Source organism: Cyrtonyx montezumae, unplaced genomic scaffold, assembly GCF_038088225.1.
Source record: "Cyrtonyx montezumae isolate F1298 unplaced genomic scaffold, pur_monq_1.0 scaffold_2, whole genome shotgun sequence".
NCBI classification, from domain to species: domain Eukaryota; kingdom Metazoa; phylum Chordata; class Aves; order Galliformes; family Odontophoridae; genus Cyrtonyx; species Cyrtonyx montezumae.
Window position 1 is genome coordinate 43,713,129 of NW_027071936.1, and position 60,948 is coordinate 43,774,076.

Sequence of the window (60,948 nt, forward strand, 5' to 3'; positions counted from 1 at the left end):
GGCAACAGAAGCTTTAAAATGGCCAAGAATGAATGTATGCTTTGTTTCTTTCTAGTACCTTTTGCTGAAGTGGGTCTGAGTGTCCTCTGCATGTGTAAGTGAGGGAAATGGGCTGGTGATGAAATTGAAAGCATCTATCTCCCTTTTTGCTATGCTTGTTGCTCTCTAGAGCTTTGCCCACTTCCAGAACTTGGCAGGGTGTCCTCAGTGCCAGAAATGTCCTGTCACCAGAGAGGCATCTCCAGAGGCCAGCTCTGCTGGGGAGATCTGGGCTCAGTCTGGTCTCCTGCCATACATAGGTACTTGGAATCTGGCCAGTATGAAAGATGCCCCATGTTGGGGGTAAAGGCAGAGCTTGCACTCATGCACTCTTTATAGTGTTGGTGATGTGTCTCCAGGTTTAGTGTAATGTGTTGTAGGTCATCAAACTTTTTGGACAAATGAAGAGTACTCTTGCTGACAATTAGAGCAGGTAGTGATTGTCAGCACTAGGAGGATGAGTTTGTCAGAGCAGGGAAAGTTCAGGGAAGAAGGAAGAGCTAATCCTGTTGAGAAAGCAGATGCAGAGGCTTGTCCTCTCATCAGGAATTAATTGTGCATTCAGCAGTTCTCCAGAACAGCTACAGAGATGCAGATTTAAACTACTTGCCATTTGTGGAAAACCTTTGGGCTGTCATTGAGTCTCAGCTCAGGATGCTGGGTCTGGCTAACTGAATGAAACACAAAATTGCAGGGGTTGAAATGGACCTCAGGAGGTTAAGTCCAACTCCCCTGCTAAAACAAGTTCCCAACAATAGATTGCACAGGTAGGCGTCCAGATGGATCTCAATATCTCAAAAGTCTCCTAGACTCCACAACTTCCTGGGCAGCCTGTTCCAGTGCTCTATCACTTACTGGAAAATAGTTCTGTCACATGTTAGTATGGAACTTCCAGTGTACAAGTTTTAGGCTCCTTGTCCAGTCACTACACACCACCAAGAAAAGACTCATCTGTTTTCCTCTTATCTTCCTTTAGATATTTATAAACATTATTCAGATGAATGAAACAAGTCAGCTGGTGTTTGGTGCTAGCTGTGTTGGGAAAGAAGGCCAATGGCTTCGCAGTACAGTGAATTTACTGATGTAAAGGAAGGGGAACTGCTGAAATCCTTAAAGTTACAACACCATGCTATTGTGGAGAGAAGGGAATCAAGAAGATGGGGATGTTTTCCTTGAGGTCACAATGATCCCTCACTGTGATTTTCACATCTGGAAAGCTGAAGCAGTGAAACAGAAAATTTGTAAGGATAACAAGCTGTTATCTACAGGGGTCTGCTAGATGTCTCTGAGAAAAGTCCATGTCCAAAAGGTGGGGCTTGAAGAAAAGTTTCTGTTGTTTTCATTTCGCTCATTTGGTCTATGTTAAGAATACCACCGACAAGGCTTTGCTTTGGAAGCATACAGAAATCAGAGCCAACTTTCCACTTCCAGCATCTCCTATTCACAAGGAATGTGCAGAAAACCTTGATATGATGCAAATTAAAATGACTGTCTTTGCCAGCCCTAAATTCCAGGAAGTGAAGCACACCATCCTCATCTGCCATTCCTGCAACATTTGCTTTTGCTCTAGCCTGAATACCAGACTATTTCTTTCATCTCCAGAAGCTGATTGCCTGCTCAGATTCCTCAGTCTCTCATAGCAGAGCACTGTCTCTTCAGGCATTTTGTGCTCTCTACTGTGCCTTGCAAATCCCTGCCCAGGGAGTTGTAAAGGCTTCTCTGGGAGGAAGGTATCTGGCCCCCATGGCACAAGCTGGTGGCCTATCACCCTCACAGGGCCATCTCCCAATGAGAACAGAAATCCTATTGGAACCCATGCCAGCACTCTAGGTCACAATCCTGCAGGGCAGTGGGCTCATAAAGGAGATTCAGAGCTTTGTGAAATCCTTCTGTGGTGCTACCAATTATTGCTATGTTCATTTCTTTTGATAGTTTCTTCCATAGTACTACTTTCCATGCAGAGGCAGCGGGCATCCCACCCTTCTAGCATGCATCCTCCCAGAAAGATGTAGAAGCTCTCTTGATGGAAGCAGATGTCTCCTGTGTAGATCTGGGTGCTCTGCATCACAATGGATGCCTCACTATCAGATCCTGAAAGGTTTGCTTCTTAGTCCAGGGCATTTCTAGGGAGATAATGTTAAGAGATGCCAAATGAGTAACTCTACAATGCACAGTTTTCAGAGACAAAGGAGCTCTATGCCTTATCCCCAGCCCTGGGCACAGACAGAACAGTGTATTTAGCAAGGTGATCCATTTTGATGTTTTCCCTTACTCAACCCATATGGGTGTTGGAGAGGAGGGACTGGACAGGCAGGAAAACGGGAATGATGCTCTCCCAGCATGCAGCGCATCGTGCCAGCAACATCTGATGCTCTTCAAAGAGGTTATAGGCTGCATCTGGTGGAGATGCTGTCGTGTAGAGGAAGGATGCAAATTGAGAGGCTTGTGCAGTAGCCAGACAGCTATTAAAGTGCAGAGATTCTGATCCAGGGGAAAATAAGGTCAATTGAAACCTCACATTTGTTGGGATCCCTATGCATGCTGTATGCTACCCTTCCTGCTTTCACCTCTTGTCACCAAATTCCACTATGTCCCAAAGGTGCAGGACTGTAGCATAGCAAGGAGTAAAGAATGCTGAAGTCTGTGGGGTTCCTCCTACTTTCCAGTGGTGACAGAATTAAAAGAAAATCATCAAAAACGCTGTAATATACTAAATAATTTACTAAATATTTTCTGAAGTTGTTGAGTTATTTAAGCAGCGAACAACCAGTAATAGTAGTCAGAGGCAATGTAGTAAATTTTAATCGTGAAAAAAGACACAGTAGCATCTCTTGGCACATGAGATAAGTTATAAGTGTTTTGTCCAGATCTGTACCTCCATATACAGTATATAAAAGTCATTCTGCATGGCCATGCCACTTGGGGCTGGGTTAACATCCATGTTCCCAAACACTCTACAAGGTGAGTAAAGGGTTTCAGCACAGTATATGCATACATACATCACCGGATGTTAGAGGTCCCCTTTCTGCATGGCTGTGGAAGGAACTCAGGCACCAAGTGCAGTTCAGCAGGAGGCTCCCATCCAACATCCCTCTGCAGCTAAATGCTGCAAAATCACTGCTCACACTGGGCCCCTTGAAGCTGCTCACAGAAACTGAAAAACTTCAACTAGCCAAAACAGATCACTGCTTTCTCCTGGAGATTTTAAAAAGGCTTTAGTGGCAGTTTTAAGTTTTCTTCAAGAAATCTCTTTTTGTTGTTGTTGTTGTTTTGTTGTCTTTTTTTTTTTTTGTCAAAACTGTGAAGACTCAAATCCTTAAAATAGGAAAACCTATTTAAAACACCCTCATCTTCTGCAATTCTTAATGAGTTTCCTTTTCTCCCTTTTTGCCTAGAACATACAGAAAAAGAAGAAAGAGAAAGAAAGAAAGGAGAATGGCAGAAGTCCCCTTCAGATGTTGTCTGTCCCCGCTAGCACTAGCTCTGTGCTCAAGCTGTGCCTGTTTACTCCTTTTTGCAATGATGCAAACTGCTGGCTTGCCATCAAGCTGTTGCAACAGCTGCCTCCTGTCATTCTCTCTCTGCTTGTCTCCCATTGGGCTGAAGCATGTTCCCACTTATTGGAGAAATCACCAAGCCTTCAAGCTGTGTTAGAGATACAGGTAGATCAGATACTGGATGCTACACTGAGACAGGTGTTCACATCTGACACAACAGGAGATGAGTTTGGACAATATATGAGTCAAAACTTTTCTGAACAGTTTTGAAAACAGGGAGTGGTGAAATGCAGGAAGAGGTCTAAAGAAATGTGAGCAGCTCCTTTCCTGTTCCTCTCTCCTCTACCCCTCCTCATCTGGTTAAAGATAAGGTGTAGGATAAGGGCTCAACAGGAGGTGACTGTAATCCTAAGTGATCCTAAGGATATCACAAGAGGGGAACTTTGGAAAAAGAAAAATGAACAACAACAAACTACCTTAATTTTCTTGAAGTACTGAGAAGTACACAGTTTGCTGTCTCAAGAAAAATGGGATATGCAGTATTTCCAGTAAATCAGATAACAATCATACAAGAAGAACTTTGAAAAATGTGACTATACCAGAAACTTAGGCAGATTTTTATTTTATTTGACAACCGCTTTGAACTGAAATCACCATTTTGGAAAGATCTTTCATTTCCTATGCTTGTATCACAGAGATTTTGAGGTGCAGAGGTTAGTGAAGGGTGTGGGTGTGGTGCTATAGATCAAAAAGTTATATCATGGCATCAGATTTGCTTCATTACAAACTTTAATCACTGTCAGCCTGCTATGATTCCTATTGCAGAAAAACTTTAAAAAGAAAACCAAGTCCCAGCAGCACAGTTTTGAGACACTATCTCTGGGATTTATTTTGAAATCTCAAAATTTTTTTGTCACACTATTTGCTTTTTCTAATTTGTTTTCCTAATTGTGAGCTCCACATTTTTATAAGGGTCATTTTTGAGAGGAAAACTCTGAGTAGCAATCTCAGAGAAAAAAAAATGCATGTACCCTGTCTGTGTAGAGTACTATGCATTACTTGCCCCTTTGATGATGACATATTTTACTGGAACAAATATAATTTCCAGTTGGCAGTGTAGCCTTAGACTCTGATTTCAAGAATGCTGTTTTATTAACATGACTGGCCAGATCCCCATGAGCTAGAGATGCTGGGCAATGGTTCTGTGCTGCCATCCCTTAGCACAGATCTTTTTCAGCACAGAAGTGCACTGTAGCGTTTCTGGTGCAACATAGGTAATTTCACAAGGCAACTCTTCTAGAGAAAGATTACCATCATCCATTGTTTCCTCCTCTATTAATCCAGGAAGTGTCAAAAACCACTTGGTTTGCTGCAGAACAAATGAATGAGAAAAAAAAAAAGTAGAAAACAAAACAGAGAGAACTGTATGAGTCAGCTACATTCAGAAGTCAGTCATTATGGTGCTTTTCTGTACATGACATCCAAGCATACTTTTTTCACCAACTTTCTTATTTTCTCTAGGTTTTCATTTAGATTTGTCTTGCATTTTTTTGTTTCCAACAATTGTTTGTTTACCACTAATATTTTTTCATTTATTCTTTTTTCCTGCAGTAAGGCATCAAGGCTGGGGCTTTGTAGTGATGGATGTTTTGCATACACACATACAAGCACAGATGGATGGACAGATGCATGGATGGATGGATGGGTGGATGGACGGATGGATGGACGGATGGACGGATGGAGCCTGCCTCAGAGCCTGCAGACACATGTTCCCCTTGCTCCTGTCTCAGCTCTCAGTTCCAAGTTGGTGGAACCCAGGTCTGGTTCACTCACTGTGCAGTAGTGAAGCTGCTGGTTTTAGATAATGGTTGAGTGCTACTGAACAGATACTCAGGAGAAATGGTTACTACTGACAGAAATATGGATCCCAGCAAGGTTGGAGAAGCTCAAAAACAAAGTCAAAATGAGTAAATAAGGCTTTAGGGATGCCATTAAAGAGAAGCATAAGTCACAGCAGGCACTAAATAAGGATATTAATGGGAAAGTTCATTATAAATCGCATAAAGAGAAGTAAAAAAAATTTAAACAATAAGAGATTCTTCACTATACAAGAAAGAGGGTTTCATTAAAAGATCTTTGGGCCCACTGGATCATGAGGGATAGAAGGAAATACTCATAATAAACAACTTGCTGAGAAACTAAGTAGTTTCCCATCATTCATGTCTATCATCAGAAATGTGGAAATATGCCTGCCCTGAACTTGGTTATTTCCTTTAAGAAATATGAGATCTTCTTGAAGATGAAAATGTCAGAAGAAATCAGAGTTTACAGGCAATTAAGTTTCCAGTTCCAGATGTTGCCTGTACAAAAGCTGTTACCAAACTCAGTACTGGAGGAGCTGAGCAGCCAGCAACAGCACACAATCCAAAAAGTCTCTCAGAGACTTGGGCACTAAAGTCTATTTATTGGGAAGACTGGGGAAGAATCACTGATTGATAGGCAGAACAGCAGCAAAAAGAGGAACTTAAGGGCGGGAGTTAGAGAAATCAGATAAAATCCATGATAAGAAAGTGAAAAGTCATATAACTGCAGACTGTTAAAATTCACGATAAAAGAAAAAGTGCAAGGTCATATCATAGTGGACTGTTAAAAGTTTTTGCTGTGGAAGAAGAGAGATCATAGATTCGCAGGATAACTTTGAACTTCTAGATGTGTAAAGGCCAGAAGAAAAGGCAAACAGATAATAGGATTTCTCAGGCAGGAATTTACAGCAGAGAAAGGGAAGAACAAAAGTCATTGTGCAGTGGGAAAGTAATCTCTTCATCCTGATGTTTAACTGTCCTACATAAAGGGAAAGCAGCAGTGGTGCTGCTCGTTCATCACTTGGCTTGTTGAAGTTCAACATTTGCTCAAGATTTCTTCATTTACTAAGTCATCAGAAAGTCTGGGGAAAGAGGCAAAAAAAAGAACAGGATTGGAACCGAGGCTGTAACCTGGTAACTCCACAGCAAGCTGGCACACTTCTCTGAGAGCAGCTCAGCAGTGTCAGAGTATCTGCTTGTGAATCCTCCCTTCTCAACACACAGCCTTTCAGAAGTTGGCTGGAGATGATAGCATATCACAGAATACCTTGGCTGTGTGCTGAATTGTCTTATTACACCACCAGGAGTAAAGGAAAGATATTAAAGCAGGCATAGCTGGAAGCAGTATTCTCAAAGTGGTCTGGACCTCGTGTTGTTTATATCTGTAAAGTGATTAACCCTTGCACTCTTCTTTCAACACATCAGCTCTGTTTTCTTCCAAAAATAATACAGTGAAACTACATCTGTGGATATTTCATAGGTAATTCTGTATGTAGCTGCCATCATTTCTTGCTCTCAGGGCTTTCTTGCTCTTCAGCACTCACATCTATGTTTCTCCAAATAAGTGTATATAGGTGCTGATACCATGCCAGCCTCCTCTCACTCATGTGTACTTGCTGCCTCTTGGTTGCTGAGAGACACAAAAACCAGATTTCCCCAAGGTGCTGGTAAGTATTTCTCTATGTTTGCTCAGACTTCTAGTGCAGATACCACCCCCACCCTGTGCATTTACCTTCTTGTCTCTCCAGTCTCCTCTTTCTTCTGCTTCATACAGAAATCAAAACGTTTTGCCTTAGCTCAGACTTTCTGCTCCACTGTCATTTTTGCAAATGCTGCAAGAGAAGTGTCTGCTTTTCTTTACTCTAGCAATCAGGCAGCTATGTTTTTGTAAAGCTTTGATACCTGCACAGGGATGCTGGTTGACATCTGTGTGTGTGTGACTCTCCCCCACTGGTGGCTCATGGGGGCAGAGACCTGTACCTTGAAGCTGAAGGATGATACTCCCATTTCCAACCTCACAGTTCTGTGAGGTTTAGAAATAATTTGTCAGCTGTGCCTCAGTCTGCATCGCATGGCTCCACTAACACCTCCCAAAGTCCATTAGAAAAATACACTGACTGGCTGCATCAATTTAAAGTGTTTCAAGTTTCCTGTGGAGTGGCAAATTCTAGTGTGGACCAATGGAAAATGAGGTCTCTGTATCAGCACACATGGAGGCAGGAGGGAATTATAGTCCTTTCAATAATCAAAAATGTGTAAAGTTAAGTCTCAATTCAAAGCCTGAATCAGAACCCATTGAATTGCCTGGAACAATTCCAAAGGCTTCAGTCAGCTTTGGATCAGTTCCAGGCTGTAGAAAATAAAAAGGTGAAATTTAGTATCCTGAGATATATGGGAACACACTTTGGATGAGGCAATAATTTCATTTCGGACTTCAGCTATGATCTTGTCAGCTCTGAGGCGTTTTGACCTCTTAAAAACAGTTTAGCATGAGAGGTGTGAAGAAAAATAAGTAGACGCATACATCAAGTGGTGGGGCATGATACAGGTCTCCCAGGAGAACTGCTGCCTGCATGCTGTCCTTCAGCTGCATGGCACTGTGCCCAGGCTAATAAGACCCGCTGAGCAGCAGAGCTTGTTAGCATCAGAGCAGCTTGGCCTTCAGGGCTTCTTATCTCTTACATTCCTATTTGGAGACTCCACTAGTTTCTGTCCTATCTGCTGAACTGCTTGTAGGGTTCTGATGTTCCTCGTGAAATAGATCAGCTCAGCAAAATCCTGTTCTTTAAAGTGCTTCAGTTAACAAGGTCCATCTCTGCTGACTATGTAAAGCAAAGGGCATTGTAGGAGCAGCTCCAGGTACAGATACAAGCACTGCACCAAATCCTGAGTATCTTACTCTAGCACATTGTTGCCGTCCTCCCTAACTCAGACATGCTTTGCGTTACATGGACATCGCTTAATGGGCATGGTGGTGGTGGACTGACAGTTGGAGTAGATGATCTTAGGGTTCTTTTCTGATCTTAATTATTCTATAATTCTAAGAAACTCTCAGGCAGTGGCATTACTCTTCTGCCCTGGAGAGGAGCTGCAGCTCAGGTTGACATCAGGAATCTAAGATTCAGCCTGAAATTGATAAGCAGGCATCAAGTGCAAATAAAACAAAGAAAAGCAGAAGAATCCTCTACTGACTTTTTTTTGTTATTCATTGCATTTTTCAGAAGAGATAGCAAATGTAGAAGAAGAGTCTATTGTTCCACCTGTTTCTGGCTTTAAAATTAAAATTTTCCTTTACTGTGAACAACAACGTATTTTTCCAGACTTCAGTTTATCATTCCCTCTGGAGACAGTTGATGGTGCAAAAACAAAGGCTATGACTGCATCATTTCTAATGTTGTGCATTCATAATATTAAAAGACAGCAATGGCAATTTCACCAAAAGGAGTGGTATGTGACATTTTCCCATCATACATTAAAACTGCTTTTAAAGTAAAGTGAATCAGCACCATTTTCCAAATTATGCCAGAAGGAGACTATAACTCTTCAGTCCTCTGGAGGAATGGGAATAACAGTTGGCCTTTTTACTGCAGAAAGCAGTATTACTCCAATAATGAATCATTTGAAACATTCACACGGCCTATTATAACAATATTTTAAATCAAACTGTAAGGGAATTAACCCCATAAATCTGAAAATGAGGTAAGTCCTATGGGAACTACACTGATGTCTTGATAGGCTAGATTCTGCACCATTGAAATCAAGAAATAGTTCTACTTTCCTTGGGAAAAAAGGTTCAAGGAATTTATGTTCTATAAGTTCATCCTAATGTATATCAATGTGCATATATGTGCATTTGACATTTTAAAGTACAGTTTCCTTTTTGTTTAAAAATGCATTCATCATTCTTAACTATCACAAGTTCTCCCCATCATTCTAGCCCTGATTTCTCATGCACTATGTGGGTTTCCCAACCCTATGGTACAGCAGGAGTGCTACACGAATTAGCAGTGCTGAGGAAGAGGAAACAAAGAGTTCCAAGATATCTGCCTGGTCTGGAAAATACACCAGTGGAGTAATTGGGGCATAGTACAGAAACATACAGAGGTGACTTTACACTATGAATATAAAAAGGTAATGTAATTAATAAAACTGCATTTAGCATTTTATGCTGTGTGTGCTACTTCCATCTAAAAATGCTCACTATCATGTGGGAAGGTGCTTCCAGATAAAACCTCACAGAAGTTAATGTGCAGCTAAAATATTATATTATTGCAGTAATACCCCCTCTTTTTTTCCTTATAAAGCTGTCAAAATAATATGGTAGTTATAAATCAAATCTCTTTGGTTTCAGCCCAGTCCTGGCCCCATTGCCAAGGCTGCTCTTGAGTCCTTGACAGGGAAAGCAGAAAATCCCACGTACTCATCTTCCATCCCACCTGCAGCCAAGCATGAGCTGTTCTATGAGCTTGCTCTGAAATACATCTGTCAGGACCCCTTATTCAAAATAATATCCGAGAGGATACCATCCACTCGGAGGAATAATCTTTCCCAAGGATAAATGTAAAACTTCCTGAACTGAGGTGGAGAAAGTGAGTTGGGGAGACACTTAACTACATACTTAACCTTTGAAATGTGTACTCAGTTTTCTAATTAAAAGCCTAGATACTTTTCCAGCATACAGACAGAGTGTTGAGAGACAAATCAAGGAACACAAAGTACTATGAGCATTGATTTAGTCTTCCATTATGGTATAAATTGTCTGCAAGATTTCTTGAGAGCATTTGCATGCAGTGCCTTCTGCTGAGCACAGCCCACATCTGGGCCACTGCAAAAGTGGCAGGAGGTCATCTCACTGAGGGGAGATTGAGTGGTTTGGGTCTGGAAAGTCAAATCAGAAACTGTTCTGTTTAAAAGTGATGTTGGACTGGCTCCCAAGGGGAAATCCTCATAGATCAATGAGGGAGGTCAGCAACAGCAGCACTGAGTCTACTACCTCCAAAATGTTTCACTTGGAACACTACAGAAAAGTATTTGTTTATAGTGGAGTGAGCGTATGGTGTTTCCTTCTCCATTTTTTGAGTACTTTAAGGTGAAATCTCTACACAGCGTAATGATCATGTTTCTCTAAGAGTTCGAGTACATTTCTGGTGGTTCCAGGTGTTCTAGGCACCTAACAAATCTAAAAAATAGTTCCTTGACAACTTGATATCATCATATATACATATAACTTTTAAATGTGTGTGTGTATATATATATATATATATGCATATAATTGTGAGATACATGTAAATGCCTAGGCATACTTACAACATATTATGATCACTCTTTAGAGCTGAGGGATCTTTTACAAGTCTCACATTTCTGTAGCCTGCGTAAACGTGAAAAAACAGGAAGCTCTGACACCTTGTAAAATATATAGCATAGCCAATTTTTGAACTTTTGTTTTCTTTGGGCCATGAAGGGATCCATCTTGCCTTACTTCAGGCGTGCAATATGAGCTATTTGTGTATGCAGGCTGGGATACAGTCCATGGAGGAAGTAAGCTGAAGTGGCCTCAAACTATACTTTGGATATGTTGTTTCACTGTCCTTGAGTTGCCAAGCTTTCAACAAAATTGTTTTCAAATGTGTACTTTAATTTTTACCTTCTAATATTAAAAAAATAATAAATCTAGGTACATATTTTCACTGGAAGACAAACAAACAAACAAAAATAAATAGGAATGAAACTTTTGCCTTACAGTGTAAAGATTTTTACTGCTTCCTATATTTATAACAGTTTTTCGCTAGTCACAATCCCTCATCCTCTTCAGAAAAAAAACAGCAAGTTTTCTTCACAAATACCAGAAAAGTAGTGATCTTCTGAATTTGCATTGAAGCTTGATAGTGTTCCTGGATCCCCAGGACTATCTGCTGGTCACAAGTGGAAGAGGACACCCTATGTGTTCAGCAATCTCATGTAAAATTCTCTCACCAACAGATTTAGTAGAGCACATTTGCTCCCCTGTTCGAAAAGCAGAAAAATTCTTCAGTCTGAAAATATAAAGTATTTCAGGAAAAATACGTTTGAATGCACTAAAGAGTATCACAAGAATGCTGACTTCTGTGCCACAGTCCAGATACATCAGATGTTCTTATGTCAGCCAGTGTTGCCTTAGGATATGAACCTGCAGCCAATGAAAACAAAATTGATCATTGTAACTGGTTTCAGAAAACCATATTCATTTAGGTAAGTTAGAGGAAAATGGGGAACATGGGAAGACAATCTGTTAAATATGGAAGTGGAAATCTGTTTAATGCAAAAATGGAAACGGCTCAAGGATACAGATAAATGCACCAGCACTCATCAGCAGTCCTTCAGAACTGGAATGATCTTGAGCAGAGAGTAACATGTCCAACAGCAGTTCCAAAATTTGGCCTTTGGTCATCAGTCTATACTGGTGATCCTTCGTTCCTATCACCCAACATAAGAACCAAGAATGCTGATTGCTCTTCTTCATGCAAATGGGCCAGGGAAAGCTCTGACAAACACTTAACATTGGCTTAAGAAAACCTGGGAAGAACAGAAAAAGGAAGGTGGTGGAAAATCTTCTGACTTGCTTTTACTGTTGGGCAATCCTCCCAGATAGCACTCATCTCCACATCTTGCAGGTATCTAAAAACAGTGCAGACATCAGCCTCTTCAGATTTACATTCAAATATAAAACTCAGAGAAGCCATTTTGGTTAGGCAAAAACTTGACACATCTGATATTTTATAATCTGTGTATGGAAAACTATTTTTCCCTAACGTTGTTGAAATGCATGAATTCATTATGATTTGTTCAAATAAACAGATGCATTTTCTTCCTTTTATTCCAAATCTATTTGTTTTCCTCAGAATACTGATAATAGATTTAAGATGAGATCACTGACTGTACATACATGGTGGGTGGTTTCCAAAAACCACACCAGCAGAAGGACAATAGAGTCCTAAAAAAGGAACATTTTTTGTTTACTGAGCACCAAATAATAATGAAAAATGCTAATGAAGGAAAAGAGCAAAATCCTTTGGCATAGATAATTAAAACACATCTATAAAATTACGTTCTGTGTTAGATGGAAAGCGTAATTCAACTTTAAATATGAAGCCATCACCTACCCCATTTTCTTATTTATAGTATAAATATTTTATTAAAGCATTACATGGTACTTCATAAACTTAATCTGGTCATACTTCCTCCATAAGTACCTCTGGAATTTGTCATGTATTTGCTAAATGCCACTTTATGGTGGGATTCTCAAAGTGTTCGGACGAGGTGCCAAACATACCTACAGGAATCACGTGTATTTTAACCAAATTTGAACAAGTTTGCCTTACAAATTTGGACTTCTACAGAAATACACTACAAAGAATTAGAGCATCACCTAATTGAAGAGCCTTGGCTCCCATCCTGCCCCTGTTCTCACCCAGTGCTGCTCCAGTGCTGCTCCACCCTTGGCTTGGAGCCTCAGCAGTCCCCAAGCAGCCCCTGGGAGCCTTTCCACTCAGACCCATCTGACTCTTGCTGTCACTCATCCCTGGATCCGTGTCCCACTTCTCTTCCAGCTGGATGCAAAACAAGCAAGCTCTATCTGCAGCCCAACAAACCCTTCCCAGCTCTTTCCCAGGAGAGTGGGAAGTGGATAACAACAGAAATGTTCCAGGCAAATATTGCCATCCTTCTTCACTTTCTAAAATAAAGCAACATTTTCCCACTGTTTTCTGCTGCAGCTAGTCAGTGTGTGTAAGCAGACTCCTGTTTACACACACAAATCCCACTTTGTATGTGCAAACACATGCCTGCATACAGACTGCATGGGTTGTTTGCTTATGGGTACAGTTTGTGTGTCCCCCAGCCAAGGCATGCGGTTTGAAATATTTGTCTCTTGACTTTTTCTGCTGAGAATAAGCACAGCACATCTTAGACAGAAGTCTGTTTTTTGGAGTGCAAAAGGTGACCAGGATAGGCTGCTATGGCAAGCACGTCCTTAACCACTGTGACATCACTTTTGTGATGCTATAGAACAGTCTGAAGATGTTTATTAATCAGCATCAATGTAATTAAAGTGGAAGCTCCTGCTCCTAGAAGATGAATACGTATTTGGTAATGCAGTGTTCCAGAGCTGTAAGCATATAGTCAGTTCAGCAAAGAAACCAGCAAATTCCACAACATAAAGAGCCAAAGAGTGTTGGGACCACACAAGGGCACCTTGTTAAGACTGTAAGGAGTTACCTTTGTGCCAGACCCATTCTCATTTACAATCACTGCTACTAGAATGGATTCATGTTGTGCCATTTTCTGTCCTGGCTACAATCAGAATGAAGTTTTCAAATCCATCCCTGTCTGCTCTTTGATTTGATTGTCATTCCCCCTCCCTCTTTCATAGCTTGGCAGCAGAACAGTTAGATTGACGGAGAATCAAAATACCCCTTTTGGCAGGCAAGCTTTGCTACTCCATTTGCCTTTACAGATCTTACCTTCTGCCTTCCCCACACCTTCCCGAGAGGCTTTACAGGGACAGGCTGCAGCTCCCCTGCCTGACCCTGTGTGCTGATCTCCTCGCTGGCCATGGTTGGGTCTCTCCATTAGGTGGCATTCACTCCAGTTCCCTCTTGCACAGCACACAGCCCCCAGCAGCCCCCAGGCTTTCTCCTTGCCCCGCTCCTGTGTGGCTCCCACCCCCAGCGCTGCAAGTTCTTAAGTCCTGCCAGCGTCTCTTGCCAAATCTTTGCAACAATTTGCAAATATATACATGTTTGTGTGTGTGTGAATAAGCTTTTAAAGCACACGATTTTCTGTGATTTTCTAGAACTACTTTCAGTGCATACCCTTCCATGTTTAATAGAAAACACATGTACAGAGCCAACCAGATAACAATAAATCAGTGCCCAACATTATTTTGTTTGTTTCGAAGGGAGAGATGTTAGAAGTTAAAAGGGAAGCAAGGCCCTCCTTATCTCCTTCCTAAACAGCAAGGGGAAAAGAGCAAATCACTCATCATATCTTTTTTTCTATAAAATGCTGTTGGTTTCTTTACAGTAAAAAGGCATAGCAGAAAGTTCAGGGTATAATGCAGTCAGCTTTCTTCTGAGAGAAAGAAGGAGAGAGAGAGAAAGAGAAAGGGAAGAAGGAAGGAGGGAAGGAGGGAAGGAGGGAAGGAGGGAAGGGAGGGAGGGAGGGATGGAAGGAGGGACGGAGGGAGGGACGGAGGGAGGAAAGGAAGGACATTAAAAAAGAGAATCATAGATACACCTGTATTTTTCCTTCCTGCAAAAGATGATCTAGGAGATTCCCAGGTCTCTAAATGATAAATAGAAAAGGGAGATGTGACGTGTATGGTCTGCACTGGTGAGAACTGCTCTATGACACAGTGTTGGGAAGGCTGAAGCTTAATGCTGAAAATGAATGTAAAACAGAAATAATTTTCAAATATTTGTTTCTCTTGTTGACTTTTGGAACAGAAATTTCTCCCTAATTTTGAGTATCAGATTTCTTCATATGCCCTTGAGTTTGCCTTGGGGGAGAAATGCAAACATAAGGAAAAAACAGTAGAATCCTTCCACTCACATTCAGAGTTATAAAAAGAAAACAACATAAAGTTTAGAGGGGAAAAAACAGGCATGAAAACAATGTGTTCATGCTGCCCTTTGTTCTGAACATAGTGTTTACTTCCTTCTCTTCCTGAGGGTTTATGAAAGCTTTTTCTCTGCAGGTCAGACCCCCAGCTGTAAAGACAGATGATCTCAGGTACATCATCTTGTGGCTCTGGCCACAGCACAGTGCTGCTGGTACAGCTGTACCCCAGCATCTGCAGCACTTCTGCTGCAGAAATGCCTCCTATGAAGGCTGAATTTGCACTGAGGACTTTTAAAACGATTTTAACTTTGACCCAGCAACTCCAAGAGTTCAGTTTCTGCCAGCAGCTGTAATACTGCATTTTCCAGTGCGATGAAATGGATGAGAGCCACCTGCCCATCCTTCCCTGTCTGTCTCCCAGACCTGTCTCATCCACTCAGCTCGGCAGTTCTCTGGTCTGTGAGCCAGCGTCAATCAGGAAGGGAGCAGAGGTCTGAAGGATGATATACTCATTCCCTCTCCTCCCTGCAGAGGCAGAGCTGTAAACGAGATGACTTGGTTGCACCCTCTGCTATCTTGTACTCCTCAGGAAACAGGATTTTTTGACAAGGGCACAATTTTCAGTTTGAAATAAAGAGGAGTAAAAGAGGGAACAACCCAGAGAATAAGAGATGGGCAATGGCAGAAGGCAAATGCCGTCTTCTTAACTAGGTGATCTTTGAGATCCCTTCCAGCTCGAGCTATTCTGTATCTTTCCCAGAAACTCTGCTGCTTTCTTTCATGACTCTCCAGTACAAATAAGGCTGACACACACCAGCCTGGCAGCCTACACTTCTCGCAATTCACTTTTACGGGATTTCCCTCAAGTGAAAGCTCTCCTCTGCTTACCTGGTAGTGCCCTCAGGATGGGGAGCTCCAATACTGCTGTTCTCAGCTCAGCAGCATCCATGCAGATGCCAAGCTCAACTCCTGGTCAGACCATATGGAGATGTATCTGCTCCCATGTGCATGCTGATGGCATTTGCCACACAGACACACACCAACCACTGAAGTGACTTTCTCAGTCTTGTTCATGAATATTCAAAGAACGTGAAGCCACAAATAGAGGTGCTCAAAGGACTCAGTACCTGATTTAGAAAAATCTGAAACTTGAGAGCTACTTTCTGTGCATTCAGTCACTTACTCACATTTGATAGCAATTATGAAAGGGAAAAAAATGCTCTGACAACTTCACTGCAATTTGACAGCTCCCACTGAAAGTGCAGTGGGCTGAACTGCCACAGTCTATTACATCACACATTGCCAAAGCTCACTCAGTCTTGCAGTAATTACAGAAGATAAATCTCACTGTGAAAAAGACTTTTTATCAGGAGGAAACTTGAGGATAAACATAACAAAATGCCTTCTGTCTTACGATCTATCTTTAATGGCATGTCAATAGAATGATTTTCGAGATGGTATCATTTGTCTATGAAGGACTTGTAGCTCCTGATACCTAGAAAAAATAGGAACTCCTGGTTGTTCCCCATTATCTCATTACAATCCCCTTAGAAGTACTGAGGTTTTTGCACAAGCGGAATCGACTTATGATCAGAGTCCCCCTGTACTCACTGAAGTCACTCATGTGTCTAAAGATTTCATGGTGACTTTACTATGATTGCTAGCTTAATGAAAGCCAGTGCAGGATCCTTGTCAATCCACTCCAGAATATGTATTAAAGACCAAGCTGAGTGAGCCGAGGAGCTGAACTACAGAACACCCTCCTTGCAGTACCTAGACTGGAGGTGGGGGTTTTCTGTAGCCACACTGAGAACCTGAAACTGCAACTGCTCAGACACTGCTATGTAAGAATGGAATAACAGTAGTAGGTTAGTTAAAAGCTAACAATATGGATGAATAACTAGAGTACCAAACTGTTGTTATGTTTTCTAGATCAAAGCAATCTGCATCTTCTGCATGTGTGGTTGGCCAATGTTAGGTTGGCCTAAGCTTCTCACTATTTGAGAAGATTGGGAGCACTTGTAGCATGAGAATGTAGCATCTTTGATTTTCTCCATCGCTACCTCCTACTGAACGCTCCTGCCTTTATGGTCAGGGCTGAGGACCTGTTCCTGGTGCAATACATGAGTTTTGGCTGGTGGATGTCAGTTACCTATAGCCAAACAGAGCTGGATCTGTGCCACCAAATATTCAGCAAATAACAGAGGCCGGCACACGCATCAGCCAGCCCACTCAAACCCATACCCAGCTCATACCTACATATGTCGTTGGCTTTGTTGTTGTGTTGTTGTTGGCTTTTTTTTTTTCCACCGCCCCTTCGCATAATTAATATATTCGCGTTTCCTCCCACTCTCCCAATGGGCTACCAGCTGCAGCGCTCCTGAATAGCGAGCTTAATTGTGCTTTGTCATGCAGAGTACCTCTCTCTTCTATAGCAGGTTCCAAAGGGGCCCCAGCGGAGGTGGCGGCGGGCGGACGGCCCCGCACCGCGCAGGTAGTGCCCGCGGGGGGGACCCGATCCGTCCTACGCCCCTCCACTGTCCTACGGCGGTAGTGTAAGTGGGACCCCGAGGGCCAGTTTCATAGCACAGAGGGGCAGAGCCCGGGCTGTGAAGAGATTGGTCGTTATAGGCTAATGATACTTTCTGCAGGCGGTATAGAGTGGAGCGTGGGCTGTGGATATTCGCTGCGAATTACGACTAATTGTTATTTGGATCGCAAGATTTGGATGCCGCTGAAGCTGCCCGCTGACTGGCACCTCTGCCTTCACAGTATCTCTCTCCCCCTCTTGCTTCTTGTTTTGACAGGTTGAATCCAGGTCTATGCGACGTAGAAAGCCAATAAAATCCTCATTTCATCGTTAATCTGATTCCATCGCGGTGTGGGTTGTTACCCTCACACCTGCGTGGCGGGGTGTAATTCCATTAATAATAATAATAATAAAAGCAACATATTCATTGCGTGTCTTTTTCCCGATGATATATTGTGAGCAGTGTGAGTTAAAAAGAGCCATTTATTCTCACCGTGAATGAGTCTGCCGGGAGCTGAAGACTTCACCTGCCTCCTCCGTCAATTAGGAATGTATCGAAAATTCTAACAGAAAACGAGTTAAATTAACCGTTGGCTAATTTCCTTGTGTCCCTCCTCCGTAATCCCCCCTTTTCAGCTTGCCCCAGAAATTACCACATGTTGCAAGGTTCAAATAGCGCCTAATGAAACAGTGACTAAATCGTTCGCTCAAACTCACAGCGAAGCCCTTTCGCTGTGCCTTCAAAGCCTGTGGGGCTGCAGCGGTCGGGGGTCTCTGTCTTAGGAAAGGAGAAAAAAAAAAAGAAAAAAAAAAAAAGAAAAAAAGAAGAAATGCTCGTTTTTGGCAGAGAACCCTGCCCCGGCCGGCACTGCCCTCCCGCCCGCCGCACATGGACGGGAGCTTGGGACGGGCGGGAGCGTCTCGGGCGGCACCCTGGGGACACGGGGACAGGGAGGCATGGAGACCCGGGGACTCGAGGACACGGGGACACGGGGGACGGTAAGCGCAGGAGGCCGCCCAGAGCCGCGAGGGGCAGCTCGCACGCGGTTTGCACCGAAGGTCCCCACACACCAAAAACCTCGTTTTTTATGGAGAAAAGAGAAAGCAAAGAGAGTCCCGGAGCGAGAAAATCAGCCCCGGGCGGAGATTTGGCCCGAAGCGAGGGACTGTGGTCACCGCCCGAAGCTGCCTCACCGACGTGTCATCTGCTGAAAGTCGGTGAATTCCCTGAAGGGAGCGGAGTCACTTCTGTGAAGCGGTGAGGCTAATACAAAGTCATCAAAGCACTATGGTTCTTGTCTTTAAGTGACAACCCCCTTTATGGGACTGCTTGAAATACGCCTCCCGCTTTTCAATGTCCCTCTATCCATCTTTGTCTGCTCTTCAGAAAAGCAGACAATATACAGCAAAGCCTGGCGAGCTCCCCACGCTCTGGCTTGGGCAGTGCCAACGTTAGCCTTGAAATTGTCACTCCTTCATTAATCTGCAAGCAGTCCTTTTTGCCAGAGCTCACAGCACACGCTCCCGATCCCTTCGGTTCGCCTGCAGCATCCTTCGCCCGGGGGGGGGCTGCTTCAGGCCGTATCTTAGTGCGGGGCCGTCACCTGCGAGAGGATCGCTCTGGCCGCCCCCTCGGGCCATAGAGAAGGGCGGTGCCGTGTACCCACTCCCCCCGCCCTCCCCTCGGGTGAAGCGTCCACTTTCCCCTCTCGGTTCTCCGCTCCGCCCGTCGGGTCGCCGAGCTTGGGGCCCCCCATACTCGGGGCACCCGGACACCGCTGGTGGCGGTCCCCGGTGGTGATGCTGAGCCACGCGGTACCGGACAGCTGCGGCAGCGGTCGTGTGCGTGTCGTTGAGCGTTCCTAAAGAGTGGCTGAGGGATTGCTCCCGCGGGAGCGCTAAATCCGGCCGCGTTTGCAGCGCTTCCAAACATCGACGTGACAAGTGCCAAAAGGAACTAAGAGGGCAGCGTTTGCTGTTCGTCCACCGCAGTTGCAACAAGGATGGAATGGCACGGAATCATGGAAGGAAAAAGCTGCTGTCTGGGTTCTGTCCCGTGGCCCTTCAGACAGCCCCACAGCTCCCGCACCCCCTCTGATGCTGTCCCTGCCCTCGGCAAACGCTACTTCCTTTCATAACGGCTTTCCAGGATGTGTCAGGGCACATCAATGTTCCTGTACGGGAATGGGGAGACCTCTTTTCACATTCAGTGCTCATTTTGAAATCAAACAAGTCTGGTGATGGCAGCAGCCGCCTCAGTAGTACAGCTTGTGCGCTGAGTGTAGGACACTGTTTCCTTTTCGTCCCTTAATGATGCCTATTACCATTCACACTGCAGGTAAGAAAAGCTCGTTTCTTTTCCCTCTCATTTTTAAAAAATAGTTAAACACTTCAAGGAAGTATCCTCACACCTCTAGTGATGAACTCAAGGAGACTGAAATACCCCTTTATATCCTGAGTTACTTCCACAGAGCTACACTGTGCACAAACACACACACAAGCATCACCACTTCATCTCCAGTGACAGTATTGCTCAAGTGCACAAGGGTGTGATGCTTCTCAGGCCTGGAGCTCCCCACTGCTTTGGGACGGAGGTGGCACTGCTGTGGTACCCACGGTGCCAGTTTCTCCTCTCACAGCTTCCAAGTGAGAAAGGCTCAGCAGGAATTTAGGAGTCAGGAGATCCTCTGTGAAGAAGTCATAAGGGCTATGAGATGACACAGTCGGACTAGGTGGTCTAAGAGGTCTTTTCCAACGTTAATGATGTTACATTTCTACAACATAAGGGAATAGCACGGGCAGTGAAGGGAGGGCCCTTGGGGAAACAACGTGTCTCCCGGTTCAGCTGGGTGCTGGCCTCTGCACAGGCCGTCGTCTGTGAAACAGAGGAGTGAGGTTATGCCCGGTCTGGAACCTCCCACCCTGTCCTTGACACCCCCTCCGGCAGGATCACAGTACTGCCCCAGAACCCACAGCTGGCATGGGCCGTGAGCAGTCCAGCCCGGGCCATCTCCTCCCGCCCTCAGCAGCTGTACCCGGCACTGGGCAGTTCCTGCTGAGTTACATGAGTTCTTGTTCCTTGTTTTCTGATTAAAGCAAGGCAAGCACTTGGAATTGGAGCTCTGAGCTAAATTTCTGAGGCTAAGGATCAAGCATGGAAAGTGTTTGGGGTATTATTTTCCTAAAAGCTCTACACATATTCAGGGGCTGAAGTCAGAAGTGTAGATGGAGTCAGTGGAAAACCCACCCTGTGAATGTTGTGAGTGGGGAACAACACAGTGGCAGAGAAGCACACTCATCCGCCAGGACGGGAGGAACAGAAAATTTTTAAGAGACGTAGTTGGGACTGAGCAGCTCCAGCTCATATCCACCCCTTCCACACACGCACACACAAAAAAAAAAGAAGCTAAAAGAATTATTTTATTTTTTCAATAATCTGATCTCTGATTGTCACCACTCATCCCAGCATGGGATAAAAGAAGCAAGGTCGCTGCGTGCATTACAGCCCCTTCGAGTAGGCAGAAACGGAGTGTCCCGGCGCACAGCCCCGCGCCAGCACCGGCGGCCTCGGGGCAGCAGCAGCTGTCTGTTCCCGTCTCCGTTCCTTTCCCCGACGGCAGAGAGCTGTTCCCGGTCTCGGGCCGCGCTGTCCCGGACGCGTTCGTATTCCCGGCCCCACCCTGCTGCCGGAGAGCACCCCCCACACCGCCCTGCCCGAGCCGTGGATACTGGAGAGCCGCTCGGATGCTGCCGACAGCGCTCAGCGGAGTTATAGCGGAGCTGGGGCATACGGAGCCGCGCTGCTCCCGCGCCCAGTAGTGCTCCCTGCCCCGGCAGCTGCTGTGTTTTCACTGCTTGAGTTCGGCAAAAGAAATTAAAAAGAAAAAAAGAAATTCTCGTCCGATCTCATTTATTTAAATAAATATAAATAGAGCTTTTATATAAAACTATTCACAAACAAACCGACGGCCCAAACCCAAGCGACTGATCTTTATTGCTTTCCTTATTCACGTTCAGAAAGTTCGTCCAGGAGGTTCTCAGCCTACGAGTCCTTTTCAGGTTTTATAAAGTCTCAGCTTCGGTCCGAAATACTTCAGGTGGGATTTTCTTCCTTCAACCGCTCTGGAGAGAGGAGCGGAGGATCCCCCCGGCCGGGTCCGAGCTCCGAGCCGGGCAGGGCAGGTGCCTGTCCCAGGGTCCGCACGTAGCGCAGTGGCTGAGCTCTCAAAGCTGCAACACCGCCGCTCGTCAGAGCACACCGACAGCCCGCGGGCTCCGACGGCGGTGCCCGAGGTGTCCCCGACGGTTCAGAGCGGGGAGATCTCCTTTTCCTCGTTGGCCGAGGATGGGGACAGGGACTCCTCGTCCTCCGACCTGGGAAAGTGGCCCTGGCCCGTGCCGCACTTGCAGCCGCCGTGGGAGCTCCGTGGGGCGCCTTTGCCCTCCTTCTTGTGCTTCACTCGGCGATTCTGGAACCAGATCTTCACCTGCTTCTCTGAGAGGTTCAGGTACGTGGCTATCTCGATGCGGCGCAGCCGGGACAGGTACATGTTGGATGAGAACTCCCTCTCCAGCTCCAGGAGCTGCGTGCTGGTGAACGCTGTCCGCATCCTCTTCCCGTTCTGGATCTGGCTGGAATCGGACCCTCCTTAGGAAGCAAGAGACAAATTAAGCGGGGCGGAGGAAAGGAGAAATAGGAGAGAAGAATTACACCCGAGGAAGGAAATCCACCCGCCCTCCCCAGCATCCCTGTCCCCCGGCCGCGGGCTCCTACCCATGCCGAGGCAGTGGAACCTCCGCGGGTCGCTGACACTGTAGGCGGTGGCCGTGCAGGCGGGGGGGTGATGCGCCGGGTGCCCCAGGGCGGCGGCGGGCACGGCGGGCGGCGGGGGCTGCGGAGGGGGGGCCGCAGGGCTGCCCCGTGGGCAACACTGGGCCTCGCCGGCGGCGGCGGCTGCGGCAGGGGGAAACTGGCCCTTGAGCAGCGGGATGGCTCCGCCGCCACCGCCGCCGCCGCCGCCGCCGCCGCCCCCCCCGCGGGAGGAGTGCAGGTGCGAGGTGACGCAGAGGGGGCAGACGCAGAAGGCCCCGCTCTTGCGGGACGGGCAACCCGGACCCGCCACCGACATGACGAGGGGGGACGGCACGCCGAGAGGGATGAAGAAGTCCTGGCCGTGGTGGTGGTGGTGCTCGGGCAGGGCCGGCAGCGGCCTCGAGGAGTCCTTGATGATTAAGGAGTCCACATAGAAGGAGCGCGACATCGCGGCGGGCTGCGCTGCTGCCGACCGCGCTGCCACTGAAGCCCTGGCGAGGCGAGAAGGTGCTTATGTTGAAGAGGCGAACAAAAGGGTCCCCGGAGAGGGCTGGTCTTAAAGTCCCCCCGCCTGGATCCCCTGCGCTAGGGGTTTTATATCAACTATTTAAACACGTGATGGCTGAAAGCCTCTCGGACCTAAATCTGCCCAGCTTCTCAGGCCGGCGGGAGAGGCGGCGGGGGAGTGAGGGGGGGGAGGAGGGGAGCTGGAGCGGAGCGGGGAGAGGAGGGGAGGGGTGCACCAAGTGTGCGCGCGTGCTTTTTCGCTGCCCCATGGCTTCAGTCTTTGCCTTCGTTCCAGGCAAATTGCGAGAGCGTGGGAGCCGGGGAGGAGGCGGTGGCCCCGCATCCATCCATTAGCAAAGCCGGAGGGGAGATAAACTTGCGTGAAACTGTGCGCTGGGATCTGCCCGGGAACACCTCTGCATCCCGCGCGGAGGGAGCGAGGGGATACATAGGGACGAACGGCAGCACTGCCCTCGCTGTCGGGCTGGGGCACCCCCGAGGCACCGAGGGGCCGCTTCCGAGCGGAGGAGCCCGGGTCACTGCTGTGGATGTAGGTATGGGACTGGAAATGGGGTGCGCCTGTGTGTGTGCATAAGCACTTCTCGTAGGGTTTGGTGTTGGTTGTTATTATATTCTCCCTTCTGTCCCCATCCGAATGGCATTCCAGATTGGCACTGAGCACGGCGGGCAAAGCCTTCTTCACCGGGACGCGTCTCGGTCCAGTGGTACCACAACGGCACTGCCCTGCGAAGCGCCCGGCCACTCCGGGACCTCAGCGCACTGCTGCTGAGAAGCGGCCGAGCCGAGGCCGCTTTGATGTGCACCAAGTGTGCCGAAGCAATCATTCAAAGTAATATTGGATAAACAGCTAAATACGGTCGGTGGCTCCCGAGCATTTCAGATTGCATTAAAGAGTCGATGTATTTGCGGCATATTACTCGATTTTCCAATGACCTGTTTTATGGGAGTTTAAGAAGAGTTCTCGGCGGAAGAAGGGCGATCGCACTCCCGTTGGGCAGATGCGAGGCGGCATTTAGAAGCGGCCGCGCATCCCACGCCGCTCGGCTGGCGCAGGGGAGCGACAATTGTGCTCAAAGGCAGAAAATGCAGAGCACGGCTGATTGCCGGAGCGCGGGCCGGGAAGAATCGGCAGCCTTCGCGCCTTTAAAGGCGGTTGCGTGAGCGAAGCAGGGACACAGACATCCCCCTTACCCCTTCATTATTTAAACCTAGGAAAACACCACCAACAACACCGATACCGCTGCCCGCCCTCTGATCGGGGTGGTTCTCCCTCGGCCCGGGACTCAGCGCTCTGCTCCAGCCCCATCAGAGAGAACACGGACGGCCCCGGCTCCCCTCGACGGCCGCGATGCCGCGGAGTTTTAGAGACGCTCCGCAGCCGCGAACTGAGGATTTATGGATGGCAATTAAAGTTTTATGAATTGCAGCTGAGGCTGGTTATGGAGCTATTTGAATGTGATTAGAATTCAATTAGAAAGTGTTTACCGGCCGGCGGGGCTCCGGAGTGTAAACAGACAGCTATTCCAGCAATGCGCTAATCCCGCGTCTTGTGACAACAATTAGGGACCAGCGGCTTTCGGCGGGTCAGCTCCGACCTCACCTATTTCTCCCCAAACCGCTGCCCAGGCTTCGGGGCGACTGGAGCCGGGCCCTTCCCGAGGCTCTGTAGTTATGGTCCCGGGGTGAGTGCAGTGGGCTTCGGTTAAAATGCAGTTTTGTCTTTTCTGTCTCTCTTTTTAAATTTATTTGTTATTTTATTATTTTCTTCTTTTAGGAGAAGCGACTTAGAAAGAAAGGAGTCGGATCTGCGTGGAAAACCTCAGTGTGCAGCTATGGAGCGGGGCTCGGGGGGGCTGCTGTAAGCAGGGGCGGACAGCGAGAGTCGGATCAAAGTTGCGATTTCTAATTGTTATAATAAACCAAGCGCAGTGATAAAAGAAAGGAGAAAAAAAATAGCACAAAGCAAATTTCAGCCCTGAAAGCAGGAGCAAGAAAAGAAGTCATTTGAGAGCAGAGATATCCCAAACCAGGCGGAATGATGTAAGGCGTGCGCCCACATCACATCGGCCTCGTTACGATTTTATTTTTCAATAATTCTGTCCGATAAAATTTCATTGTCCATTAAGTAATCCCCGAAATGAGAGCTCTTATGAGCCTATAATGAGCTCTAATTGCTACGACTGGGAGAGCCACGTGGAAGGATTTAGAAGGTATTAAGCGGTTGGGTACAGAGCACAGGCTGTTACCTAGCCATTACTTTCATAATTCAAGGAGAAAATTAGTCCTTTTAAGGGAAAATCCTTTGATTCCCTTCATTCTGCTCGGGGTGACAGAGTATAGCTTTGTCTGCCTTTAGTTCAAGGCAGTGTAACAAATGAGAATGTAACGAAATTGCCCCCTTTTGAAAGTGGAGCAGTTCAAAAAGAACATCAGAGCCGCTCTCCCGGCCCGCGGAGCGCAGCGCTGGGCGCAGGTCCCTCCTTTCTCCCAGATGTCTCCAACACCTTTATGTCGGGGAGATTCACGGCTTATGCGACAAAAGCGGCTCTCTCCCCTCCCTCCCCCAGCCCCGGCTGCAGAGAGGCACTGCCTGCCCGGTGCAAACCGGCAGAGAGAGCCGCACGTCGGGGCTGCGTTTTGAAGCGCAAAAAAAGTTGGGGGGGGGGGGGGAGGAAGCATTTGCGGGGCGGCCGAGGAAGCCAAAGTGTTCCGAAGGACATCTGGGGGGAGGAGGAGGGGGTGCGGGTCCCGCCCCAATAAATCCCTGTGGGGCCGACGGCTCTTGCGCCGGGAGCGCGCTTCTTCCCCAGTCTAACATCGATTTAGTATCAGCTCCCAAAGCCACTGGCGATCTCGGAGCCGGGTTGTGTGAAGGGAGCGCAGGCAAAAAAAAAAAAAAAAAGAAAAAAGAGGACTTGCCCTCAGCTCCCATTAATGAGGTCATTATAAAAGCGTGAACAAGTCTATTAATGTTTTGTTGAAAGCGCATCGTTAACTTGTATCCATCCTTTTCTGAGAGTGGCATTGTGATATTGCTGTCTGTGGCACATCTTACTCGATATAGCCCGAGATTTCTCCATTATCTGTAACCAAGCAACACTTTCTGAATACCAAAAATTGAAAAGAACCGCTTAGTCTTCAAGAAAGTCCTCAATAATAGTGGAAAAGAACAAAGATCCAGGAGACAACAAAATGCCACAGGGGTGACTTTTCATGAGCAATTATCTCTCATTAATCAGAAGAACAGCTGCAATATTAATTTTCCTTCTTTCTTCCTCTCTTTTCACACTCCCCAACATTTGAATAATCATAAATTTTGATTTCATGGAGCGGCAGCATTGCCAGCGGCTTCGAGACACAAGCCACCTACACGGAGAGGACGCTTTGCAAACGGCCCCTTTTTTAAGGCTGCCAAAGAATAAAGTGGAGAAAAGAAAAGAGAGAAAAACTCGGGGCCGGGCTGCTTTCCCCTTTCCCTGGAGCCGGCCGAGGCCCGGCCCCGCAGCCCCACAGCCCCGGCGGCGGACGGGGACGGAGCGGTCGGATCGCTGCACTGCTCCAGACGTGGGAGTTTCGACAACTTCGCTGGCCATTTAACTTCCAAACATGAAGCCAAGCGTTGTAGATCTGTCCAAAGAGACAATCTTGGGGCGTAACACGCATTGTGAGACATCAAAAGACCCTGGCGTTATATGCACTAAGGAGTGCATTCAGCAAGAAGGGTGCAATGCCTCTCCTTTCAGGGCTCTGGAGCTGATTGTTTAACGAGCAATGTCACCGCGGCCAGAAAACTGCACTCCTTCCAAAGAGAGGGGTGTAACATTGAAAACCTCCCCCCCGCCCCCCTTTATTTTTGAGGGTTTCAAAGGATCTCAGAGACAGGAGGCGGTGACTGGGAGAAACTGCACTTGGGGTCGGGAGCTCACCAGGCTGAGACCCTCAAACTCTGCCCCACCTCCAGGCTCTTGCATGTCCCGCCCAGCCCCGGGGAGCATGGGGGGAGCCCATTTTCCCCATTGCATCACACATGCAGCCCTGGCCTGCTCTTCCAGTGCCCTTCCCTTCTTTGCCTGCAGGGCTAACTGCAGATAACTTACTTTAACATTATGACCTTACTCTCCCGGTGTTTATTATTATTATTATTATTATTATTATTGTTATTATTAGTAGTAACTTTCATTAAGTAATTAAAGGCTGCTTATAAAAAAGATGAAGATTGACTTTTTACATGATCTGATAATGATAGGACAAGATGGTTTTAAACTAAAAGAGGGGAAAATTAGATTAGATGTTAGGAGGAAATTCTTTACTCGGAGGCTGACGAGGCATTGGCATAGTTGCCCAGAGAAGCTGTGGCTGCCCCCTCTCTGGGGGCACTGAAGGCCAGGTTGGATGGAGCAGTGGGTAGCCTGACCTGATGGGAAGCAGTCCTGTCCACGGCAGAGAGCTGGAAATGGATGAGCCTTAAGTCCCTTCCAACCTAAGCCATTCTGTGATTCTACAATTCTGTGATTCATGGCTTGGATTTGCGAGGTTTGATATCTCCCTAAGTACGTGGGACAATATCAGGCCAGGCTTCAGTCTGGGTTCTGATTTCAGGAAAGACCTTTATTTAGAGCTCTTGCAGCTAAAATTGTTACCGTGCTTATCCCTGCAGGCACAGGATATAGAGAGGAACAACAACAACAAACGATGGAGGTCCTCAAAGGCTACTTTCAGAGGCAGTTGAATTAGTTCTAATTCTTGCTGTGACCAATAGGACTATATATTCACAACAAAGAGTGGAGCTACTCAGACAGTCCTGGCTATACTATTTGCTTTACATTACTCATTGCAAAGAGAAGTTGGTATCTGTGGAGGGTGGTACATTGTACTGGAATGAAGAAGGTTCTCAGAGGAGAGAAGTGATAGAAGTGCAATTACAAAGTGAATGTAAGCACTGGCACATTAATCCATGGTTATAAAACATTACTGTGGCATGGTCAAATGATGGGTGAGCACAATTACATAGCATAAGCAGTAAGATCATTCAATTAAAGTCACTGCATGGGAAAATCTTTTCTGTCAGAGGGGACAGCTTTGGATGTCCATGCTGAGAAAGGAAAAAATGAGAACAAGTATGGAGAACAGCATGAGGAGTATGAGTGGAATGTGAACACTCAAGATGCACGGAGTCTGGATTATTTAGGAAAATGAAAGATGGAAGAAGTTGTGCTTGTTGCTTACTTCAGTGAAGTACATCTATGTTCATTTGCTTGATTAGTGTATTGGATACCATCTCTGGTCCAATATGAACCAATGTTTTGGGGTTTCTTTTCTTTTTTCTTTCTTTTTTTCTTTCATTCTCTCTCCCTTTTTTTTTCTTTCCCATTTTTTGTTAAGATAATAAAAGACAGAACCACGTGCTAAAATGGTGTTTTTTTTTCAGGTGTCAGATTAAATGTTGGTCAGAATTTTGACATGGACTAGAAATCTTTATGATAAGAGAAACCTGCCATCTCATTTCTTCAGCTCACTTTTCACAGACTAGTCTTAACTTTGCCCAGGCAGCTTCAATGTGAAAACGAATATCTGTTGCCCGCGACTGGAGGCAACCTTTCCAGTTTCATCCTTTTAGATGTATTTATATTCTCAGTTTGAGAAAGGAACAAAAACATGCATTACAGAAAGCAGAATATTCATTAAGTATGGGCTAGAGGCACTCAGCCTCTCACTGCAAGAAAAAAAGTGACATCTTACAGAACTGCACAATATGAGTTTCTTGAAATGGAACCCAAATTCAGATTTTTATTAAAACAATATGGGTAAGTTTTGCACAGCTTAACCCTTTTTATTTATAACAAATATATTTTCCAAGCTTGAATTCAAAGCCTTCTTTATGAAAAAATGTTAGAAATAAAGTATTTTCAGAAAATATAATATTTTCTGTAAGAATACTAGCTCAAAGCTTGCTTAGTCTGCTATAGTACTGAGGTGATATCAGAATCTAATGGAGAACAAGTGGCAGAAGTTTATATCAGAGCTCTATTCTAGTGGTAAGAATAGAGACTGAAATGGAAAAATACACAGTGTGAAACTTCCAAAAAGGAAAAAGTACTGGAACATAAACTATAGAAAGATGTAACTAGGAAAGCATAAGCCATGATTTCAAAAGTGCAAACAAATATAATTACCATTATAGAATGATCAGATGAAAAAAAAATCAGCCAAGAATATATCTGAAGCTTGAAGGACACCTCAGCCTCAACAATTTCCATATCTTCTGTGCTTCACTGCAGCTTAGCCAAAGAGCAAATGTTACTGTTAAACACCTTTACATACAACATATAGCTAATTCTATGCTCTGTAAGAGATATGACTGCATATACCTGCAAGCACATGGAGGCATAGATTTGTAACAAATCAGAAGGTTGAAAGATTTGGTCAAAATACTACTCTCAGTTACACAGCTGTAGGACAGAGCTACTCAGCAGCTATGCTGAATGGTGCAGCAGGAGTAGAATTTGGCCTGGTATATTCAAAGGTTAGTTAGAATACAACCTTTTTCAGATGAAGGAAAAGAAAGAGGTCAACTCATTCTCCAGAGCTACAAAATGTCTTTCAAGAGTACCAAATAAATACAAATAAAAATAAAAGCCATGATCACACTTCCTAGACACATGCATAGAAACAACATTTGTACTTTGAGGTGTTGCCCTATGGGGAAAATCCTGGGAACACTCCAGTCAATGAGAGCTCTGCCAGAAATTCACCCAATGCAACAACGTTGTACAGATTCAAACAATCGATTTTGTCCAATGTCCCAGAACAAGATAATTGCAGCACTGAGATAAGACACATTGTTTTCCATCTTTCAGGATCTTGCAGTAAGTAACAGCCACTTTACAAGTGATCTTTTCAGAATTGCAGTGTCTCTTGAATCTGATGAATCGCACTTTAAAAACTTAATGTAAAGGAAACCTAATGCAGCTTCCCCTTTCCTTTGTGGGTAAGAGTTTCTACAGGCTATTTTGCTCTCAGGGAGATTCTGGTACAAGTTGTCCATTGAGTACAAAGTGATTAGTATTCAAACGTAACTATTTTTTATTCTTTGCTGCAGACTGGAACTGTTACTCTTCTCTGTTCATGGAGAGGAAACAACTCTGTTTCAGCGTCGTACCAAGCTGCAACAAGATTTAGAAATCTGATTACAAACTGCCTCTGAATCACATGGACTGTTCCTCAGTCTTGTATTATTTCACACATTCATCAGGAAAGTGTGACTGCTACATCAGGCTTGATGGCCAGTGCAAGGCTGCCAGAAGCCAAAAATGAACAGGAGCCAAAGAACAGAATCCCAAAGTCAGACAATTATTTTTCCAATATCTCTCTTGCCCTGAAAGGCAAATAGTTTTCTTTTTGAGTTGCAAGTTATTCCCATCTCTCATGCTTTACCACAGAGGTTGGGTAACTCTTCCAATTTCCCTTGAGGACATTATACTCTAGGAATATTCCACTGTAAGTACTTTTGCTGTACTTCAAACAAATCCTAGAACAAGCGCATCTACTTTTTCACGGTTTAGGAGCAATTATTGGTCAAGACTTATACTGTCAGAGAGAAAAAATATTTCCTTGGAAGCACAAAAGATACTATTCAAAGATGATCAGAAATAAAGTTGTCCAATCTGAAACAGACATGCTAGGAATACATCTTTGCTTGTATACAGAAGGTGTGAACATGTTAGTATATCCAGATACCATTGAACATTAAAGTACTTACGGGAAACCTTTGTTATTCACGTTTTGAGAACTTTATATGAAAGCCATCCTTCCTTATTCTCTTTAGATCAACATTTGTCGCAGTAATTAATGAGGAAGTAATTATAATGCAATTTGTCAGAATAATCTGACAGGCAAAGAATTATGTTCTCAATCCTAAAAGAATATGTAGTTCCAGTTTTCCGACTGATTGGGTAGATGTGGGTGGCATAGCAGAAGGTATTTGCTCTTAAGCAGGATAAAAATGTTGGCACTTTCTATTCTCAAGAAAAAATGGGCAGTGTCATTGTCTAACTCTCTTAAATGTGTAACAACAAAGCATTTCATCTTAACAACAGATTAGTAAATCTGATTTTTGAAACTTCATAAAAAGCTATTTCATGTTTTAGTGAAGATTTACAGCTCACTTGCAGTAGCTAGGTAGTCATCAATATTCATCCCAGACAGACACTGTCTCTTTGAGATGGTGAGTAAACATCTTAGGCATTCAGTCATGTGTACTAAGAGAAAAATACTGCCTCTGAAATAAATACAGGCTGTCAGGTGAGGCTTTAAGGAGGTAAAACCAGTAAAACAAGGTAAAATAAAGACGATATTCAAGGGGATATGAGTGATCACAACATTAGCAGCTAGAAAATCATCAAGTTCATCTTTGCCTTCTCTGGTTCTTTCTTTTGTTTGTTTGTTTGTTTGTTTGTTTTTTTAAACTTAGAAGTCAACTACACCCTTACTCAAATAACAGCATCTGTATCTCTAACAGTGCAGAAAATGTGGCCCTCAGTAATTCTTGGAACTTATTTTCAGTAGTGCCAACAATACTGTTTTAAAGGCGATCTTCTGAAGAAAAGTTAAGTACTGTACATTTGCCATTTGTACATGTTAAAATCTTGATCTTACTGGACTGTTTGTACTTTTTAAGTACTCTGCTTTGTTTTTAGTGGACTTCATACTTTTGTACTTGCGGTGTGAAAATATGCCATCAATTTCAATGCTATATTCATTTCACCAAATGACAAATGGAGACTGTGTGTGTTTCTGCTTAGCTGATGTGATTGTCATGAATAAATAAATAAATAAACAACCAGGAAGGATAGTGCTGTATTAGATTTTCCTACTGATGAAACAAGTGATCACATACATTTCCTACATCAGCAAATTCTTCTGAAGATTAAAAAAAAAAAAACAAAACTAAAAAAAAAAACCCCAAAACTCAAGAATTTATCTTGGCTGCAGGTTATGTGGAACATAAGAATGTCTTTAACTTTAGAATATTCCAAATTCTTCTTGGGTTAGGAAATTCTGCCTTCAGTGTTGTGTTGTCATGTATTTCTTGAAGCAGCAGAAATATTCAGCTGCATCGCTCCAAGTTTTATCAGACTTAAATCTGCAAGAATCTTATTATTCACTTGTTTATATCCAAAACAAGTAGGTCGCTCCAAAAGTAATGCTTCCATAATGTAACAGAAATCTGATTCTCATTTTTGTTTTGTTGAAACTCCAGGGGTGAAGGTGACTGATAACATAAGCATGCATAATCAGTCAGATTTGTGGGCAGTAATGGGACACTTATGCAGGATGGAGGAGCAAATTCAGAGATGAGAGGCTGTGTGGCAAGGGAATGGCTGATGTGAGAGGTGGTCTATGTGAAAAAAAAGCGGAGCACAACCTGAAGTGAGCATCCTCAAAAGACTGCTACAGTCCTGTAGTACGTTGCCTCCCTTTGTGACATCAAGCGATGTAAACTGTAGTTTACTATTTCTAGCTTCTTATCTCTGATTTCATACCCGGTCCTCCCCTGCTTGCTCTCTTCCCTCACTATCACTGTTCACTCTTGTTTTCCTTCTTACTACCTCTATTCTCTTAATTAATCAGGGAAAGAAAAAGAGAAGCTGTTCCTGTCAGCTTTGCTTTGCTATTTGGCGGCAGGAGTTCAAAGAACAAGGTTACCACTCACCCCCTGCTCTTTCTTTGATTTTTTGCTGTTGAGTGAAAGAGTTTCCTTCAGGAGCCCAAGACCACACTAATTAACAAAGGTAAAGACAGGGAGAAACAAGCCAATGTGTATGACAGGAATGAGGCAAGTGAAACAGAGATGTTAGAGGGAAAAAGAGTGAAGAATAAATGATGAAGGGGAAACTGGGAAGCACAGAGTTGGGAGAGGAACAAGCAGTAAAGAAAGAGGGATATAAATATATCAGGCAGACAAAGGACAAAGAGAGGGAGCTGATATAATGAACTACAAAAGAAGAAATGTGGCAATAGCTTAGAGTCCCCTTAAGTTACAGTACATGGCTTTTACAGGAAAGCCTTGAGAGCAGTTAGTACTTCGTTCAGAGAGCTGTGCGTGACTCCACTTCTATCCCATTAAACAGTCAGGTGCAGAAAACAAATTAATGGGGCAAGGAATTCCTGCTTGAAACAACGGCAAAGCTCTTTTCAAGTTGGATTTTAAGCCCACCGCTTTTTATATGTATACAAATAAATAGAATAAGTGGCTTAAAAATACAATCAGTACAAGACTGGCATTATTCATATTGTTTCTGGTGAAAGGACAACGCATTGTAGATAGGAAAGATATCCCACCATTATGGGTCAGAGTATGCACCAAAATAGCCACAAGCAAATGTGATGTGAAGGCACACATGGGCTCTGCTCTGGCTGAGCAAGTGTCTCATAGCTTACAGTGAGTGGCTGCCAGGGGTCCAGGTGACAGCAGTGGAGGTGTGACTACTTGTGTGATACCCACTGAAAGAGAGGAAAGAGGCCCAAGGTAAGTCCTTCTGCTGCATGTGGTGAGACATCAAGTGCGCAAACCATGGAATTTGCTGCCTCTAGAGGTAGTACATAAAGTGCCTGGGAAACATTTTTAGCAAATGAGACAAAGAGATGTAGCAACCTCATGGATAAGGTGCATCATTTCTGCTTAACTGCCTAACTGCTCCTATGTGAGATGATGAAAAATATCCCTAAACCGAACTTTTCAGAGGTAGTTGCTAGTGGTGTATGTACTTTGTGAGATGCTGAAGTAGATGGCGCTCACTGTACCCATTAGTCACAGAGCTCTGAGCACACCAAGCACTACAGAACAGTGTGCTGAGCCACCATGGGCATCTCAGCCTAGAAACTTGATAGCTCAGTTCAGTATTTGTCACAGCTCTCTCTCTGTTAAGATAACCACAGAGAACAGGTAAATTGTACCTCATGAGATGATCAAGAATTGAGGGACTATTTTTCCCTGGTCTTATCTCAAACCGAGCTTGTCACACCATGCAACACAGGGATTGCAGACCTCAAACAGGATATCTGGCTTGTGCAGCTCTGCCATAGCAACTCATATATAGTGTTGGGAAATGCACCCCTGCAAAGCCATTTCCAACATGGTGCTGCACAGCCTTAACTCCAGTTATCTGGCTGCTACTGTGAAACAGACACTTGAAAAAAAAAAAATAGCTCCCAAATTCAATTGTGGAGTGAGTTTCCATAAGAAGCTTCACTGAAACCAGTGGGTTTTCACTAGCTTTTGCCAGTATTAAATTTGGTCAATTTTCCCAATTTTAGGATGTTAGATAGAAGCAATTAGTCATCAGTAACACAAACTCCAATTTCTATGTATGAGACACATGCAAGAACGTTCACTAGGTAAAACAAACAAACAAACAAAGCAACTTAACAAAACAACCCACGCATAAGCATACTATTGTGAAAGCAAGATATTACTCAGTGGTAAATCTGTGTTATTCTGCAGGATCTTGTTATTTGGGAAGTGAAAGTTGTTATAAGTAGGTCATGACATAGAAATACAGTTTTCCAGTGTGACAGTGACAGATAATGCTACTTTCCCTCTTTGGCAAAGATAGCGTCATAGAATACCTCACAAGTATACTGCTTCTACCCTGATTTTATGTACAGCAGTAAGCACCATTACATATTTTTATAGACTTTATTCTTGAGAAATACACCGTCTTTATGGGAAGTGGAGATCAAGTGCCAGCATAGTCTTTCAGAAAATAAGTAGATCAGTACATATATGCTGTAAGAGTAAAGGTAAAAAAAAAAAAAAAAAAAAAAAAAAGTAGGCTTTAGAGCTGATCAAGAAGTGAAGACTTTTAACACAAGGAAGAGATTAATGTGATTAAGATAAATGTCGTTAAAAAATAAGGGGGGGGGGGGGGATGTAGAGTTCTATCTTCATTCAACAAACAAACAAACAAACAAACCAGGTTCATCCCAAAAATGTTTATTGAGAAATTTGCCATGTCCCCATAAATGTCTTATCTACACATGATCCACGAAGTCCCTGCCCAATAAAAATATCTTTTCTCTCCTTTAAAACATCACCTAGCTGAATACCACTCAGTACTGCTTTCCTCTGCCTTCACAGCAGCTAAGAGCACACCTGCTGTTTGAGCTGTTACATTCCCACTGGCATTTTCTAGCTTTTACTTTATGTTTTGCATCAGTATAGGGCCTGGTTCAGTCTAATATCTTTATTGATGATCTTGATGAGGAGATTGAGTGCCCCTCAGTAAATTTACAGATGATACCAAACTGGGAGAAAGTATGGACCTGCCTGAGGCTAGGAAGGTCCTAGAGGGAGATCTGGATAGGCTAGATCAATGGGCCAAGGTTCAGCAAGACCACACACCGAATCCTGCACTTAGATCACAGCAGTGCTGTGCACTGTTACAGGCTTGGGGCAGAGTGGCTGGAAAGCTGCATGGAGGCGAAGGATCGAGGGGCATTAGCTGACAGCTGGTTGAATATGAGCCAGCAATGTGCCCAGGTGCACAAGGAGGCCAATGGCATCCTGGCTTGTATCAGAAATAGTGCAGCCAGCAGGAGCAGAGGGGTGGTTGTCCCTCTGTACTCAGCACAGGTGAAGCCACACCTTGAGAGCTGCATTCAATTTTCAGACCCCAACTACAAGAAAAACAGAGGCACTAGAGCATGTCCAGAGAAGGGCACAGTTGTGAAGGGTCTGGAGCACAAGGGGAAGTTTGGGTTGGATGTTAGGAAAAAATTCTTCTCAGAAAGAGTGGTAATTCATTGGTAGGCTGCCCAGTCACCATTCCTGGAGGCGTTCAGGGAACATGTAGATGTGGCATGGTTAGTGGGCACAGTGATGATGGGCTGACAGTTGGACCGGACAGTCTTAAGAGGTCTTTTCCAACCTTAATAATTCTATAAACTGTGGAGAGAATTTCACACGCTTTCAGGGCTTCATGGTTCATTCTAACGCACATCATCCAAAAAGGACCATTCTCCTCCAACTTCTCCACTTTGGCCTCCACACACAGAGGACTGGGTGGGGAACAGAAAGCTGCTGTACTCACACTCCCCACACCGAGGGACAGGCACACGTTTTGCACAGCCCCTATGAGAGCAGCACAGCCATGCTGGAGACCACTTCCCAGAAGGCCCAGCAGTCACCCTTCGGCTAATAGCAGTCCCCCAACCCTACCCACTGTTTCTGCGGACGCCAAAGATAGCGCAGGGAGAAGAAAGGCACAAAAACGCACCCAACCCACAGACGCCGTACGGCCTCAGCGCCCGCCCCCACCGCCCATCCGCGCTTCCCGTGCGGCGCGGGGCGGGGCGTTCCTCCGGCCGGATGTTGTTGTTGTTGTTCCTGCCCCGCCCCTCGCCCCCTCCCCCCGCGGAGGGTGACGGGCGCTTCCTCGCCCGGAGCCGCCGTCTCGCAGCTTTGCCTCGCCGCGGCCCTGCTGCCGCCCGCTCCGGTCCCGGGATCCGTGCGTCGCCCCGCCGCGCCCCCTCCCCCCCCCCCCGCCTCCCGGTTCACCTCTTCGACCTCCCCCTCCCAGGCTCGACCATGGCGGACTTCGACGAGATCTACGAGGAGGAGGAGGACGAGGAGCGGGCGCTGGAGGAGCAGCTCCTCAAGTATTCTCCCGACCCGGTGGTGGTGCGCGGCTCCGGCCATGTCACCGTGTAAGGGCCGCGCCGGGGCCTGCGCGCTGGGGGCCGGGGCGGGGGGAGGCGGAGAACAGGCTGCGGCCGGCGGCCGGAGCTGCTGCCGCCGCTGCCCCGGGTGCTGCCGCCCCGCTGGCGGCCTTGGCCCGGTGGGGGTCGCCCGGGACTCGCAGGTGAGCTGCGAGGAAGCGAGGAGGGTGCGGGGCCGTGAGTAAGAGAAGAATGTAAAGTGCGGGTCCGAAGCGGTGAGGTGTCAGGAAGTCAGGTGCGCGGGGCTGTGTGTGCCCGCTGCACGGCCGCGCTCACGTGCGGCCGCCCCGAGGGCTCTCGGGGGACTGGAGGAGTCCCTGAGGCACGTGGGTACGTGTGCGGTCGTGTTGGGGTGCGCGTGGTTTCACTTTGTCTGACGCGGGGGCAGCTAGGAATTTTGGTTCCCAAATATCCCTGATGCTGACGCTATGAGTTAGTGTGGGGCTTCTCAGTAATTATACAGGTGAGGGTGACTTTCCTCCAGTTGGTTCTACCAGTCTCACTCTGCTGTATGGCTTCAGATACTGAAATAGTAACCTACCAGACAAAGCACTGCGCTGCAAAGTTTATATGAATATTTATGTTTGTGTGTGTGTGCGTATGTATGAGCGACTCAAGGACAAGGGGCTATTTAGGGGAAGAGGAGTCTGAGGGGAGACCTTATTGCTCTCTTCAAATAACCAAAAGGTGATTGAGTTGAGATGGGTTGGACTTTTCTCACTGATGGCAGGAGATAGGATGAGGGGAAATGGCCTTAAGTTGCACCAGAAGAGGTTTAGGTTGGATGTAAGGAAAAGCTTCTGTACAGAAAGGGTTGTTAAGCACTGGAATAGGCTCCCCAGGGAGATGGTTGAATCATCATCCATGAACATGCTTACAATCCATTTGGATGTGGTGCCCAGGGACATGATTTAGTGGTGGGTTGTTAGTTAGGGTAGCATGGTCAAGTTGTGGTTGGACTTGATGATCTTGAATATCTTTTCCAACCTGAGCAATTCTATGATTCCATATGTGCATTAAAAGAGTATGTTTTAACTGTTCAGCAGGAATAGCCTTGCAACAGTGACATCAAAGTTGAAGGTATTGTGTTCTACTACTACTCTGACTCCCATGACCTCTGCTGATTTCCAGATATCGACCTGTCCAGAAAAATGTGGTTTAACTTTGGAATAGTTTGGTGGTGCTTTGATTCATCACCACTATAATTGATTGATGTTATGAAATGCTGACAATGAGGTGGTGCAGTTTGCCAACTGGCTATAAACAGGAAACAAGATGTGATAGACAGTGAGGTTTGGAAGCTTGGGAAGCTGTGGAGTAGACAGGAGGCTCTGAAGCTATGAAGTATTCATACACTGAATATTTTGGCTTTGTATTTCAGTCTATTGGGATCAAGAAATTTTTACCACCTGATAACTGTTTGTCATCTGTGAAAATAAGCTGGTAGCCTTAATTGTTTTCTGGTGAGCAGATCAAGAACTTGGATGGTTGTCTTATTGACAAATGGAAATGTATCAAGACCTGAAATGGAGGCAAACACTGGTTTCTTCTCCAGTACATGAAGACAAGTTGTGCAAGTTCCGTTAATGAAACCATAAGGTAGCTAGCATACCATGTCTGTGACTGGTGTGGACTTTGTGGCTGAAGGATAGCTGCCTCATTAATTGTTTATTAATGGTCACTAGCTCATTATAACTGTAATATCTTCCTCAAAATATTAGTTCTGTAGCTTCTGGATGAGTAATGAAATGTGAGCACGGACCTCCAAAATTAGGCGATTGGATCTTAATTTACTTTGTTTATTGTACTGAGCACACAAACAGTTCCCTGAATAGTGTTAGCCAATTTTACCCTTCTGTAGCTTAGAAGACTTTTCTCAGTGATTGAGAAGCTTATTACTAGAAATTAGATGACTGTCAGGACACTCATTGAATGTAAGAAATAGGTCAAAGTGTACATATCTAATTAGTTTGTCTTGCCTAGTATAAAAGCATGCATGTGCTTTGAAGGCCTGGCATAAAAAAATCAAAGACATCAGTGGTTAAATAAAGCAAATACTGGATTGATCTGTCTCTACCTGTGCTGTTTAAAGAGGTGTTGACTGCTTTTGCTCTGTGTATTTAAATAGAAGCTCTCTTTTTCATTGTCTTCTGTCATAGCCTCTCTGATCTTCTATAGGAGTCATAATGTTTTGTTTGAAATATGTCATTTCCATGACTACAGGTTAATGTCAGAAAGACATTTACTATTACTTGATTTCATCCAGCAGACAATGGAAATGTGTGAGAGTCCTTTCTAAGCTGAGTAGTTAAGGAGAGTCAAAAGAATTCAGGTAAATATTCTCCGGATAAAATGTACAAAAGCCTTGCCTTTCCAGGATTTTGGGGCTTTTGTTTGGTGCTGAGAGTAATCCTCTTAAAACTCACTGTTTGGATCATGTTGCACACAATTCTGTATTTTTTTAAAGCATTGTTTTTTTTTTTAATATTCAGGTAAGCCATTTTCACACCAGCAAAGTTTAGGTATCTTGGTACTCAAAAGTTCCAAGATATTTAAGCACCATCAGGTGCTCTTTGGTTTCTTGAGGAAATCTCTTCTAGTGGCAAGAACCTTGAAAGCTGAGAAAGTACAGAATGTTATTTACATTATTTAACTGAATTGAAAAATCCGGAGTATTTAACACTTTTTTCCAAAATCATGTTAGGTTGAAGGAGAGGTTCAGGATGAATTTGAAATTGCTAAGAGTATTTTTGATAAGTGATGTCTTACTGTATTTTCAGTGACTTTTTCTGGGTTTCCCTTTTATCGAATGGCTGAGACATACATGCCTTGTCCTAGGCTGTATTAGCTAGTAAGGTTGGGTTTAGTTGTCTTCAATAGTGCCAGACTGATGGAGAGCTGTTGTGATGTGCTTCTGAATGCCTTTGTGCACTGTGCATCTTATTGCATTTTGTGCTGATGCAAGATAACTGTTTGGGGTATCATGGCAGGGCAAAACCCTCAAAAATATATGTTAATGGGAGTGGAAAAGAGGATGATGAAAGAATCATGCATGGGAGAGTGTTATGATTTGTGGAAAATGTGTGTATTTTGTAAGAGTTGCAAACGTGGAGCTAATGAGCCCCAAAAGAACTTGGGGGGTACTGGTGGATGGCAAGTTGGATGTGTGCTAGTAAGGTGCCCTTACAGCCCAGAAAGCCAGCTGTATCCTGGGCTGCATCAAAAGGACTGCAGCCAGCAGGTCAAGGGAGGTGATCCTGCTCCTCTGCTCTGCACTGGTGAGACCTGGAGTACTGTGTTCAGATGTGGAGTGCTCAGTACAGGAAAGACATAGACCAGTTGGAGTCTGTCCAGAGAATGGCCACAGAAATGATCCAAGGCATAGAACACCTCTGCTATGAGAACAGGCCGAGAGAGATGGAACTGTTCAGCCTGGAGAAGAGAAGGCTCTGATGTGACCTAAATAGCAGCCTTTCATTATCTAAAGAGCTATGAGAAAGAAGGGGACGGATATTTAGCAGGGTCTCTTGTGTTGGAACAAGGGGAAATGGTTTCAAACTAAAAGGGGGGAGTTGTAGTTTGGGTATAAAGAGGAAGTTTTCTACAGTAAGGGTAGTGAAGCAGTAGAACAGGTTGCCCAGAGATGTGGATGCCCTGTCCTTGCAGACATTCAGGATCAGGCTGGATGGGGCTCTGAGCAACCTGTTCTAGCTGTGTAGGTGTTCCTATTCATTGCAGGGGAGTTGGACTAGATGACCTTTAAGAGGCCCTTCCAACTCAAATGATTCTGATTCTGTGGTAGATAAGAATGCAAAAAAAAAAATGCTTTAGTGTCTCAGTAAGAGATGACAAAGAGGAGGAAGACAGTGCCTGGCAGTTTTATGTGTTAGGAAAATCAGAGCTGCAGCCTGAGAAAAGGTTGTGTTTTGACTGAGTCCTGTTCTGTGATTTTTATCCTTTGAAGATTCCACCTCTCACAATTTCTTTCTCCCCACGTACACAAGGGAGGAACTCAACTGAGCCTTTCAGGCAGAGACATGTTCAAGAAACAATTCTTCAGGTTCCAGGAAGGGTAAAGGAAGTGCTTATGCATGAGGCGAGTGTGGATACGCTGAAAACATGGAGGGCATGGTGTGAAATAAGGAAGGGCATAGAGCAAGCAGAGAAATTTATGCCTTACTGAAAATGGAGTGTTGTACAGAAGATACCTAGTGCTACATGAAGACAGCTGTCTGAGGAAATGCTGCTTCAGACTTTTATTTCAAGTGTTTGATTTTAAGACAGCTTTTGCTGCTTTTTCCAGAGCTCCCGTATCATTACAGTGAAACTGTAGCAGTGTTATGCAAAATTCCTAATCTTTTAATTTCCAAATTACAGCATGCAGTCAACAGTGATAACGTTGGTATCGTATCATTTACTTACCCAAGCGTTTGAAGTATGGAGTCATCATTTTTTTACCACCTACATGTGGCAACTGTAAAATAGAAAGCTCAGAGTGCTATTGGTAGCTGGTTAGCTTTGATGCTTCAGTTTAGCTTCCTCAGCATATATTAAATATTGCCACAAATCTTGAATAGTGAAGTTTAGTCTCATTTTCTTCTAGCTTTACCAGAGTGCAGCTGTATTGGTCAGAAGTTTCCATGGTAGAAAGTTGCTTTTGTAGGAATTAACAGTCACACTGGGGCAATGTGACTGTTTCCAAACAGAAGAGTGGGGAAAAATATTTTGTCTACTTTAAATACTGATGTTTTATTCTAAAAGATTCGGATAACTCTAGAGCTTTCAAGTTGGGTTGTCTTTGTCAGGTACATATGCTGTAACGTCCATAAATATTGGTTTGTGTTTGAAGCTGTCAGTATTTAAATACTTCTGGATTGTGCATTTACAAAACAACAACCTTGTTTCTGTTCTGCTGATTTCCCAACAAAACTTCAGCATGAGACTGCAATAATGTTGTTTTGTGATTTCACTGGGAATGTAGACACTTCCTTGGGCTTTCGCTTTACCTGCTCATGCCTCAGGGTCTTTGCTTAGCATTGCAGGTAGAAGAACAGCTGAAATGTTCTCATCTCTTGGTGCAGGGCTCAGCCTTACTTCAGTTTGAGGAACAGCAGTTGCTTTGGATGGAATTATCCTTAGAGCCACTCCTCTATTGTTTGAGTTCATATTTAATCTTTTCTGGGTGTTGAAGCGTTATGTACATGAAGAATGTTTTGTCATTCATTCTTTGAAGATGAGTTGATTTAGAGAGAACCTGTGTCTGTTGAGTGGATGGACTTACATAGTAGAGTGGTGTTACTAGGCTTGGCTGCTTATGAAATATGATATGTGAGATTTTTTCAGCATGTGGTTTCATCTTCAGCCTACTAGCAATTTTAAGTAGCTTAACTGATAAGACATGACACTTGTGACAAAACCTTTGCCTAGGTACTTGGTTTCACTCAAGATTTTGGGGAGGCGTGGAAGGCGTTTCTGTTATGGAGTATTCCACAGAATTTTCAGTTGTGGAGTTGTATTTCCAATAAGAATTTGTGTGTGTGTGTTCTGTGTTGAAGCAGTAAACTTGCCTTACATTTCTCTGGTTGAGTTTCAATTTGTTAATTGCTCAGTTTTGAAAGATTTGTAGGAATTGCAGAGCTACCATTCTACTTAAAATATTCCACTATGTTAGGTGATTTACATGTAAGTAAGGCACTGTCTACTGTCAGTGGCAGGCAAATACTTACTTAATTTCTGAAGAACATATGTAGGAATTACCTATGGCATCAAATCAGTAAGTCACCTATCCTGGCACACCTTTGCAAACAGTGGCAATGGACATTGCTGCCTAGAGGCTGCATGAAACCCTAGTTCCTGGCATCAGTTTGCCCAGTAGTCTCTGGCATCTGCTGCTGTGTAGGGGTGATGTATACTTTAATGTTTTTTTTTCTCCCTTTAGTGCTTGTTTGACTAGGAACTTGTCTAATCTGTCTTAAAATCTGTTGGCACAGTCTGCTTCCTCAATCTCAAGTGAAAATAAACCCAGAAGTTTGCTACTTGCAGTTTAAGAAGCTCTTTTCTTGTGTGTTTAAAACCAGTCTCCTGCCAGTTTCAGCTCTCTGTTGTGGGATTTGATGGTTAACAGTTAATCATTCACCTTACCCACTCCCATCTTGAATCTTTGTACTTTGTAATCCTATAGCCCCCTTAGCCTTCTGTTGTCCACAGTGATGTCAGCCTCGTGGTCTCATAAGGCACCTGTTTTGCCCCCTTAGTTATATCAGTCTTCCTTCTCTCTGCTTTCTCTCAACTCCAAGTTCTTCATGAGATGTGGATGCCAGAAGTGCAACCTGTACTGAATGTGGGCATATGAGGGTTTTATGGAGAGTCAAAATGATGCCCTTCTGTGGTGTTCTTAATCATCTAGCTAATGGTTCCTAGTCTTTCCTTGCCACTTCAGTTGGTTGCTGCTTTTGAGCTGATGTTTTAAGAAAATCATGCCTTGAGAGCTGTAGCTGCCAAACTAAGTTGAGCATCATGTGCTCATAGTTTAGATTAGCTTTCCTGAGATTCAGCACCTCTTATTTAAGTTCATGTGCCACTTATTATCCTCTCAGTTTTTTGAGGTCCATCTGCAGCGTCTCTTTATTGGTGCAGCCTGTTGTCCATTTACATACTATGACGTAGTACTTCATTGGCAAGCAGAGCATTCATTTTAGTAAGAGAAAGATTCCCCGAGGAGTACCTAGCTGCTCAATGAATGTATTCTCAAATAATTTATTTAAAATAGTCATCTATCAGGGATCAAGTTAGCTTGAGCACAACTGAGCTGTGTAATTGGTCTTGCTGTCAACATTAAGGTCAGGTGTAGGTTAATTTCTGATTTGGTTTGTAGTATCTGATGGTAACGGTGCATCGATTTGTATTCAGGAAGTTGTTAACTGTAAATTAAATTTTGAGCTGAGTGTCGTTTTCCAAATTAGTACCCTGTCATACAGTTTTGCTATCACTTTTTTCAGGCTGTATAGTCCCTAAGCTACAGCCCAGACTGGATGCCAGAAAGCATCCAAGTTTTCTTTGAGATGTATCCATTCGTGACCACTGCGAGCCAATTGTAAGATAGGAAACGGACTTTTCAGTCTTTTTATGTTTTGAAGAAGGTGAAACTCATTATCTTGAGATCTTCAGTGACCCAGAACAGTCAGTAATTCTAGTCCATCTCAATCTTTTTCATAGCTTTCCATTCTCAATTGATATGGATGGGTTTTTTTGTTTCAAGTTAGCATTTAAACTCTGTGTACTTAGATTGTGTTTTGTGTTCTGAAACTTACTAGTAATTTTTTTTTTTATGAATAAGAAAGATGTTATTGAACCCATGTTTATGCTTAGAATAGTTTGGCGTTACTACACTTAGATACTGCTAAATGAGCTTTTCTTCAAGATGCATCTGTACCGGGAGGATTCACACTATGGCATTACCTTCCTCTCCTCCTTTAAATACTTCTCATTTTTTTCGTGTTTGATACTGTTGCTTATAAAGATTTTGCTGAATTTGATGAAGAGTCAACAGAACTTTAAAGGAGGCTGTAGGCAAGATGAGTTTCAGACTGTTTATGATTGTGTATTTCTACTTGTTAGGATAGCATTAGTAATTACCTTTAGGAATTTTTTTTTCCTTAAATCATTGTTGTTCTTAGGGTTCATATCAGGTGCTCATAACTTGCTTTGTAGGTTGGGGTTTTTTACAATTCTGGTATGAACATCATTTTGTTTTTTCAGGTTTGGACTAAGCAACAAATTTGAAGCAGAATTTCCTTCATCTTTAACTGGAAAGGTGAGAATTTGTGAATAAAATAAAAAGTTAGAATTTGATTTAGACCTTTGTTATTAAAAATGCAAAAGCTTAAGTTGTGGTGCATTCAAAGAATGAATAAATCATGCTGTTGTGGTAATTGGTAGTTTACTTTTTCTTGTAGGTTGCACCTGAAGAATTTAAAGCCAGCATCAGTAGAGTTAACAGCTGTCTTAAGAAGAACCTTCCAGTTAATGTACGATGGCTACTTTGTGGATGCCTTTGCTGCTGCTGCACTTTAGGTTGTAGTATGTGGCCAGTTATCTGCCTCAGTAAAAGAGTAAGTTGAACTATTCTTATTTTTGGTAGTTGGAATTGTATTGGTTTTGTTCTTTTTTTCCCTTGTTTCTCATAGCCTTTTTCTTTCTTTTCAACTTTAATAAGGTATGCTACCTGCTTACTTAGATGAGTTTGATTTCATACATTTTGATCTCAGTTGTCTTTCATACCACTTAAAATAGACGCCTGTCAGAATGCTGAGCTTACAACTCAGTGACTTGTAGTTTAGCACAGTGTCTCTGCTTGAGCTGTGCAGTGCTTACTGTTATAGTAATAACTCTGAGCATACATTTTTAATAGCTTCTGTGTCTGTTTGGGATTATCAGAATTGGGCAGTGACTGACTGTTGTAGAGTTTCTAATTATACTGTGACTTAAGTAGCCATGTATTTTTGTTTACAAATGAATCTTTTAAAGATTTGTTTTATCTTCCTTTCAACCTCGAGATAAGATTTATTTTTCTTTCATCAACAACTAGAAATTAGTGTTTTGTCCTTGTCCATGACACTTAGTGAGCTGTTCACAACAGAAGTTCCTTCTGTGTGCCTGGTGTTTCACCTCACTTCATCCCATTGCAAGTAATTTTACAACCTTCTCCATCTCTTATTCTTTCACATGTGTAAAATTTTTGTTTAAACTGATTTTGCTTCTTTGCAAGAAATCTCTATGCCTCCTTAGTCTCCATATGTAGGTGCTGTTAATCTTTCCAGTTCATGGTGACACTCGTGTGTGTTCTGTCTTGTGTAATACTTATTAATGTTGCAAATCAGTGTACTGTACACTGAGCACTATTGTGCTTCTCTCTACCAAAGTCCTCATTTTACATAGTAAGTCAGTATTATAAAGTCAACAATGGTTGTATGCTTCTGCAATATGAACATAATTTTATTTGTTCATCTTTTCAATACTGATCAAGAGTTTGCAGATGGGTTCTTCTGCACAAATGCACACCTGCTCAAGCAAGTGATGTTGCTAGAACCAGAAATTGGGAAGCTGCTTTTGTAGTCTTAAGTATTGGTAGTACCATTATATTCTGTAAAAGTTATGTCTGAATGCCTGAAACCCCCAGGTACTGAAAGCAAGCAAACAAAAAAACGGAGCATAATAAAACCAGTACACACTTCTTTTGTTGTCTAATTCTGTGTAAATCTTAACACGTATTCTCATAGAGGGATTACTTAAAACTAGTTCTAACTGTGTACAGAATAACCTGCAGATAATATTGGAGTCTATGAACAGATACAATTGTTGTCTGTTTGAATTATTTCAAGCCCTTTCTTTTATACCTTTAAGCTGTTATGAACTACTGAGTCTCCTGTTAGGATGGCTGTATATCCATATCCTGAAAATCTGCTGCAAGAAATTGGCTGATTGCTTTAACAGATTGGTGACCTACCCAGCTTACAAAGATGTCTGTCTTCTGTTCTGGATCTATCTCTGTTCATTAAAAACACAAGGGAAACTTACATCTCTGCTGTCCATGTTTAACTTCGAAAGGAGAAAGCTTCTGGTGTTCTTAAGTTTGATCTGTCTTCTTGTGTAATGTGCAGTTGTAGTGGAATGTAACCTGGTGGTACAAAGTAATGTTGCTTTGGGGAGGAGGAGGCTGATTTCTCTCAATCCAGTAGTAAAAGTTGCTAGTAATCAACTTCTTATTAATGCATTGTTTAATGGACTCAGAAAAAAGCTAAGGGCGCCGTCTGGGGCCAGGGAACAGAATCTCAATCTGAGGAAAGAGGGTTCTATGTAGGAACCTAGTGAAGCAACAGAGGAGTGCTTCAGTTGAAGTTAGCTTGGGATGGGAGTTATGGTAAGTTTTCTTCCAGAAGGACATGTAGAATTTCTTCCAGAAGGACATTCTAGAATGTGTGGATGATTGCTTCCTGACTCAGCTGGTGCAAGAGCCTACCAGGGGAGATGCCTTGCTTGACCTACTTTTCACTAACAGGGAAGGACTAGTAGGGGATGTGAAGGTTGGAGATTGCCTTGGCCAGAGTGACCATGAAATGGTGGAGTTTGCTATTCTGGGTGCCGTCAAGAGGGTGACTAGCAAAACTATTACCTTGGACTTCCAGAGGGCAGACTTTGACCTGTTCAGGACACTTGTTGCAAGGGTCCCTTGGGACTTGCTCCTGAAGGGTAAAGGGGTCCAGGAAGCCTGGATGCTCCTCAAGATGGAAATCTTAAAGGCACAGGAGCAGGCTGTCCCGGAGTCCTGTAAGTCAAGCCGGAGGAGCAAAAGACCAGTGTGGATGAACCGGGATCTTTTGTTGAGACTCCGAGAGAAAAAGAGAGTCTATGTCCTCTGGAAGATGGGTCAGGCTACTTGGGGAGACTACAGAGAACTGGCCAAGATCTGCAGGCAGAAAATTAGAAATGCTAAAGCCCAGCTTGAACTTAGACTGGCTACTGCTGTAAAGGAGAACAGGAAACCCTTTTACAAATATTTTTTTGCTAAAGGACTTAATTTAGTAGTTGGGTAGAGATAGTGATAGGAGGATGGTTGGACTAGATGATCTTATAGGTCCTTTCCAACCTTATGAACTTATGAACTTATGACAAATCTGGAAAAAATTGGATACTCTGTTCAGAAGAAATTATTTAAGGAACTTCACACCTTTTCCTGCACTGAAGATGGGTGATTCATGCTGGACTTACAAGCTTAAACCCTGGTGAAAGTATAGGTAGGACTCAGCTGCCTCAACACTGTGTTGTGCCACTGTGAGTGGCATAGTGGCACTAGGCATTATGCCTACAGCCTTTTCAGTAGCAACGAATACATGTATTTAGGCAGTTTGATTTTATGCCCCAGAATGAAAATCCTTTAAGTCAGACAAATGATGTTGCCACAACATCTGTATCAGTAGCATAGTATATGATGTCTGCTTAGAGTGTTATTATCTATCAGGTGAAGAATACAGGAGTCAGTTGGGTGAGCTGATGACTATAATATAAAGGAGAATTAATTAACTGGAAAGTGCAGGGATACTTTCTCAAATTGAAACTCTGAATTCTGCAGCTGGCTGAGAAAGACTTGATGAAATTAAAACTGCACTTTCAGAGTTTTGAAGTCACAGTAATTCCTTTTTTTTTTCTTACTGCTCACATTAACTTTTTGAATTGTAATATGTGAATGTTATCACAAACGTAAATTATTTTGAAGCTACACACTTTGAATGATTGTCCATATAATGGGAATATATGCTTATTTTTTTATATTTGTGTGAAAATTAAGTTACAGATTTGTCTCGTTGAATTAGCCTTTCAAACTAGGATTTTTTTTAATCACAGGCATTTGCAAGCTTGATTGTTCATTATATCACTTTAATATTTCCATACGATGAAAGCTTTCCCTTCTCTGTGTTTTTCTTTTCATTAGTTTGTTCAGTGTAGGTTCTGGAAGTCTTTCTGTAGTATTGTTTCCTTTCTTTTGCTATGAGGAATTAGAGAAAAAGCCTAGTACTCTTCACCAGTAAAATAAATGTTTAATTTGATTTAGTATCTTATTGCCTCTTTCCTTTAATGTGGTTTGATTGCATTTAGATGAATAAAAGCTGTAAGAAAATTGCAGGAAGTACAGTCCCTTATTTGCAGATCAAGATCGTTGATGATCTACAGCAGTTAAATACAGATTGTACCGTCCTTCCTGGGACAAGTTCCTGGTTGTGCATATGGACATTAAGTCTTGGAGGTTTTTGTTCTTTAAATAAAGAGAATTGCATAGGGGGAATTTCTGAATTATAACTGAGTACAGACTGAGGTGCCCATTTGAAGCCACTTTTTCAAATTAATGGACAGTCATTTTCAATATTAACTAAGTGCTATTCTTGATGTGTAAATGGGGTAAATAACTTCAACAGAAACAGTAACAATAAAAGCTATGATAAAATTACCATACCTCTGTATTTCTTAATAGCTAGTATTCTGTGTGTAAATTGCATGTTTCAGTAGGTTCATAGGCAATCTCTTAAAATGGGTAGAATGAGATATTTAAGAGCAATCTGTACTAATACTTTCAAGAGCTGCTTGTTTGTTTTTGAGTTCAAACAAAGCTGATGAATGCTGCTTAAACCCTGTTATTAATTGTCACTTACATAGCAATTTACATCTTTAGAGTGCTGTATAAACATAAGCTAATTACTACTTCCAAACTGCTGATTAAATTAAACATGCAGTAGAGAAGCAGGATTGAATTTATGGATGATAGCAATAAAGCACATTAGTTAGGTTTATTGCTGCTACTAATACATTTCACTTATTTTCAATACTGAAGAAAAAAATACTTTCTTCTCTGTGTACCTGCTGGGAACGTGGCACCTGAGATGCTCTGATATGGTAATACTCTTCCAAACAGTTTCAAGGGACAATTACATAAAACAAAAGGTGCTGCTTTTTTAAATATTTAAAATCTCTTTTCTTATAAACTTACATTATAATTTAATTTGGAAGATTATTGAAAATTTTTTAACATTTTTTGTTTATTCTATCCAGAAAGCATGCAAATTTTATATTGACTCTAGTCAGCTTAGTGAAACTTTTAAAAAGAATTTGTATGTACCAAATATACTATTTTTTAAAATCATTTCATTTTTAGTATTGATTCTGAAGTATGAGACAGCTCTTCTATGAAGAGAAGACTGCAGGAGACCATAAGTCTTCTACTGTACCAAATGCACATGGAAAGTGACTAGTTACTGTTCATTTTGTTCCCTATCAACTTACTTTTCAAAATTGGAATGGCAGTGATAATGATGGAGAATATGCTTTTTAATGTAGTAAAATTTATTTTTTCCAAACTGATTATCTACATGATCAGCATACCTGGGATTCTGTGATCTTCTGGTTCAGTCCTAGAGAAGCAGGATGCTAGAGACTGTTCCTTTCTGAGAAATCTTCAGTGTGCACGCTAGTGAACTGATGGATTTTGTAGGGCCTTCTGAAGTTGTTTTGCTGCTTTGTGCTGCCTTTCATGTAGCTTCCCTTCCGTTCTTTGTCTTTGCACTTGATAATCCTAACAACAGGAATCAAAGGCTTCCTATTAATAAGTGAAACCTGGGAGTGGTCCTAGGAATCAGAGCTTTATAATTTGAACTTGTAGGAAGATCCGTGGCAGGCGTTGGTCTTGTATTGTGTAACAATTTCTAGGCATTATCAGAGTGCTTCAGACACTATGGGTGGTTCGGAGGTTATGAAAACTTATTAATGTAGTTGTCAGCTCTTCTCTGCCAGCTGGCTTCAACTGAATGGGAATGTTTCTGGGCACAGCTTCATTTCCTAATACAGTTGTAACCTGAGATCATTGAGTTTTTCCACCTACACTGGCCTTGAACTATATTCTGTAGCATGTTACTAGATACTGTGGGAATAAATGATCGAGATCGAAATTTATATCTTTGTAATCTCTCCTTTTGAGATGGAGGTAGAATTTTAATCTGCACTCAGTTTATAAATTCTCACAGTGAACAACATCAGATTAGTTATTTGGGAGATTCTGTTCTGTTCTCATCCCTGCTATGGTTAATTCTAATTCCACGTTCCATGCAGCCCTTTCTGTGAGGATGTCCTTCAGCAGGAGGTGAATGCCTTTGTCATGCCTGGAACTGAATCTATTTGGAGGGAAGGAGATTTCTGGGTTCTGTTTCCTTATAATGACAGATTCAGAGCTGGAATTCCATCTTGGAATGAAAAAGTTAAAAGTCTATTTACTAGTTCAAGTTCGGAGTAAGCGAATTAGTTATCATCTTGATGCTTCAGAGATTGAATCAATTGTCTGACGTGTCTGTCCAGGAAATGTTTTTCCACATCAGAGCTAGTTCTTCTCAAGGGAGTAACACTAGTTTTGCCAAGGTCAAGTTTTTCCATAATTTCCCAAGGTTTCTCCATAGCATGAAGTTTTCACCAGAAATGCTAAATTTGTTTCCAGATATTCTTCAATCATTTAGTGTGGGTTTCACTCCTTTTCTAGCACAGCTGTTGCAGTGGCTTCTGATACCAGCTCGCTTAACCTTTGAAGAGAAGTATCCTAGTTACTAACAGGAAAGGTAGTGCAAGATACACTTACGTGGTCTAACACCTTTTCAATCATCTATAAAGATACTTGTTTTTCAGTTATGTGTTTTGATTACAACATTGATATTTTTATGTCACTAATATGGAACTTAAAATTGTTCAGAATTCTTTCACAGTCCACACATTACAAACTGCAGAAAGCATTTTTAGTACTAGAAGCAACATGCTGTGTAGCAACCCTATCTACTGTTTCAAGATCTCCTTCTTCTAAGGTCTACCTAAAGTATGTTTTTTACATTTTTAACACAAATATGCTTAATCAGTACTTGATATTGCCTGAGAGTCAACTATATACCCACACTTTTAATGTGTGTTTTCTTTCAAAGAAAAGAAAGAATTAAATCTTTGAAAGCATTTGTTTGTGAGAAAGGTAATTTAGGGATGTTCTGTCTTGTCGGAAGTGAGCATGCAGCTGTGTGACATGATTGACTTCTGACTTTATAGTTCATTATTTGCAGTGAAAACTAAATTATTTGGATATTAATTTTGTAGACCAATATGTCTTTGTCTGGAAAATTAACTACTTCCATCTTTTTTTTTTTCTTTGAGTGAAAGGAGATAGGAGAGTTCAGAATTCTGATAGAATTCTCAGCTTATTTTCCATGGGATATAATCAAAGTTTGTGCTTTGTGACAGTCAACAAAAGGCTTCTTGAACTGATGGTCTTGTATTTTGAAATTTGAGCATGAAGTACGTTTTTATTTTTAAAGCTATATTCAAGATTATTAGTACTTGATTGTGGTAAAGTTCTGTATTTGAAAATTTCCATGTGCAGCTTATGGGACTAGTGTTACACTACATATGCTTAAATGTTGGAAGTTTTCAGATTCAGATCAAGTGCATGTAGAGGGAGATTGTGCTGCTGTTTTCAGACAGCTATGAATAAAATTGGTAATGAATTGTGTTGTTACTGTCTGCATTGTTTCTCCTCTTGAAGCAAAGGGAGTTACTTGAATGACCACAGTTTTGGGTATCACGTAAAATATATATTTTTAATTCATCTAGTCATTCACTGATTTACAGCGTGAGGTGAGGGAGCTTTGGCTCATTCACTAGTACTGTTTGATGCAACGTGTATGTTCCAGGGCAGGCACTGCAAGGAGCCTTGTGTCTGTACAGCCTTGCAGTCTGGATCATAACTGCATCTGGAACTGCAACCTTAAACTTACTAGGCATTGCAAAGACATAAGGGAAAGCTCTTGCAGTTGATAGTACAGGTAGCACTTTAATAATTACCACCTTCTTTCTATGTGAAAAGTTCTTAGTCTTTCTGATATTTTTCACATTCAGGGCAAAGAATTGGTAAATGCACATTCTGATTTGGGCTTTTTTGGTAGTCTGAGTTTCCAAAGCATTCAGTCATACATTAACATCTCTAAAGATTTTTAAAGTCATTTTATAGAAGTTCTTTCATTAAAGAGTGCATCTAGGTTAAAGAGATCTATGTCACAAAAATGTGTAGATCACATTTAACACTATCTGCTATTATACAGAGCATGTTACAGAGTATACTTTTGTATCGTTGGTATACTAAAAGCTATACTTGAATTACAGTTTCAGCTTTGCTCAAATATTGATGTGTTTTCTAAGAAAAAATGTAAAAGCTGGATAGCATTAAATCTTTCTAATAAGCAAGTCTCTCTTCCACTTAATTTGTGCTTTTGTTGTGGCTAACAAATAATTTGCTGTATAGGTTTTTCTGTACACCATTGACAGAATATATAAGCTTGTCATCCTAGTGTGCTGGAAATGCAACACTCAAATCAAGTGTTTCTTTCTGGTTTTGTATATCCTCACCTGCTCCTCACTGTAAATCATTGAGATGTCAAGAGCAGTGATTAATTAAGCTGCACGTGCAAGTGCTTTTTTTCACCTGTCAAGTAGGAAGAAAACTCACTATAGTGAATTGTGTGATGCTGCTTAATTCATTTCTTTTTATTCCAAGTTCTGAGATTTGCAGAAATAATTTACAGTCTGATTTTCATTAACATTTTAGTATATATAGTGGGGTGTGATATGGGAGCTGTGAATATTCCAAGTTATACTACAGGAGGGGTTGGATGTGCATCTTTGGGAACACAAATGGTCACGGTCCCAAGGCTGCATACGTTTTCATCTTAAGCTGGTCCAGTGACTGTAAACTGGCTTCCTATTTAAGACAACTAATTAATATTACGTAACTACCTATCAATTTCTTATTTATGTATGTGCATTGCAATATATTTGTAATTTTATTGGAATTTGAAAAGCTTAGATGTTTTTCACACTCTTTTGGGTAGACAATGAAATTAAATCATATATTGATCTTAATCTATTATTAAGAGGTCCTGGCAAGGAAGATTACAAGGTAGATTCAGGTTTTGAATCGGTTTTGCCATTGGTTTAGCAGCGGGTGGGCAGGCAGATGCCTGCTCAGAGTAGAACCTATTGCCATTTTTCACCATTGATAGAGTAGCCTTTCAGAGTCAATGAGCTCTGTCAATGTGAGCTTGTCAAGGCTACAACTTCATAGACCTGAGAGGCGGTTTGAGAGGTCAGCCCTTTTCAGGTTTGCTGTGATGCAAATGAACTTTAATGCTTAAACAACTATTGGAATTTTTATGTCTGCTCCTTGTTCTTTTTTCTTCACAAAGTCATTGACGAGACATTCAGTGCTTTTTAAATTGGAAGTTGCATTGTGCTAAAGACCTAGTACAGATTTACGGAGGGCTGAAAGCAGTTAGATCATGTTCTTTTCATGGTGCGATTAGAATCAAATCGATTTCCCTACAGCCTTCAGCATTCAGATGGCAATTTTAACAAAGCTTGGGGGCTAGACAAGGGACAAAACGACTGAACTGAATGTTAATTACACTCTGCAGCCTTATTTTCTTTTGATTTGGAGCTGACTGGCAACTAAATTAACAAAAGTGTGACCATAACTGCTGCCCTATTTTCATTTAAAAGGAGAGCAGACTCTAAAAGGCTATCTTTACAAAGAAACAAGTGAGGTCTACTGATTATTGTTAAAGGGCACTGTCTTTAAAAACATAATAATAACAATAACCCCCAAAACGCTCAATTCCAAACTGAAGTGATAAATTAGTCGCTGGCACATCCACCTTTGGGTAATTCCTCGACTTACACTTTATAAAATACAGAATAATAAAAATTCTGTTTAATGAGTATTTATGGAGGGCAATGATCTAATTTTTAATCACGTGACTGTGGTTTGCACTCAGATGTTTTCTTCCCGTAGCCACTACAATATTATGCCAGAGAGTAACTGGAGCTTTAAAAGCAAAAAATGTTAATATTTGGTGGGAAATGAATCATTTGTTTTCTGATTTTTATTTTGTTTGCCAGGACTGCATTTAGCATGATTTGTTAAGGTTCATTTACTGTACTTGTATTTTGTAGCAGTAGCAGCAAGATGCTTTCTCATCCCTTCCCCTCACCCCTCCGTGCCTTGTAAGGAAGCTGCAGCTGCACTAAGTTGTATTTGATCCTTGTCATTGCTCCGTCCTTTTGCACCTGCAGCTCTGTTGGTCTCATCTTAACACCTGGCACCATGAATTATCCTCTATTTATTCATAGTCAGTAGCAAATCCCATTTAGAGCTAAGCAGTATATATTCTGGCAGTCAAATGACCATAAATGTCAGAATGTATTTCTCAAATGTAAATACAACAGAATAATTATATTCAAAACGCTGTGAAACATTACAGTGCGAAAGTCCTTTAATGCTCATGTGTATGTTTGAAAAAACTGTGAAGAAACAGATTTCAGAATTCTCTATCTGAAGTGTCAAGTGTGGAAGAGACAGGAGTTGAAACTTGGCTTTAGAATACTAAATACTGGGTTTGCCCTTTATACAAATCATAGGTTTTCTAACATTCACTTCTGTAAGTTACTGATTTTTTTTTGCATTTTGGATTCGTTCCCTAAAGTCTGAGTATAAATGTAACAATTCCTTTTTTGTTTGCTCAGATAGACTACTGCATATTTGTACTCAGCCTATGACATTGCAAAATACTATTTGCAACTTTTATCTGCTTAAATGCTGACCTTCTAAGAAGTGGTGTTTAGACCACTGGTACTACTGAGCAGTGTTCCTGCATTTATACTTAGATCACATTAAAGTTTCTGTACTAGGTTTTAAAGCTGTAACTGCTATGAAGGTGTATGTATGTGAACAGTTTTTGCTCCAAAATGGTTATGTCTTTCTGTGTTGTTTTGACAGTAGTTATTTGGGTGTCATAAAAAGCAGTTTTCTGCACTGCTTACTTTTTAAAACCAGGCAAGTTTGGGTAGTGCTGCAGACCACCCTGTACTCAGTCACTGTCCTGTACCTCTCTCCTTTTCACACAAAAGCAGCTGCAAAACAAAGTTTTTCTAAAACCACTCAAGAGTAAAATTCTTTCTCATTTGTCTTCCAGACACGAAGATCGATTGAGAAGTTATTAGAATGGGAAAACAATAGGTTATACCACAAGGTGAGTGCCGCAGGGAGCAGCTTCGTACTGTTGGAGTTTGAATTGCACAGTATGGAAACAGCTGCTTTTGTTGAACGAAAAATATGAAAGGTGGACAAATGGGCCAGTCTGTGTGCTGCAATAAAATACAGCTCATTTTTCTTCTTTTTCTTTCCTCCTTGTCTAGCTGTGCTTGCATTGGAGACTAAGCAAAAGGAAATGTGAAACGAATAACATGATGGAATATGTAAGTTAAAGGGCTGTTTTGTGAGTTTCTCTATTAAATGATCATTTATTTTGCTTCTGATCTTATTCTTTTCGTGATTATTAATCAGTAAAGGTGTCAGGAGCTTAATCGCCTGAGTGCAAGGATTTTCTACGGTTCACAGATGCATGGTTTCATGTGCGGGACTGATTTATAAAGTTATGAATGAGTTGAAAACAAGGCTTCACTGTGTTCAAAAAATAATAAATTAATTGCCAAGATAAAATAGCTCAAACATGTGCTGATGGAGTGTGAAATTTTAGATGCTGTATAAAGAAGAATCACAACTTTGGTTACGCAGCAAGTCAGATATGGCTGTTTTGTATGATGCTAATCAAGTCTAAAAGTATGGAAGAAGACCTTTCAATTAAGCTGTTGGAGCTTAAGAAGCCTTCAGCCTTTCTGGATTTTAGCTGCCCCTTACCTCAAACGTCTTGAAAGTATCTTTATCTCAAATTGACATCACTTAAATACTAAACTTAAAAATATTTTAAATTAAATCTCCAGTCTTTGACTGAGACCCCGTAAGCCATTCTAAGAACTGCACAGTGAAAAACTTGCAATTTAAAATGAATGCGAGAGTTCAGTTTGTTTAGCTGGTAGTGTTCTTGATGCTGTTTACATTTCCATTTTGAAAATATCTTGGAGATAGACAGAGGGTACTAAAGAAGGTGAAATTAAGCTGCTAAAATGTAAAATTTATTAGAATTTGCAGAATTTCATGAAACCCTCTAGGCAGTAGGTGACAGGAGGGGTTAACTTTTTTTTTTAATAAAAATAATCTTTGAGAAACATCTACTGTATTAGTTCTAACTTATGGTCTTTCATTGTCTGGTACTTTGTCTATTCTTTGAAACAACAAAGCTATCAGGCATGTAAAATTGATTTTAAACATGATTAAATAGTAGGAAATTATATTAACCTCTTCCTTTTAGCCTTTTCTATTTTCCTGTTTCTACTTCAGATCTGATTTCTAGCCTGAAACATAATATTTTTAAATTTTTTTCTTTTGCAGAATAGTTCTACTCAGTTCACTGATTAAGTAGACACTTTGTATCGCTTTTTCTATAAAACTTAATGGTTTAGATAAATTTGCATAAAGCAAAGTTCACAAAGTAAATTTGAGTATCTCCTGAATTAAAAATTTTTACCTCACTGATTTATTTTTCTGAAGAAAAGCTTCAAATCTGCAAAATATTGGATGGAACAATTTAAAAAGAACAACAGAAAACAACACATACAATGACAGTTTTTAAATTCTGCTGCTCGGCAGCATTTTAAGATGAACTTTTAAAATGAACTCTTTGCGTTAATAATATGTAAGAATGGATGTAGAGCTTTACAGGGTAATGGTCTAAGATTTTATTTTCAGTTTGTGAAACATCTAATATGCAATCTATGGATATATTTAATGAGATTTTAAAAAGTTCTTTATATTGTTTTCTCAGTTTCATTTAACTAATTTGCTAATCTCTTAAAAAGCCTATCCTTAATGTTGTAGTTCTGATTTAATTTTAAATATATATATTTTCAAAGCAAGTGCTTTAAATTACACTCCTGTTCACAAAGTATGCAGCCTTGTTCATGTCACACTCTACACCCACTGTTTGAGATACTGAACTGTAGAAGGTGGTTGTACTCCCTTGGCATAAGTGCAGACTTAAAGCTATTCTTGCTCTCTTTTTAAACCTTGCCTGGATATGAGAAGCCCTGGTAGCTCTCCTGCACCCAGAGGTCAACTCACGTCAGCCATCAATGGTTTCTGAGTGGCTTGCACTGCCTCAGAATATCTCAAACCACTTCTTTAGTCTTTCTAAAATTATTAATATACCATTCATCGTTTTCAAAAGTGTTGGCCTCACAAGTCATATCAGAGACATTTTTTTCTTGTGTTCAGTATGCAGTCAGGTGGAAGTATTTATACCCTAAGCAGCCAAATTCTATTATTCAATGAAATTGCACATTTTCTTGGAGCTTCCTATTTAAAACAAGTTAACTACTTGAATTGCATTCTTGACCTTACAAATACTGTCTGTGTAGTTAAAATTTGAATAGGAATCTGAAACATAATCATACTGAAACATTAGTTAAGTTTCCTGTTAACTACTTGCAGGTTTGTTCGGTATACAAATTTTTCAGTATCTCATACCAATTTCTGTGTGAGTTTTGAAGTGTAAACTCGTTTATAGAATCCTATACTGAGTGGAAACAATTTGAAAGATAATTGCACATATAGTTGAAAATGAATGTTGCACACATTTTTGTTCTTTCAGTTTAAGATGTGTTTAGAATTAGCAGGCAAGCTTTGTTGTTTCCTCTTGGTTCCTTACTAGCTATGGTCTTCCTCCAAAACATTCTGTTTAACTTGATTTTTGTACCTGGTGAAAGTATTATTGCCTGATGGACTTCAAAATAAAACCAAACAAGAAGTGAATTATCATTGTGATAGATAATGGGGTTGCTACATTGATTTAATATATTTTTTTTTCTTTTTGTGCAGGTCATCCTTATAGAATTTTTACCAAAGACACCGATTTTTCGACCAGATTAGCATTTGATTTATTTTTAGAGACTTATTCAAGTATGTTGTCTTTCCAATGGTGCCTTGCTTGGTGCTCTCCTGATGGTGACATAGCATTGGTTCTACAGACTCTTGTGGTGTTTCCATTCTTTTTTTTTTCCCCATTTGTTTTTGTTTATTTGTTTTAATAAGAGCATGTTCTAAGTGCATTTGGTCAAACTTTGCAAAGTCATTTCATGCAAATGTTAACTACTTAAGTTATTACTTTTACTATTCTGTTTGTTAATGTATCTTGATTTTCAGAGAGTCTTTTACGTGTGTGTGTATGTACATATATATAACTATAAATACACAGCTGAAAATGTTCCACAAGTGAGCAGGTATTTTTTTTTACCCCCAAATGACAAGACTGATTGATTGTACATTGTGTAAATCCTTTTAATTATTAGTTTGTGCTGAAATACCATCAGAGGTCTACCTAAACTTTTGTCGGTGACTAGTCGGTTGTAAATATTCTTATTTCCTTTTCGATATTGGCTAGCTTCTTCCTGCAAAAGAGGGAGATAAATTTCCTTTTGAAATTGTGCTTTTTGGAACCCGTATGCCATTGCATTAGTAGGAGTCTCTGTGCTTTTCACGAGGAAGTCCTATCAGCTGGTTCTGAAGAAGTTCTGAACTTAGAAATTAAATAATAAAAAAAGCAAAATAGAATTATTTTACTCAGATTAGAAAATCATTGAGAGAATTGCATGCATCTGATTAGTAGAATTCAAGATTTTGACAATATATTAGTGTATAAACCAGTATACTATATTGGTTTATAATGTAGCAGTTTTAATTCAGGATAATGCCATGTATCCTTTTATTTCTGTTGTTTACCTGATACAGTATACAGGGGTGCAGAACGAATTATTTTACTAAAAGTTTTTGTCCAAGCAGACCTTTCAGGATTGTTTTATTTTTATTATTCTATATTTTTTTAATTTTATTTTAAGCCACATAAGCAGAAGGAATTTAAAGGACAAATCTTGATTAGTACAATTCTGGGTACAAATGCAGGTGCTGTGTATCAGAAGTAATCAGAGCAAGGTTCACTGGTCAGCAGTGTAAATTTAATCATGTTATTTAATTATTTACTGCACCCTTACGTTTGCTCATTCCCTGCTTTTGGTTTACAAAGCTTACTTTCTGCACAGTATAAAGACTTTTTTAAAACTGGATATATGATGTATGCTTGGGTCAGGCCAGTTGTATTTTATTTTTTCTGCTTCTATCTTATTTGTACATATCTTCACACATAGCTTTTCTAAATCGCTACTCAATCATATTTTAAAGTTCGCTTTATGTATCTAAAATTACTGTACATGAACATTAATGTAAGCTATGAATATCTTCCTTGTACAGTTGTGGTAGCAAGCAATAATGTGAATATATGAAAAACAGATATACTCTGCTTAATATTTGTATGAATGAAAAATTGATACCACTACAAGAGTAATTTTCTCTTTTTAATCTTTTAAATACAAGTTTTATTTCAAGGTAATGTATTACAGGTACCTTGATGCTGTGAACTATTTTTCTATGTCTTCAAAATATTTATTCTGTGTAAAATATTCTCTAGTGTGTATTACGTTCCTAAATGTCTGATAGTGGGAGTGGTCTCGAAGGTTTTAAGTTTTCTTAAATTCACGCCGTCTGTATCAGCTCCCCAAAACCCATCCATTGCTCAGCTTTTGTGTGTGAATTCTGCTGTTTACTTTGAAAATAGCTCAGCTATGCTTTTCATACAAGCCTACAAGTGTTTCTTTGATTTGACTGAAGGTGATTTTTTTAATTAACAAGTATCACTGTTGCGCTGTTTAGTTCTTCTGGGGCCCACAATGGTTTCTCTCCAAAGAAACTAGTTACAATGCTTATTTCTGTTTTTATTTTAAATCAGTTACAGTCTCTTCTTAAATACAAATGTAGTCTGCAGCACTCCTCACGCCCAGAAGTATTGTTTCAATTTTGGACCAATTTCTTCCTGTGAAGGAGGACAGAAGCTTAAAGCTGATGGCAGCTGAGGTTCTGGAGGTTGGGAAGTGCAGGGATATGAGGTTGGAAATGAACTGAAATAATAACTAGTGTTAAATGTTGGTGACCAAAAATACACAAATTGATTTCTTGAAGTCTCAGTTTTCAATAAAATGAATATTGAATATGCCATGCCTAGATTTTATTATCAGTGTTCTCACTTGACAGTGCAGGCAGATTTATTGTGTGGATGCAGATTTTTAGTGGTAGTTCTTTAGTTCAAAGTGGTAGGTTGGCAGTGGTTTGTAACATGCTCATTGCAGTACTGAGCTGGGTGTCAGACAGCAACCGTCGCGTACTCCCCAAGCTTCCCACTCTGTGACACAGTGACTACCTTGCCAAACCTGCAAAAAAAAAGCCTGAATCCCACAGTGAGGTGGTAAGACTAGTAGTAGTTTAAAACATTTCCTATCTTATTAATATCTCTGACTGAGCATACTACCCAGAAAACTTGAAAAAGTGCATTTGTGTATAGATAAGTTTTACTCAAGAGCGTTACTCTCAGTTGAGGTAGTGCACTTGTCTAGTTTGAACGTTACCAACCATTTTAACACAATCCCTTTCAATTCAGTAATTGCAGTAACAATAATTGAACTGAGGAAAACTTCAATAAATCACCTACTTAAAGCCTACAGCAGTCTAGGTTTTTTCTTTGATGTTTTTTTCTGAAGTATTTAAATCTTGTTATTTTGTATGTAATACATTTATTACCTTGAGTTTGTCCAGTTGACCAGGGATGAAAATTTTTGAGCAGATCAGAAGCTATAGCAGGACTTGTAAGATATAGACTGTTCTTTGCTAAAATAATTATTACCTTAGACTAACCTACTCAGCTTCTAGTAACTCAGCAATTCCTACAAATCTTATGTATT

General features: G+C 42.0%; 2 protein-coding genes across 2 annotated transcripts; one reads left to right on the top strand and one right to left on the bottom strand.

Moving 5' to 3' along the window:
* Positions 1-21,832: 21,832 nt before the first annotated feature.
* Positions 21,833-22,786, bottom strand: GSX2 (GS homeobox 2). Its single transcript, XM_065736125.1, has 2 exons — positions 22,300-22,786; positions 21,833-22,173 (listed from the first exon to the last, which is right to left on the bottom strand). The coding sequence occupies exons 1-2, from the start codon at positions 22,784-22,786 to the stop codon at positions 21,833-21,835; spliced, it is 828 nt and encodes a 275-aa protein (XP_065592197.1).
* A 13,484-nt stretch (positions 22,787-36,270) lies between these two features.
* On the top strand, positions 36,271-60,072 carry CHIC2 (cysteine rich hydrophobic domain 2). The gene is made up of 6 exons (XM_065737024.1): positions 36,271-36,573; positions 44,344-44,398; positions 44,541-44,696; positions 55,182-55,238; positions 55,405-55,464; positions 57,983-60,072. Exons 1-6 carry the CDS (start codon positions 36,455-36,457, stop codon positions 58,031-58,033), a joined length of 498 nt encoding a protein of 165 aa, XP_065593096.1. The 5' UTR covers positions 36,271-36,454; the 3' UTR covers positions 58,034-60,072.
* The last annotated feature ends 876 nt before the right edge of the window (positions 60,073-60,948 follow it).

What these genes read in the sequence shown, in the direction of transcription:
- GSX2 (XM_065736125.1), bottom strand. Translation starts at nt 22,786, where the DNA reads ATGTCGCGCTCCTTCTATGTGGACTCCTTAATCATCAAGGACTCCTCG. An exon ending in GTTCCACTGCCTCGGCATGG is followed by an intron (nt 22,174 to 22,299) that starts GTAGGAGCCCGC and finishes TTGCTTCCTAAG; the next exon opens with GAGGGTCCGATTCCAGCCAG.
- CHIC2 (XM_065737024.1), top strand. Translation starts at nt 36,455, where the DNA reads ATGGCGGACTTCGACGAGATCTACGAGGAGGAGGAGGACGAGGAGCGG. An exon ending in CTTCATCTTTAACTGGAAAG is followed by an intron (nt 44,399 to 44,540) that starts GTGAGAATTTGT and finishes TTTTTCTTGTAG; the next exon opens with GTTGCACCTGAAGAATTTAA. An exon ending in CGAATAACATGATGGAATAT is followed by an intron (nt 55,465 to 57,982) that starts GTAAGTTAAAGG and finishes CTTTTTGTGCAG; the next exon opens with GTCATCCTTATAGAATTTTT.